Source organism: Elephas maximus, chromosome 3 (assembly GCF_024166365.1).
Source record: "Elephas maximus indicus isolate mEleMax1 chromosome 3, mEleMax1 primary haplotype, whole genome shotgun sequence".
NCBI lineage: Eukaryota > Metazoa > Chordata > Mammalia > Proboscidea > Elephantidae > Elephas > Elephas maximus.
The window spans coordinates 145,176,699-145,248,787 of record NC_064821.1 but is presented as its reverse complement, the minus strand read 5'-3'; positions in this window follow the sequence as shown (position 1 = coordinate 145,248,787).

Here is a 72,089-nt window from a genome sequence, read left to right as displayed (position 1 = left end):
AGGAGGCAAGGTCTGGGGGAAATTATTTAAGTAATACCAAACCAAAAACCAAACCCACTGCTGTCGAGTTGATTCTGACTCATAACAACCCTATACTACAGAGTAGAACTGCCTCATAGAGTTTCCAAGGAGTGCCTGGTGGATCCGAACTGCCGACCTTTTGGTTAGCAGTTGCAGCTCTTAACCACTACACCACCAGGGTTTCTGTTTAAGTAATAAAATAGGAGGTTTTAAAACTACAGTAATAAGCCAGAACTCATGAGAAGCAGAACATGATTGCTACCAAGTGATGTGCATGGACGTTGATTGTCACAGTGTACAAAGGAGGGTAAGATTCTTACAGGGAAGGCTTTCCAGAGGAAATATAAGAGAGTATTATTACAATGCTAGAAAGTGAAGTGGTTGCCAGTAAAATAATGTTTGACTTAGGGCACTGTATTTTCAGTTAGTTCATAAATGCCAAATAATATTTAGATAGGCCAGTCTGGTGGGCACAGGTTGTAGAACTGGCTTAACATGAGAAGTACAATGAATGCATGAAGACATTCGTTTGTAGGGTGTGGCCAGAGGACACTTAGTTTCATACAGGAAGAGTGGAGAAGGCTGCAAAGGCCGTTTGGGGCATGTTGTGAGCATCAAGTAAGATAATATATGGGAAAGAGCTTTGTAAACTTGAAAGCACTATAAAAATATGAGAGAGTGTTATTACAATGATAGAAAGTGAAGTGGTTGCCAGTAAAATAATATTTGACTTTGGGCACTATTATTTCTTTCAAAGAAAAGATTTTTGAAAATCATTGCTTTGAATAGTTCTTCTCCATGTTCCATTGCCTGTAGCTATCTTTCTCTCTTATTGACTTCTTTTTAGCCATCTTTAGTACAAATGGTGAAACTGCAGAAAAACTTCAATGCTTTGCTCTCCACTTCCTTTAAAGGTTCCTCATCTCTTTAAGAGTTTAGACTCCTTTTATAACTGTGGCAGCTGCAACTTCCAGAGGTCTTGACTAGCCTTGAGGTTTGTTTACCACTCAGCAGGGATTTGTTTACCACCTGGTGGGAGAAGAGTCAAGAAGATAAAGCCAATCAGAGAAGTAGAAAGACAGAGCTAGGCAGAAAATACCAAGAAAACAAGATTAGAAACGCTAGACCCAAGTAGCATTGACTTTAGCAATATGGTGACCCTGAGAAGCCTGGTGATGAATGCACGTGCTGAATCACTTTATTGCGTAGCTTGTTAGATTACATCTTCTAAAACCACTTTATGGTAAACATACAACTGCATTTTAAACTTTATGTTTCAAACAATCCCCAATCACTTCATTTTCTTTTAAGTATGACCAAATATGCATATGTCTGGCCCCCAAATTTTAGGTGGGCTGGTCAGATCAAATTTGAGAAGAAGTCTTACTTGGGCTGATGATGGACAAAATACCATTCATCCTGACATACTAAGATAATACAGATTTTCCTTAGTACAGTTCTATGATAACTACAGGTCATCTTGACGATCTTGAGGTATCATGATATCCTAAAGTAACATCTGAATCCACAGAGATCAAATTATTTTAAACTAAGCATAAGTCCATTTAATTCTCTTTCTTTGAAAATTACAGATCTGGTTATGGTATGAGTGTTGTTATTTTTCATTAACTAGAATAATCAATTGACCAGAAATTCTACTTCTTAAAGAATCTGGAAATATAAGTTTTTTAGTGTAGGAGTATTTATAAGTTAGTGCATATTATTTATAACTTATAGGAGAGACAAATAGGTTTTTTGCTAATGGAGTCATTTAATATGCATGTGTATATTTCAACTGTCTACGTGTTCAATGTTCTTATAGTCTATTTTTAGTCACTTAGAGATTCTGTACATGATATTTCTGATCTGGCTAATTCACTGGATATAGAGTAAGAAATGATTTTGATTATTTTAAAAATAGAATTTATACATTGATTGAACTGATTGTTCATAGCTGGAAGTAACTGTTCCTTAGCAGTTGGGTATTTATTGTGCATGAATTATATTAAGAGATAAATAGCATGTGTAATTCAGAATATTTTAAACTGAAACGTGAGACCGTCTAACACCATCAAAATATATTAATGGATCATTCATTCAACGGACATTTATTGAGCACCTACAAGTTTTCTAATAACCATGTAAGCCAAAGGTATTTTTCAATTGTCAACATCCAGAAATTAGGTAGAGAACAATGGGCTAATCGCTTCATTTTTAGCAGCAAGTAGGTAATTATTTTTTTTAGAAAAGTAACGGAGTATTCTTTGTAGTGATGGAGGAAAGCAGTTCCTTTTACTGGGAGTTCCCAATAAATGTCATTCAGGATGGCGAGCCAAGAGCAGTCTAGGGTGAATCATAGAGAAGGCACTTAGTAACTGTTCCTGGACTATTTTTATAAGCCTTATTGCTATGCTTTAAACCTCACAGCCCATGGGCAAACTGTATGGATACTTCAAAGATTCCAGGTAGAACTGGCAGAATGATAATTGTATCCTGTGGAGCTTACAGGAGGAGGTCAAAAGGATTATTAGAGTTTATTAACCATCCTCAGGGATTTCCTATACACTTTTCTTCGGGAGTCTGAATTTTGCCATTTACTCTTCACTGACCCTTTTAACCTTCACCCTTTTCTTCCATCCAATTAATTTTAAATGTTTCTACAAGAAATCATATTACCAAGGCCTACATTGACTAAAATATTGAAATGACTTCTTGACACACTGCCGATTTGACCCTAGGCATCTGAGCTTTTTGGGACCAACCTTCATTACTTGCTAGTAGTTTCTACTCCTTTCAGGTGGACAGGAGATGTCTTACTCTACATAGCTACTTAGCCCTTCTTCCATTTCAAACAGGTTTATGGCAACCTACTTTGTACCATGCTCGGTGCTGGTGGTACCAAAAAAATGATTTAGATTCCATTAATCCCTAAAATGAGCCCATAGTCTAGAGAGAATATGAGCATATAAGTAATTACAATACCAAGGAAGAAGTGCTATCATACAAGTGTGATGAAAAGGGCCATGGGAACATGGTGGGGGGAGTTACGAGCTCCATCTGAGGAAACCCCAAATGGCTTCTTAAGGAAGGTGATGCTTGAACAGCATTGTGAAAGATGAACATATATTATCCATATAAAAAGAAAAACTAAAAAGAAGCCTGAAAGCTTTGCTGTGGGAAACTGCAAATAACTCAGTATAGTCAGAGAGCTCACAGTGAGAAATGGGGCATGGAAAAGTAAAAAAAAATCAAAATACATTTAGGCACAATTTTGAATAGGGATAAATTCAGAGATTCTCTTTAAGAGGGCAAAATGAACTGATGTATAGAAAGTTCCTGTTTTAGTCATCTAGTTTTGCTGTAACAGAAATACCACAAGTGGATGGCTTTAACAAAGAAATTTATTCTCTCACAGTTAAGTAGGCTAAAACTCCAAATTCAGGGCATTGGCCCCAGGGAAAAGCTTTCTCTCTTGGTCAGCTCTGGAGGAAGATCTTTGTCCTCAATCTTCCCCTGGTCGAGGAGTTTCTCAGATGCAGGGAACCCGGGTCCAAAGGACAAGCTCTGCTCCTGGCACTGCTTTCTTGGTGGTATGAGGTCCCCAACTTTCTGCTTGCTTTCCTTTCCTTTTATCTCTTAAGAGATAAAAGGTGGTGCAGGCCACACCACAAGGAAAATCTTTTTACAACGGATCAGGGATGTGGCCTGAGCAAGGGTGTTACATCCCACCCTAATCCTCTTTAAGCACAGGCAAAGATAATGATTTAAAATACATAGGAAAATCACAAAATGGAGGACAACCACACATGGGCTAACCAAGTTGACACATATTTTTGGGGGACACAATTCAACCTATTAGAGTCTCTAATTAAAACTAAAAAAGCAGAGTGTTTTAAAGTAACTTTCCGAGCTCAAGGAGTCCCTGGGTGGTATAAACAGTTAACATGCTGCTGCTAACTGAAAGGCTGGAAGTTCATATCCACCCAGGGCACCTCTGAAGGAAGGCCTGGCCATCTACTTCTGAAAAATCAGTCATTGAATACCCTATGATGCATAGTCTACTCTGACACACATGGAGTCACTGTGAGTCTGAGCCAACTCAACGGCAACTGGTTTCCAACTGGTTTTCTGAGCTCAATAACGGGAATGGGAATCTCCAGTACCAAGGATGAAGAGGACCCCATAGAGGTGAGCAAGACTCAAAATTCTGTGATCTATAGGGGTGCCTGATTTAAAGGGATGGAGTTAAGGCCTAAGTCATTTATTGTCAAGGGAGCACAAACTGGGCCGCAGTATAAACTCAGGAGAAATTTTATGTACTGATCATCAGCTAAGACATAGAAGCATCATGTGGATATTAGTATGTAGTGATGTTATTGTCTATTGTGTTACGTATTGCTTGCTAAATGGTTTATATTTTTAGTTTTGATTTCTTATTAACCCATACTTTATTATGAAAGAGGGCTGACATGCCACTGAGTGAGATTTTCTGTGGGGTGGGATGGGAAATTGTCTCTGGGTGTAGAGGAGCCCCATTCGTCACGGTTGCCATAAGGTAATAGGGACACGGCTATCAAATAAAAAACAAGTCCAGACTTTGACAGGGAGAAGCTTTATTCAGAAATAAAGACAGTAAGGGACTAGTGTAGCAGTGCGGGGAGGGGAGGACTGCAATAGAGATAACTCTCCATCCATCAGATCTGCAAGTATCTCCATGATTTAGGGCAAACACATTTTAAAGAGACTGAGAATAAATAAGGCTAGAAAAAACTCAGGTGTGCGGAAGTAAGATGAAAGGGTGACATCACCAAATAGAAAACCTGAATGTTTTACAGTGAGATCAGCCTGTTTTCTGGAAAGGGTCTTTAAAGAGGGGTAGTACGTTGGCTCATAAGGAGCCACACGGGGGGGTTGCTGTAAGTCAGAATTGACTCCAAGGCAACTGGCTTGCTTTTTGGGGGGCTGACTCAGGCTGAAGGTGGGCCAAAGTTCAGGAACTTGGACAGAGGCTTAGCCAAACTTTGGTTAGCAAGTATTTTTCTTCTGATTGTTCAGTGGTGACAAGCAATTCAGTTAGTCTTTTCTGAGTCAAGGAATGGGAATTTGGAGGGTCTGTGTCTGGCCTAGGAGCCTTGGTGGTGCAGTGGTTAAGAGATCAGCTGCTAACCAAAAGGTCAACAATTCAAATCCACCAGCTGCTCCTTGGAAACCCTATGGGGCAGTTCTACTCTGTCCTATAGGGTTGCTATTAGTCAGAATCGACTAGGTAGCAACAGGTTTGGTTTTTTTGGTGTCTGGCCTAAGAAGCCCTGGTGGCACAGTAGCTAAGTGCTCTGTCGCTAACCAAAAGGTCGACGGTTCCAACCCACCAACTGCTCTGTGGGAGAAAGATGTGGCAGTATGTCTCTGTAGAGATCACAGTCTTAGAAACCTTGCTGGGCAGTTCTACTTTGTCCTTAGGGTCACTATGTCAGATTTGACTCAACAGCCACAGGCTTTGGTGTCTGGCCTTATTATAGGGGAACAAGGGGGCATCCATGAATCTTACCTAAGTCAGATGAAAAGGGTAGTTGCTTGCAGCAAGCCGTTTTCCTGAACACAAAGGGTGGAATTTTTTTTTTTTTTTTTAAACATCACTGTTTTCCAGCATCACAAGGTTCAGGTAACATTAATACTGCTTTCCAGTCACAGTAACTTCTCTGACAGAAGGCTCGCGTTAGGAACTGAACGGGCTTTACCGCTCCCAGTCGAGCTGTGGCCAGGACTGTTCTTTATTTACCGGCAGCCTTCCCTTCTTTTATCTAGGTGGAATCCTCAGCTCTTCAGCGCTGCTGCTTCTTTTACCAGTTTGTTCCTGTGTGTTTTATTTCTTACATCTTCTACAAAGCCTTCACTATTCTGGTTTGCTGGCGCCTTCTCTGTCCTCAGACACATACCCTTTTCCCTTCCAGCGCTGTTTTGTATTTATTTTCATATTTATAATGTGATTTCACTGGGATTTTGCTAGGGAAAAGAGGCAAACTCATATGTGTACTAGCTGTCTTAAAGAAGAAAACTATTTATTTAATCCATCATCTACCTTATAGCCCTGATTCCTTTAATACCTAAGGAAATGATATCATTTATTAAGGTTGCTCTACAGACACTGAAGAAAAGTAAAATTGCCTTAACTACTGGAAAAGAAGGAAATTGTTGTTTTCTACACGTATTTGCTATTTCAGAGTAGCAGCAGCCCCTCAGGAGTGAGCTTTGGAGTTATCATTTTGGCCCTTTGTTTTAGAGATTCCATCTGCTGAGATGCTACATCCTTCCACACCTGCCGTCTTAGTGGGCTACTTCAAGGATAGCTTTACTGACCATGATTTACAGGTAATTTTGTCAGTTTAGCAAAGGAAGCACTTTCCTAGTAGCCTATGAGACACCTTCAATTTGTGTGGATGTGTAACGTGATGCGTAAATAGCAATTTTTCTGTCTAGCTCCAGAGCAAAATAATAGAAAGGATTCTCGGAGATTACCGAGAAAGCTTTGTAAGTGACTGCAGAAACCTGGGAGCATGCTCTGTCTGACTTAAACGTGAGCAAAAGAAGAAAAAATTCGTATATATATATTTGTGTGTGCATATATATATTTGTATATATATGTCTTCAACGTGTGTGTGTATATATATATACAAACACATATGTGTGCATGTATCCCCAAGGTGTGTGTATATGTGTATATCCACACACGCACACACACATACAAATCAGAGACTAGCCGACGTAGCCAGTGGCAGCAGAGGAGGGTTTGCATGTGAGAGAGGCTGCTTTCCCTTGACAGCAGAGTACCAGGGCCAGATGAAGAATCCATAATAGAAATGTCTGCCTAAGGGCATTTAAAAATGGATCCCTACCCAAGAGAGGGGCAAGGAGAGAAGTGGACTCAGCCAACAGAGCCTGCAGTGTTCTGTTCAGATACAGAAGCTGAGGAGGAATCGTAGTCCACATTGGAGTACTCAGAAAAGCAAGAGTTGGCTTCAAACATCCACCATGGCCAGAGGAAACCAACACCAGGTTACATTTGTGCCAGTAAAGTAAGATTTTCCTGTATAGTATTTCCTTTCCTTCCTCCATTCCCCCTTCAATGTTGGGGACGCCACTGGAAATCCACTGGGTGGGGATAAGGAATAGAATTTCTAAGCAGTGAAACAGAGAAGTCACCCATATCCCCTCCCTCCACTTTAGACTTCCAGCCTGAAGCAGGTCTGGGTTCAGGATATGGGGAGTAGTTCGAACCAAATGCAGCTCAGGGCTTCTAATATTATAGGGTCCTGAAAAGAGACATAACTAGTTGTTGTGGAGCCGATTCTGGCTCAGGGAGACCCCACAAGTGTCAAAGTAGAGCCATGCTCATGGCATTTTCAGTGGCTGATTTTCCAGAAGTAAATCACTAGGCTTTTCTTCTGAGGAGCCTCTGAGTAGACTCAAATCTCCAAGCTTCGGAAAAGCAGCTGAGCACCTTAGTTCTTTGCACCACTCAGGGATTTTGAAAGGAGTCATATTGGGGATTAAAAGATCTGGAGAGTTTATAAATATCCAAGTGTGTCCAGGAAATCATTGGGACCTGGCTACCAATTCTTCAAGGTAAAGAGAATAAAAGTAGCACAAAACTTATTTGAAGGGACAATGAAAGAGTAAATAAGTTAGCTTCATGAATGCACCTTTCTCATTATCTGAAAGTCTTACTTGTTCAAAGGAACATTACTACAGATTTAAACCCCTCTGTGCCTGGTGCTTGTGCTCACTCTCCCATGGGGCTAGTTTGCTATATTGTTGTGGAAGGACCCCAAGGTCTGAGAAGAAATTTCTTAGATAACTGTAGGCATGACAATCTATGGTCTGAGAATTTAGTCACCTTGTGGTACACAAAATTATAGAACCTTTAAAGATAGTAGTGTACGTATGTATATGTGCATGGATGTGCACCGAACAGTGAGTCAGAGGGAGCGCTCCCATCAGAATCCATTGGGAATTGATCTTGAAAACTTGGAGCCCCATTAGCCTAGTGTTAACTAACTCTCTCATGGAAGGGGCAGGATATGTTGGATCCGTTACAACCCAAAATGCCAATTTTGGTAATTAATCATTCAAATATGAAGAGCGTGTTTTATATCGAAAACAGTCAAACTCATCATGTAATGATGAGGGTGAAGTTGGAAACATTTCATGTATCTCAATTCTTCATTGTCATAATTCTGAATTTTTATTCTATTAGCCGATGCCTTATCTATTCTCATTAGCTCAGCTATTTCTGCTATTTTGTCATTTTTCTAACATTAAAAATTAGATGTGAGGGATGAAGTGGGAGACCTCTAGATTGATGGTTTTTAAAGTGAGTTACCTAGACCAGCGGCATCAGCATTATCTGGGAACATGTTATAAACATAAATTCTCCTTAGATCTACTGAATAAGAAAATCTCGGACTGGGACCCACCAGCCTGTATTTTAGACTTCCAGATACCAATGCCAGATGATCCCAAGGCTTGCTAAAGTTTGAGCACTGTAGATGATCGACAGAACTTCATCTTACTAAGCTGCATTACAACTTCAATGTTGTTTGCAGTTTTTTTTTAAACTGAGGAGATATTGCTTGGCACGGTGTGAATCCTTTGGGAAAACTCTCCGATATATGCTCCCTTTCTCATTTTGGATCATGTTATTAAAATACACTTGGTTACCCTGAGTACAAAGTTTCTGAAACATGCTACTTGTACAAAGGTGAGTCTCTGACAGCCTGAATTCCAGCAGTCGTGTCTCCTAGTGATGATGCTGGAACCCGGTATTATGGATTGAACTGAGTCCCCCAAAAGGTATGTTGAAGTCCTTACCCCTGTTCCTGTGAATATGACATTGTTTGGAAATAGGTTCTTCCTTTGAAGATTTTATCAGTTAAGTTAAGGAAGTCATACCTGAGTGCGGGGGGGGGGGAGTCCTAATCCCATCTGAGCGGTGTTTTATAAAAGGGGAGAGCAGAGACAGAGACACAATGGGAAAAGGGCCATGTGAAGAAGATACGCATAATTCAAAAAAGGCTAAGAAACGCCTTTAGGCTAACAGAATTGGAGGTGACAAGGAAGGATCTTACTCTAGAGCTAACAGATAGAGAGCATAGCCCTGCCTAAGCCCTGAATCTGGCTGGACTCTTAGACTCCAGAAGGGTGAGACAATGAATTTGTGTTCTTTAGAGCCACCCATTTTGTGGTATTTTGTTACTGCAGCCCTAGGACACTAAGATAGTCTAGCATCAAAAAGACCTGGTTTTGAGTCCTATTTTTTTCCTCTTAATATTTGAATGACCTTGAGTGAATTATTAAAAAAAATTCTAAGCCTCAGTTTTATAAATTTTGACACTGGGGTGATAAGAAAAGTACTAACCTCATAGGACTGTTGAAAGGATTAAATATCATATTGCCTATGTAATGTAACCATTTCACTTAATTCAGTGCTTGATGTATATATACTAAGATTTCAGTGTTGTTGTTAGGTGCCATTGAGTTTATCCAACTCATCGTGGCCCTGTGTACAATAGAATGAAACACGGCCCAGTTCTGTGCCATTCTCATAATCTTTGATATGTTTGAGACCAGTGTTGCAGCCACCGTGTCAATCTATCTTGCTGAGAGTCTTCCTCTTTTTCGATGACCCTCAGCTTTACCAAGCATGATATCCCTCTCCAAGGACTTGTCCGTTTTGATAACATGTTCAAAATATGTGAAATGAAGCCTCACCATCCTTGCTTCTAAGGAGCATTCTGGCTGTACTTCTTCCAACACAGATTTGTTTATTCCTCTGGCAGTCCATGGTATATTCAATATTCTTTGCCAACATTGTAATTCAAAAGTGTTAATTCTTTAGCCTTCCTTATTCACTGTCCAGCTTTCACATACATATGAGGTGATTGAAAACACATGACTTGAATCAGGCGTACCTTAGTCTTTAAAGTGGCGTCTTTGCTTTTCAACACTTTAAAGAGGTCTTTTGCAACAGATTTGCCCAATGCAATACCTCATTTGATTTCTTGACTGCTGTTTCCATGGGCATTGATTATGGACTCAAGTAAAGTGAAGTCCTTGACAACTTCACTCTTCTCTGTTTATCATGATGTTGCTCATTGGTACAGTTGTGAGGATTTTTGTTTTCTTTATGTTGAGGCATAATCCATACTAAAGGCTGTAGTCTTTGATCTTCATCAATAAGTGCTTCAAGTCCTCTTCACTTTCAGCAAGCAAAGTTGTGTCATCAGCATATTGCAGGTTGTTGATGAGTCTTCCTCCCATCCTGATGCTGCATTCTTCTTCATATAGTCCAGTTTCTCAGATTATTTGTTCAGCACACCGGTTGAGTAAGTATGGGGAAGGAATACAACTCTGAAACACACCTTTCATGACGCTAAACTAAGTAGCATCCCCCTGTTCTGTTTAAACAACTACCTCTTGGTCTGAGTACAGGTTCCTCATGAGCATAATTAAATGTTCTCGAATTTCCTTTCTTCGAAATGTTATCCATAATTTCTTAAGATCCACACAATGGAATGCCTTTGCATAATCAATAAAGCACAGGTAAACATCTTTCTGATATTCTCTGCTTTCATTCAAGATCCACCTGATATCAGCAATGATATCCCTTATTCCAGGTCCTCTTCTGAATCTGGCTTGAATTTCTGACAGTTTCCTGTCGATGTATATAATACGGCTATAACCACTTTTGAAATATTTTCAGCAAAATTTTACTTGTGTGTGATATTAATCATATTGTTTGATAATTTCCACACTCTGTTGGACCTCCTTTCTTTGGAATGGGTACAAATATGGCTCTCTTCCAGTTGGCTGGCCAGGTAGCTATCTTCCAAATTTCTTTATGTAGGCAAATGAGCACTCCCTGTACTGCATGCATTTGTTGAAACTGCATAATTGGTATTCAATCTATTCCTGGAGCCTTGTTTTTTCACCAATGCCTTCAATGCAGCTTGGACCTCTTCCTTTAGTACCATCGGTTCTTGATCATATACTACCTTTTGAAATGGCTGGCTGTTGACCAATTCTTTTTGGTACAGTGACTTTGTGTATTCCTTCCATCTTCAGTAGATGGTGACAATTACCATTGTGACTGGGATGTTCTCCACACAGCTGGAACTGTGTCTTATGCAGACTGGTCTACCTAAAGAAGAAAGTTCAGCAGAGATCTGCCACAATCCAAGAAATCCAGAAATCTGGTAGACTAGATTAAAGCATAGCAACAATCTTGAGGATGGCATAGTTTGGGCAAAGTTTGGTTATGTTATATAAGGTCACTATGAGTCAGAGCTGACTTGTTAGTACCTAACAACAACAACATTCCCCTCCAGGATCCCCTGGGTAGTACAAATGGCTAAAGTGCTTGGCTGCTAACTGGAAGGTTGGATGTTCAAGCCTATCTAGAGGTGCCTCAGAAGAAAGGCCTTGCAATCTACTTCTGAAAAATCGACCAGTGAAAATCCTATGAAGCAGAATTCTACTCTGACACACATGGGGTTGTCATCAGTCAAAATCGACTTGACAACAACTGGTTTTTATTCCTCTCCAGTCTCCTGTCTCAGACTTTCTTGGAACTCATGAGGATCTTCAGTCAGTCATTGATGAAACTTTTTTCTGTAATGTTTACTGTTTTGTGATTGAGTAGAAATTGGCCTCGATGAAACTTCTGAAGTATAGAAATTGGGTACCTTCTTGCCCTTCACAACAGTCCTAAATGATAGAATGGTGGTATCCCCTCCTAGACTCTGGAGACAGGCCATCTTTGACTCTCAAGCTTTTCTCTCCACATCAGCAATTTCTCAAACAATAATTATTATCAAGGAAGAACACTTAGTTTCTTAGTCTAAAAGCATCTGAATTCAGGTTATTTGTTACTACAGAGTTTTCTCCTAGAATGATAAGTATCTGTCACATTATATTTTGGTTTCTAAATGGGCCATTTATGTAATTATCTCAGGACAAAGGAAATATTCAGTTTTTTTCTTTTTTTTTGAAAGACTTTAAAAATAGTCTTTTTAGTTTTTATCAGTCCTATCAAGGTAAAAATATAGCAAGCTGGTAGAGCAGAATAATTCAGAACAATAGCTTGTTCTGAACCTGTGATCAAATCCTATTTCTACTTCATGCAACTTGTGTGACACTGGAAAAGTTATTCACCCTTCTAAGCCTCCCTTGCATTCCACAAAATGAGAGATTGTAGTGTATTTAACTGTGACAGAACAAAAATATGTGTTGGAATCCTAACCCCTACACCTGTGGATCATATCTATTACATTGTAATGTTATCACTTTCCATGTTGTTGTTAGGTGCCCTCAAGTTGATTCCAACTTATAGCAACCCTATGCACAACAGAATGAAACAAACACTGCCTTGTCCTGCGCGATCCTCACAATGTTGCTATGTTTGAGCCCATTGTTGCAGTCACTGGGTCAATTCATCTCCTTGAAGGTCTTCCTCTTTTTCAAGGATCCTCTAGTTTATCAAGCATAATGTCCTTCTCCAGAGACTGGTCCCTCCTGATAGCATATCCAAAGTTTGTGAGACAAAGTCTTACCATTTTCCTTTCTAAGGAACATTCTGGCTGTTTATCTTCCAAGACAGATATTCATTTTTTGGCAGTCCATGGTATATTCAATATTCTTAAATATTCTTTCCCAATACCATAATTCAATGGCATCAATTCCTCTTTGGTCTTCCTTATTCATTGTCCAGCTTTCATATGCATATGAGGCGACTGATAGCACCATGGCTTGAGTCAGGAGCACCTCAGTCCTTAAAGTGATACCTTTTTAAAAAAAAAACACTTTAAATATGTCTTTTGCAGCAGATTTGCCCAATGCAATGGGTCATCTGATTTCTTGACTGCTGCTTCCATGGCTGTTGACTGTGGATCCAAGTAAAATGAAACCCTTGACAACTTCAGTCTTTCCTCTGTTTATTATGATGTTGCTTATTGGTCCAGTTATGAGGATTTTTGTTTTCTTATGTGGCGGTGTAATCCATACTGAGGGCTATAGTCCTTGATCTTCATCAGTAAGTGCTTTAAATCCTCTTCGCTTTTAGCAAGCAAAATTGTACCATCTGCATAGTGCAGGTTGTTAATGAGTTTTCTTCCAATCCTGATGCCACATTCTTTTTCCTATAGTCCAGATTCTCAGTTTGTTTGTTCAGCATACAGACTGAATAAGTATTGTGAAAGGATACTCTCCTGACACACACCTGTCCACATTTTAAATCACAAAATATCACATTGTTCTTTTCCAACTAGTGCCTCTTGGTCTATGCACAGATTCCACATGAGCATAATTAAGTGTTCTGTAATTCCTGTTCTTTGCAATTTTACTCATATTTGTTATGATCATCTTCCATAATGCCATCTAATGTAATGTAATTGAAAATCAATTGAGATCATACCAGTGTAGAGTGGACTCTAAAACTATTTACTTCCGAGTTATAAACAGAACAGCTTAGACACATAGGCACCCTCACACAGGGGAAGATAGGTGCCATGTGAGGATTGTCAAAGAACAGAGGAATGCTTGCAACTACCAACAAGGAAGAAACTGACATCGCTGAGACCCTGATTTGAACTTTTAGTCTCCAAACCTGTGAAAAATAAATTCCTTTTCATTAAAGCCACCAACTTGTGGTGATTGTGTTACAGCAGCCCTAGGAAACTAAGACTGAGAGTGAGAGTAGCATCTGCTTCATGGTGCTGTTGGGATGGTATACTAGTTACCTAGGGCTATTATGAGAAATTACATATCACAGAGTGGTTTAAAACAGCATAAATTTATTCTGTCACAGTTCTGGAAGCTAGAGGCCTGAAAACAAGGTATCAGCAGGGTTGGTTCCTTAGGAAGCTTCTGAGGAAAATCTGTGCCACGTATGTCTCCTAGCGCCTAGTGGTTTCTGGCAATCCGTGTCATTTCTTGGCTTGTAGCTTCATCATTCCAGTCTCTGCATGAGTTGACACACTGTAATCTTCCCTGTCTGTGCCTGGTTCTGTGTCTCCAAATCTGCCTCTCCTTATAAGGACACCAGTCATTGGATGCAGGGCCCACTCTGATCCCAGTGTGACCTCACCTTAATTTCCAAATAAAGTTGTCTTCATAGGTTCTAGGTGGACGTGAGTTTTTGGAGGACATAAGTTAACCCACTACGGATGGTTATATGAGAAATTAAAGGTAAAGCATTTTGCTTAGCATATAGCACCTGGAAAGTCTCTAAAATTTTATTTGTTGTGTTGAATTCCTTGAGAAGCAGACATCAAGACAAGATTAGATATACAAGAGATGAAATGGTGGATATGTCTGTGAAGGATAAAAGGGAGGAAGCAGGTATGTGCCGGGAAAGCCTTCAGACCTCAGTGCTGATTTGATAGCTGAGAAAGGAAAGGGAAAGTGAAGGATAGGGCAGGGAGAATCTCACACTGCAGAACACTTCCAAGAAGGTTTTAGCTGGGCTAATGAGAAGTCTTCTAGCCAAAGTTGTCCTTTAGAGGTGTACTATGTCCCACAGGAATGGGCCAAGACTAGTACCTTGTCAGGCTTAGTCATTGTTGGGAGCAGCTGGGGAAGTGTGGCCTTTGCACACACATGATGGTGAATCCAAAGGAGCAGTAGCTGGGACTTCCCACAACAGGAGATCTGAGCAAGGCATTTTCATAACCAACACAGTCATTTTTGTTGTTATTTTGGGATAGGTCAGAACAGGTCAAAGAGTTATGCAAACGAAGCCCTGCACAAGAGCAGTGGCCAAGGAGCCAAGAGGGGCCTGAAATCCAATTCCTATTCCAATTGATAAGTTGTACACATACGGAGCAGCTGCACCTGAAGGGGGCACATTTGCCTAATTCATACCAAGTTGTATCTGGGCAGGGGCTCTGGCCAAGATATTTTATGCTACACTAAAATATGGACCCTTTAAGGATAGTGGTATGCATGTGTGCATGTACAAATACAGGTGCCTTGAACAGTGTGATGAGATCCATTGGGAATTGGTATTACAAACTAGGAGCTCTAAGTGTTAACTTACTCTCTGGAGGAAGGCGAAGGATATGGAGGAGTCCTTACAACCCAAAATGTGAGTTTTGGTAATTAATCATTTGAATAGAAGAGTGTCTTTTCTATTGAAAGCAGTCAAAGTCATCACCTCGTGAGAAGGTAGAGTTCTAAAGACTTCATTTATCTCCGTTCCTTTGTACTCAGCAGTGTCTGTGAAAATGGCCTATAAAGTGAAAAGCATGTGGGAAGAGGCGCATGGAAGGTTTCTGAGGAAAGCTTTGTTTTAACACTAGGCATGATTCTCCATTTATTATCAGAGGAAATGATGTCACATATTCCCGACCTAGCAACAATGATCAAAAACACCTTTTCATTTGACTCTGAAACAGAAAGGAGTATAAGCAGTTACAAACAATCAGCCAGTGCCAGGCCTCCCAAACCTCAAGACACGAATGTAACAATACGTGATGGAGGGACTCTGGGCGGTGACCGACTGCAGCGTCATGGACCACAGACATCTGGAGCAGGTTTACCTGTGACGTTCTCCCACCATGGTTATGAATTAGTTAACAGTCTACATAATCTTCATGTGCTGCAGCTAAGATTTCAGGTATTTTAAATCTAAATGAAAGCACTTTGCTTATCCTGTGTAAATGGAACTTACAAACAGAAGTGCAATTTCATTTAATAGCTATAAACCATTACTCTAATGGTTTGACAAATGCCTGTGAGGATAGACTGCAATATTTCATCCAAGAAAGGACTGAATATTAAATAAATGTAACCTCCCAATGGGTTCCACTTTAACCCCCTACTAATTTTGGAGGGTGGATTTAAAAGCTGAAAGCATTTGAGAGTAAATGTTAGGGGACGGATGCAGCAGGTTTGGCAGTGCAGATTAGCACTTTATCCCAGTAATCACAAACCCTTTTCATCTTCCATTATCACTTCAAGCTCATCATTGTGAAGTGCAGAACTTAACTCCAAAGTTGGGAACACCATCGTTTCACGTCTGACATCCTGCTGGGGGGATTTAGGCAATTAACTAATTTCTCTGTTCTCTGCTCATGCTTATTATTTTTTTGAAAAAAAAAAGACACTAAACATTTACAGACTTCATCTAGGTTGATGTCAATGGAGTCAAAAGTACATGCCCCAATAAAATGGAAAGCTGAGTCGCCTTTCGATAGTTCGAGCATATACCAAAGGCACCATCTCTTGAGTCAAAGAATAAAGTGTCATCAAGGGCCTTTCAAGTTACAGGCCTCTAAAGTTGGAAAATTTGAACTGTGTCTAGAACCAGGAAAAAAAAAGATCTCTATCATTATCCTCTATAATTAAAAGATAGGTTTGATGTTGGCTGATTATTACAGAGTGAGAGAAAACAGGACAATGTCCCAAGGGCAGATCTGTTCAAGGAAAAATTTGATAAGAAAAAGGGCAGTTTTCATGCTGAGCATAATAAAATTTGATAATAAAATACGATTCATAAGCTTTTTTTTTTTTTCCTGAAAATGTATCACTTATATGTAGTACCAATGAGCATTTACTGTGATGTTCGAGAAAAATACTATTGGGGGCGGTCTGCAGAACTGATTGCCTTAGTAATAACTGCAGCAAAAGAGCAGCAGCTACAAACCTTTTAATTATAACTGGTTTGAAAAAAAAAAATCTGAAACTGCTTGTAGTGGCTGCTTTCATTCTGTCGTTTTGTTTTGTGTTTGACAAGAGAATAAATGTGCTGAAAACTTCTGATTACCCAATAACAATTACTAGAAAACCAATCAAAAGGCAATTTGGACTTTTAGAAAAGTGTGACTTACCTATCCAATAGAATTTTTCTTTTCTTTCCTTTTTTTTTTTTTAATCGAATTTGATGGTGTTAAAAAAAAAATTTCACAGAAGCACAGATTTTTACTAATAAAATAAACCAATCACTCAAGCCAGAGACCTATCTTTCACTGTTGGAAAAATCATCCTTGTCACTACACCTATTCATTTCCTAAGACTCTTCTTGGTTCCCAGCTTTTCTTGTATTCGCTTGCTGCACCTGCAGCACACCAGAAACTGCTGTGAGGAGACCCTTTTCTCCGCAAGAAAGCAGGCATGGGGTGCAGCGCTGCGTTCTGATGAAAAAATAACATCCCTAGGAATTTTCTAAATTGCATAATGTTTCTTCAAATGACAGGAAAAAGATACAAATACATATAATGAACTGATTTGAAGCATAAATTAGCCCCCTTCGTAGCATGATGGGGATTTAAAAAAAAGAGTACATGAAGGCTCCCTCCCCCTCTCACCTCTGTTATCCCCACCAATCCACCTGGCTCAACAACACATCTCACGTGTCTGCAGATGGAACAACAGCCACCACCCAGAAACCACTGGCATATATATGGCGCCCAGGTGCTGAAACACTTTTCCTCCCCCAAAGAGCTTTGAGGCACATGTAGACACGTGCACACACATATACATACACACAAAGAGAAGCGTGAAGGGGTATTTTAAATAGTGAGCAAGTGTTCTCTTCAGCTTTGGAATAGACTAGCTGTAGTAGACAAATTCCTTCGTATCTCTGAATTCTTAGGTGCAATTACTAATAGCAATATTTTTCAAGAGAAGCCCATGTGATACTTGAAAGTTAAACTAGTTCTACGTTAAGAAAGAAAGAAAGAAAAAGCAGCCTCTGCTATATTGAGACTTGCTTTTCATTGGAAAGATGCTGAAGGCAGAAGTGTACGATTGCTTACCTTTCAATATTCCATTTGCAAGAACATCTTTTCATTGATCTCTGTCTATATGTCCTGGAAGTGTGTGGTGTTAATTTGTTTTTTGATATATAGATTACAGAGCGTTGCCAACATTTAATGCTTTGCATTAAAGTTTTTTTTTGTACTGGTTTATTTTTACTCCTTTTGCAGCAAACTCACATCTGCTATTGAAGACAGAACTTTATATGAATCCAAGCAGGCAAACAAACAAACATCTAAGTTCTTTTGAAGGCTAAAGTCCAAATACTTGCAATGCAGTTTGTTTCACCGTAGAAATACGATGCTCTGATGTGTACGGTTGCTTTACTAATCGCTGAGTTAGTTTCATGGCAGATGGTGACAAATTCTTACCTCACTTATTGAACTCAAAAGAAAGATGGGATATCGAGATTGATATATTTGGCTAAGTTTTAAAACATGAGGGGGTTTTGAAATTAAAATTCTACTTCCTCTTCCAGTCAAATATAACAACAGCTAAGAGATTAAGAGGCTTTCTAAAATTATTTTTTAACAACGCTATTTTTTAGTGCTTCCTGCATCTGCTAGCCCTTTTACCAGGAAATTTATTACAATAATTTCTGCATTTAACCCTCCCAACAGCCCACACCAATGTATATTTCCCCTATTTCACAGATGTGGCAACTAAGGCTCAGAGAATTTAAGACGATTCACCCATATTCAGGGGCAGATTATAATGTCTGCCCATTGGTTCAGTATTTATTCAAATTAATTCTGAATGTTTTGGGTAAAAGAAGGTGGTACTTTTAAATCTCACTGGGCTGATAAAACAGGCATTACATTGAGGGTTATATTACAATTTCCACGGCACTGGATCTTCATATGCATAAGGTGTTATTTTCTGACATTATGTAGTTTGATTTATTTTTATGGTAAGTCCATTGCAGGGTTTGATACATATTTAAACAAGAAAAAGGAAATTAAATCTTAAAAGATCATTTATATAGGATTAAAGAGGCTATCCTAAACACACACATGTGGATAAGGGAAATGTTAACTAAACTGCATCTCATATCAGAGTCATATTCTCTTCCTGCTTTTTTTTCTCTGAGTTTTTCAATCACCATTTTTTCCACTGAAGGAAAAAGGCATTTGGCTCATTCTTTTTAATAGACCCTGAAATACTAGCGATATTAGACTCTGTGCAAAAAATAACCTGTAAACCAAACCTGGTGCTGTGGAGTCGACGTTAACTCACAGCAATCTTGCAGAAGAGATTAGAACCACCCCACAGGGTTTCCAAGGAGAGACTGGTGGATTCGAACTGCCAATCTTTTCGTTGGCAGCCAAGCTCTTAACCACTGTCCCACCAGGGCTCCATGTGCAAAATAGTTCATTTATTTAAAGATGTTTGAGGGAGGCCTCCATGTTTAAAAGCTTTAGAGTACCTGGTGGATCTGAGGTTATTTCAAAAACATCATTTTTTTTTTTTTTCTTTTTGTCTATTCAGGTACATGTCAAACTTTCGTGGCAAGGCACACATAGAAAATGATTCTATTTGTGTGGCTGCCCTAGCCCCTCTCACTCCTTTTAGGGCCTGCCTGGCTGCCCTGAGGACTGGTGGTTCTCAGCACACGAATGAGCATTTGCACGGTGCGTGACAAACTGGTTGGGAAGCTCTGATTCTATTTGATTACTTGCTAGGGCTGCTTGATTTTCTAGACTTCAGATCAGAGATGTCTAAATGAAAGCTTGATCCTTTTCTGGGTCTAAATTCAAGTTTTGAAAAGCCATAACTCAAATTTTGAAGCCCCTGGGTGGTATAAATGGTAAATAAGCTTGGCTGCTAACCAGAAGGTTGGAGGTTTGAGCCCACCCAGAGGCACTTGAGAAGAAAGGCCTAGTGATCTACTTCTGAAAAATCAGCCACTGAAAACCCAATGGAGCACAGTTTTACTCTGACACACATGGGGTTGCCATGAGTTAGAATCAACTCCACAGCGACTGGTTTTGGTTTCCTTTAAATTTACACAGATTATTCCTCTCACACCCCCTTCTCTCTCCTTTACTCTCCTGATCGTACCTTGCTGGCCTACGGCTAGAAACCTAAGCTTACAGCAAATTGCTCAATGAATTCTCCTAGGCAGAGAAGCTTGTGAACTCTGATCTGGCATGAGAAAGTGAAACCTTGAGTGAGCTTTCTGTAGGACAACTCCTGCCTAACCTCACTGGATCCTTTGCCTGTATTTTATTAAAAAACAAAACTTCTTTTACCATCAAAATATTTGAGCCATGCCATGTTCCTACATGCAGCAATGCAAGAGAAAGAACCAACACGATATTTTTGATACTTGGTATTATTTTTTTCTTCAGCTTGTGGTAAGAGGTCATGACTTGGGGTAATAGAATTGTGGCAGATAAGTTGGAACAGGAAACCCTGGTGGCGTAGTGGTTAAGTGCTACGGCTGCTGAGCAAAAGGTTGGCAGTTCAAATTCACCAGGCACTCCTTGGAAACTCTACGGGGCAGTTCTACTCTGTCCTATAGGGTCACTATGAGTCGGAATCGACTCGACACCGGAGGGTTTGGTTTTTGGTTTAAGTTGGAACAACGTAGTTGGAAATACTGTTTTTTTTCTTCTTTACTTTTGCCATTTAATGACTAATTATTTTCAGTGATTTGAAAGTAATTTTTAAGAGTGTACATTGACTATGGAAAAGCTATCGTAAGTTATCATGAACAGTAAAAGTCTCTATTCATTGTTTTAGTATTAAGGATTGTTTTAACTGTGGTGGTGTGGTTTGTAGATTGGTTTCCACAAAATTAAATAAAATAGCCTCTAGAATATTGGACATGTTAAAAATGCATTTTTTTTGTGTGATTCTCCTCTCTCTCCACTTTGATGACTTCAATTATTCTTGTCCTTTAAATTTTGGTATTTGTTGAATTGCTTTGAACCAGAAATTATTCTTTCTCCCTGTGTAAGAGTTACAAGTGCATGTGAGTGTGTGTGTATGGTCAGAGGAACGATCTGCATTTCTGTAACTAGTAAACAGAACTGCCTGAGAATAAATTTAAAAAATTAGACTCCCTTTATTTTAGATGCTGATTCCTGTACATATCGACTAGGTAATTCTGAGCACTCGACGGTTTGTGCTAGATGTGGAGAAAGGACCCTAAGAACTGAGATATCCAGATGTCAATCCAAATACCACAAGGACTAAAAATATGAAAATAAGAGAAGACCATCAGGGCTGGTTTTTATGATGCTGAAGAGAAAGGGTGTGACTCCACCCTTCAACGAAGGGGAGCTAGGGCTCAGATGGTACTATAAAATGTTGCAATTAGAAAAGGCATGTTTCTTTTCTTACATATGTCATGTTGAGAATACCAAATTTTTATGTAAATAATGCACACCTTCTATGTTTGTTTGCCAACCACTTCTTACATATAGTTTTTAGCAGGTCTTGGTAGACGACCAGTGCTTCAAAAATGTTTTCTATCATGATATTATTGTAGAAATCCAGCACTGAGGAATGATAAGATGGGTAATGGGTGCAATTAAAAAGCACAGGCACACAGAGGCAATAAGGAAAGCTTGCTTACGATGGATAACTATGGGTTCATGTTTGGTGTGGTAGACAGAATTCTAATATGAGCTCCCAGGTTTCTTGGCCCTTGATGTACGACCTCTTTCTCCAAGTTATTCAATCAAACACTAATTTAGGAACTGCTGTAGAGTTATTTTGACCTTAAGATAGGAAGATTATCCAGGTAGACCTGACAGAATCATACGAGACCTTTAAAAGCAGAGGGTTTTCTCTGGTTGGTAGTAGAATGGAAAGTTAGAGATTCACAGTGAGAGAGGGACTGGACATGAGGACCTGGCATATGGGTTCTAGTGCTGGGAGTGCCCCCTGGTTGACAACCATCAAGAAAACTGGTACAGCTGGCCCTTCTTATCTGTGGGTTCTGCATATGTAGATTCAACCAACTGCAGAATTGAAAATATTCAAGGGAAAAAAAAAAGTGATGTGTAGCCATAGTCTACTGTAGCCTTCCACCATCTCACAGATCCTCAGGCTCTCTCCAGCACTCCTTGTTTGAGCATTGTTCGCCTCACACTTGACGTGTACTACGTAGCTAGGCCTGTGTTGGTTGCGCCTGTACTGAATATGTACAGGCTTTTTTTTCTTGTCATTATTCCCTAAATGATACATTATAAGAACTATTTACATAGTAGGTATTATAAGTAATCTAGAGATGATTTAAAGTATAAAGGAGGATGTGCTCAGGTTATATGCAAATACTCCTCCATTTTATATAAGGGACTTGAGCATCATTGGATTCTGGTGTCCGAGGAGGTCCTGGAACCAATCCTTAGCAGATACTGAAGGATGACTGTACCTCAGTCCTCCACCCACAAGAAACTAAATTCTGCCAACAGCCTGAATGGACTTGGAAGTGGATTCTTCCCCACAGCGTCCACGTAAGAACTCGGTTCCTTGACATGTTGATTTCAGCCTTGAGATACTCTGAGCCAAAAACCCAGTCACACCATGGCAGACTTCTGACCTATAGAACTGTGACTAGTAAATAGATTGCAATCATTTGTTATGTAGCAGTAGAAAACTAATACAACTGGTAGTGAAGTGTGTGGAGGTGTGAAAGAGATTGGTTGGAAGAAATAATAAAAAGTGTCTGAAATTCAGAGGAGGATAAAGATGGAAGAACCTGAGCTTGTACTCAGAGAGGGGAATTTCAGCACTTGGTTCTTGAAATTGGAGGGGTTAAGGGTGATAGCATGATGTAAGCTGGGGTGACACTGATAAATGATAAAGGCAGTGTCCCTTGCATTTAAAAACCAGTTGCCATCGAGTCAGCTCCGACTCATGGTGATCCCATGTGTGTCAGAGTAGAACTGTGCCCCATAGGGTTTTCGATGGCTGATTTTTCAGAAGTAGATTACCAGGTCTTTCTTCCAAGGCATCTCTGGGTGGACTCAAACCTCCAAACTTTTGCTTAGTAGCTGAGCACATTAACCTGTTTGCACTACCCAGTGATTTCCCCCTTGCAGTTAAGGGGTGGAAAAACTTCAAAACCTCTACATCAGCAACGTTACAGCATGGATAGCCAAAATCCTATGGCCAATGGCAGGCTACTCTGTATGCTTATGGCACCCTTCATTATTGTTGTTGTTAGTATTAAAATATGACAAGCATTTCTCAAAGTAATTTATTAGTTCCTCTAAATTTAAACTTCTAGATTATTTTCTGCATTTCCTCCTAGCCCCCATGAAACTGTGAAAGATGGGCTTTATTATATTCGTTCTTATTTTAATTGCATTTTATACTTTCTAAATGATTTACTAACACTTTGTGATGAATAAGTAGTACTGATATTTATTTTTAGCAACATACTACAAAATCAGAGTGCAGAGACTTTTTGCCTCAAACCAAAAGGTTCCTACACAAAGGATCCTCTTTAAGAAAGGTGTCAGAATGAAAATCAAGTTTTCATTCAAATAAGAAGCCAGGGAGATGACATTGAACTTGGATACTTCTTCCACTAACTAGTTCCTTGACCAGCAACAGGTTTTTTTCTCACCTGTGAAAATGACAAGAATTGCTCTCCCTGCACCCTAAGGTCTCACCTAACTCTAAAGTAGATTACTAGCATATATAAAAGGAGCCCAGGCGGTGCAATGGTTAAGCACTCTTCTGCTATCCAAAAAGTTGGCAGTTCAAAGCCACCCAGCGGCTCCACAGGAAAAAGACCTGGTGATCTGTTTCCAAGAAAACCCTATGGGGCAGTTCTACTCTGTCACCTAACAACAACAGCATGTATAAAGACATTCAAAGTTTGGAGTTCAGTTATACTTCCTAAAGATAATGCTACATATTTTGTTGCTTCTTATAACATTTTTTAATTTTCTTATATTAACTATACTGGAAGAAAAGCAAAATGTAATAGTCCCAGCACCTCAATTTCAAGACAGAGTGTAGCTTCACAACATGAACTTGAATCAAACTCCTTATAATAAAGTGAGGCTGTTGAGTGAGTTAAACCTGAGTTCGAATCTCTAATCCACCTTTTCCTAGCTTTGCAACTTGGGGCAAGATACTTGACCCCTTTAAAGCTCTGTTCTTCTTCTATAAAATGGGAATGATCCTAAGGCTGTATGAAGATTTATTAAACTAATTAAAATAAAAAACTCCCAGCTCACTGTTTTTATATGTAATAAGCACTCTAATATTACCAGCTACTCTAATAATTATTACCTGACAATGCTGTAAAAATGAATTAAGCGATGGGTGGGGCCAAGATGGTGGACTAGGTGGACGCTACTGCGGATCCCTCTTGCAACAAAAACTCAGAAAAACAAGTGAATCGATCACATACATAACAATCTACGAACTCTGAACAACAAATACAGATTTAGAGACGGAGAACGAACAAATACAGGGAGGCAGCGATTGATTTCAGAGCCTGGAGCCAGCGTACCAGTCAGGTGACCTTCGGAGCCCGATTTGGGGCAGAGCCCAGGGGGGCAGAAGGCACAGACAAGGGTCCCAGCCCTAGCCCCCGAACTCATTCTGGGAGGGGGCCTAGCCAGTTCTCGTGGGCGGCGTGGCGGAGCAGCCAGTGAGAGAAGTCCCCGGGAGGCAGTGACTGGTCTTGGAGCGGGGAGAGCAGCGTCCCAGCCGGGGAGCCATCCTGCCGAGATTTTGGCGGGCACGGACGTGGCGTGAGCGCGGGGAGCAGCTACATCCCCCTGAATTGACCCTGGGGGGGCCCAGCCGGTTCAGGGGGGGCCCAGCCAGTTCGTGTGGGCGGTGCCCAGCTGGTTCGTGCAGGCGGCGCGGCGGCACAGCCGGTGGGAGAAGTCCCCGGAAGGCAGTGACGGGTCTTGGAGCGGGGAGAGCAGCGTCCCAGCTGGGGAGCCGTCCCGCCGGAATTTTGGCGGGCGAGGGCGAGGCGTGAGCGAGGAGAGCAGCTGCAGCCCCCTGAATTGACCCCGGGGGGTCCCAGCCGGTTTGCGCAGGCAGCGTGGAGGCGCAGCCGGTGGGAGAAGTCCCCGGGAGGCAGTGGCTGGTCTTGGAGAGGGGAGAGTGGCGTCCCAGACAGGACGCGCAGTCGCGGCGCAGGTGTGGGGAGCTGCTCCGCTCTCCTGAGCTGACCCGGGGTGGGGGACCACCTGGTTTGCGGGGGCGGAGCGCGACGCGGCTGGTGGGATGGGGAGTCCCTGGGAGGCAGCGACTGATTTTGGAGTTGGGAGTGCACCGTCCAAGTAGAGGAGCCTTAACCTTGGGGGTGGGGCTGACAGCGGAGGATCTGACCATGACTCAAGCGGGCCAGACCCCCCGGGGGCAATCTCCACACAGCCAGTACATATAGGTGACGCGCCCTGTGGAAATCTCAGACATAATAGTCATTCCAAGCAAGAGAAGCAACTCTGGCTATATTCGGAGGTGCTACTCTCCTAGCTCTCTGATCCCTCCCCCACCCTCCCCAGGCGGCTCCATTAACATCCGAATAGCCTGAGCCAGAGGGAGAACTCTGATAGGGATCCGACTGCATTTTTTTTAGCGGATTTTCTGGAAAAACTAGTTCCCCAGTGATGGCTCGGAGACAGCAGTCCATATCAAACCACATAAAGAAGCAGACCATGACAGCTTCTCCAACCCCCCAAACAAAAGAATCAAAATCTTTCCCAAATGAAGATACAATCCTGGAATTATCAGATACAGAATATAAAAAACTAATTTACAGAATGCTTCAAGAGATCACAAATGAAATAAGGCAAACTGCAGAAAAAGCCAAGGAACACACTGATAAAACTGTTGAAGAACTCAAAAAGGTTATTCAAGAACATAGTGGAAAAATTAATAAGTTGCAAGAATCCATAGAGAGACAGCATGTAGAAATCCAAAAGATTAACAATAAAATTACAGAATTAGACAACGCAATAGGAAGTCAGAGGAGCAGACTCGAGCAATTAGAATGCAGACTGGGACTTCTGGAGGACCAGGAAATCAACACCAACATAGCTGGAAAAAAAATCGGATAAAACAATTAAAAAAAATGAAGAAACTCTAAGAATCATGTGGAACTCTATCAAGAAGGATAACTTGCATGTGATTGGAGTCCCAGAACAGGGAGGGGGGACAGAAAACACAGAGAAAATAGTTGAAGAACTCCTGACACAAAACTTCCCTGACATCATGAAAGACGAAAGGATATCTATCCAAGATGCTCATCGAACCCCATTTAAGATTGATCCAAAAAGAAAAACACCAAGACATATTATCATCAAACTTGCCAAAACCAAAGATAAACAGAACATTTTAAAAGCAGCCAGGGAGAAAAGAAAGGTTTCCTTCAAGGGAGAATCAATAAGTTCAGACTACTCAGCAGAAACCATGCAGGCAAGAAGGGAATGGGACGACGTATACAGAGCACTGAAGGAGAAAAACTGCCAGCCAAGGATCATATATCCAGCAAAACTCTCTCTGAAATATGAAGGCGAAATTAAGATATTTACAGATAAACACAAGTTTAGAGAATTTGCAAAAACCAAACCAAAGCTACAAGAAATGCTAATGGAGATTGTTTGGTTAGAAAACCAATAATATCAGGTACCAGCACAATACAAGGTCACAAAACAGAACGTCCTGATATCAACTCAAATAGGGAATTCACAAAAACAAATTAAGATTAATTTTAATAAATAAATAAAATAATACACATAACAGGGAATCAGGGAAGTCAATAGGTAAAAGATCACAACAATCAAAAAGAGGGACTAAATACAGGAGGCATTGAACTGCCAGATGGAGAGCCATACAAGGCGATATAGAACGATACAAGTTAGGTTTTTACTTAGAAAAATATGGGTAAATAATAAGGTAACCACAAAAAGGAATATCAATTCCATACCTCAAGATAAAAGCCAAGAAAAACGTAAAGACTCAACTAACATAAAGTCAAACACTATGAAAATGAGGACCTCACAATTTACTAAGAAAAACGTCTCAGCACAAAAAAGTATGTGGAAAAATGAAATGGCCAACAACACACATGAAAAGGCATCAAAATGACAGCACTAAAAACTGATTTATCTATAATTACGCTGAATGTAAATGGACTAAACGCACCAATAAAGAGACAGAGAGTCACGGACTGGGTAAAGAAACACGATCCATCTATATGCTGCCTACAAGAGACACACCTTAGACTTACAGACACAAACAAACTAAAACTCAAAGGATGGAAAAAAATATATCAAGCAAACAATAAGCAAAAAAGAAGAGGAGTAGCAATATTAATTTCTGACAAAATAGACTTTAGACTTAAATCCACCACAAAGGATAAAGAAGGACACTATAGAATGATAAAAGGGACAATTGATCAGGAAGACATAACCATATTAAATATTTATGCACCCAATGACAGGGCTGAAAGATACATAAATCAAATTATAACAGAATTGAAAAGTGGGATAGACACCTCCACAATTATAGTAGGAGAATTCAACACACCACTTTCGGAGAAGGACAGGACATCCAGTAAGGAGCTCAATAGAGACACAGAAGACCTACTTACAACAATCAACCAACTTGACCTCATTGACTTATACAGAACTCTCCACCCAACTGCTGCAAAATATACTTTTTTTTCTAGTGCACATGGAACATTCTCTAGAATAGACCACATATTAGGTCATAAAACAAACCTTTGCAGAGTCCAAAACATCAAAATATTACAAAGCATCTTCTCAGACCACAAGGCAATGAAACTAGAAATCAATAACAGAAAAACTAGGGAAAAGAAATCAAATACTTGGAAAATGAACAATACCCTCCTGAAGAAAGACTGGGTAATAGAAGACATCAAGGAGGGAATAAGGAAATTCATAGAATGCAACGAGAATGAAAATACTTCCTATCAAAACCTCTGGGACACAGCAAAAGCAGTGCTCAGAGGCCAATTTATATCGATAAATGCACACATACAAAAAGAAGAAAGACCCAAAATCAAAGAACTGTCCCGACAACTTGAACAAATAGAAAGTGAGCAACAAAAGAATCCATCAGGCACCAGAAGAAAACAAATAATAAAAATTAGAGCTGAACTAAATGAATTAGAGAACAGAAAAACAATCAAAAGAATTAACAAAGCCAAAAGCTGGTTCTTTGAAAAAATTAACAAAATTGATAAACCATTGGCCAGACTGACTAAAGAAAAACAGGAAAGGAAACAAATAACCCGAATAAGAAACGAGAAGGACCACATCACAACAGAACCAAATGAAATTAAAAGAGTCATTTCAGATTACTATGAAAAATTGTACTCTAACAAATTTGAAAACCTAGAAGAAATGGATGAATTCTTGGAAAAACACTACCTACCTAAACTAACACATTCAGAAGTAGAACAACTAAATAGACCCATAACAAAAAAAGAGATTGAAACGGTAATCAAAAAACTTCCAACAAAAAAAAGCCCTGGCCGGGACGGCTTCACTGCAGGGTTCTACCAAACTTTCAGAGAAGACTTAACACCACTACTACTGAAGGTATTTCAAAGCATAGAAAATGACGGAATACTACCCAACTCATTCTGTGAAGCTACCATCTCCCTGATACCAAAACCAGGTAAAGACATTACAAAAAAAGAAAATGATAGACTTATATCCCTCATGAACATAGATGCAAAAATCCTCAACAAAATTCTAGCCAATAGAATCCAACAACACATCAAAAAAATAATTTACCCCGATCAAGTGGGATTTATACCAGGTATGCAAGGCTGGTTTAATATCAGAAAAACCATTAATGTAATCCATCACATAAATAAAACAAAAGATAAAAACCACATGATCTTATCAATTGATGCAGAAAAGGCATTTGACAAAGTTCAACACCCATTTATGATAAAAACTCTTACCAAAATAGGAATTGAAGGAAAATTCCTCAACATAATAAAGGGCATCTATGCAAAGGCAACAGCCAATATCACTCTAAATGGAGAGAACCTGAAAGCATTTCCCTTGAGAACGGGAACCAGACAAGGATGCCCTTTATCACCGCTCTTATTCAACATCGTACTTGAAGTCCTAGCCAGGGCAATTAGGCTAAACAAAGAAATAAAGGGTATCCGGATTGGCAAGGAGGAAGTAAAGTTATCACTATTTGCAGATGACATGATCTTATACACAGAAAACCCTAAGGAATCCTCCAGAAAACTACTGAAACTAATAGAAGAGTTTGGCAGAGTCTCAGATTATAAAATAAACATACAAAAATCACTTGGATTCCTCTACATCAACAAAAAGAACACCGAAGAGGAAATAACCAAATCAATACCATTCACAGTAGCCCCCAAGAAGATAAAATACTTAGGAATAAATCTTACCAAGGATGTAAAAGACATATACAAAGAAAACTACAAAACTCTACTACAAGAAATTCAAAAGGGCATACTTAAGTGGAAAAACACACCTTGCTCATGGATAGGAAGACTTAACATAGTAAAAATGTCTATTCTACCAAAAGCCATCTATACATTTAACGCACTTCCGATCCAAATTCCAATGTCATATTTTAAGGGGATACAGAAACAAATCACCAATTTCATATGGAAAGGAAAGAAGCCCCGGATAAGCAAAGCATTACTGAAAAAGAAGAAGAAAGTGGGAGGCCTCACTCTACCTGATTTCAGAACCTATTATACAGCCACAGTAGTCAAAACAGCCTGGTACTGGTACAACAACAGGCACATAGACCAATGGAACAGAATTGAGAACCCAGATCTAAATCCATCCATGTATGAGCAGCTGATATTTGACAAAGGCCCAGTGTCAGGTAATTGGGGAAAAGATAGTCTTTTTAACAAATGGTGCTGGCATAACTGGATATTCATTTGCAAAAAAATGAAACAAGACCCATACCTCACACCATGCACAAAAACTAACTCCAAGTGGATCAAAGACCTAAACATAAAGACTAAAACGATAAAGATCATGGAAGAAAAAATAGGATCAACTCTAGGAGCCCTAAAACAGGGCATAAACAGAATACAAAACATTACCAAAAATGATGAAGAGAAACCAGATAACTGGGAGCTCCTAAAAATCAAGCACCTATGCTCATCTAAAGACTTCACCAAAAGAGTAAAAAGATCACCTACAGACTGGGAAAGAATTTTCAGCTATGACATCTCAGACCAGCGCCTGATCTCTAAAATCTACATGATTCTGTCAAAACTCAACCACAAAAAGACAAACAACCCAATCAATAAGTGGGCAAAGGATATGAACACACATTTCACTAAAGAAGATATTCAGGCAGCCAACAGATACATGAGAAAATGCTCCCGATCATTAGCCATTAGAGAAATGCAAATTACAACTACGATGAGATTCCATCTCACACCAGCAAGGCTGGCATTAATCCAAAAAACACAAAATAATAAATGTTGGAGAGGCTGCGGAGAGATTGGAACTCTCATACACTGCTGGTGGGAATGTAAAATGGTACAACCACTTTGGAAATCTATCTGGCGGTATCTTAAACGGTTAGAAATAGAACTACCATACAACCCAGAAATCCCACTCCTCGGAATATACCCTAGAGATACAAGAGCCTTCACACAAACAGATATATGCACACCCATGTTTATTGCAGCTCTGTTTACAATAGCAAAAAGCTGGAAGCAACCAAGATGTCCGTCAACGGATGAATGGGTAAATAAATTGTGGTATATTCACACAATGGAATACTACGCATCGATAAAGAACCGTGATGAATCTGTGAAACATTTCATAACATGGAGGAACCTGGAAGGCATTATGCTGAGCGAAATGAGTCAGAGGCAAAAGGACAAATATTGTATAAGACCACTATTATAAGATCTTGAGAAATAGTAAAAACTGAGAAGAACACATACTTTTGTGGTTACAAAGGGGGGAGGGAGGCAGGGAGGGAGAGGGATTTTTATTGATTAATCAGTAGATAAGAACTGCTTTGGGCGAAGGGAAAGACAACACTCAATACATGGAAGGTCAGCTCAATTGGACTGGACCAAAAGCAAAGAAGTTTCCGGGATAAAATGAATGCTTCAAAGGTCAGCGGAGCAAGCGCGGGGGTCTGGGGAACATGGCTTGAGGGGACTTCTAAGTCAATTGATAAAATAATTCTATTATGAAAACATTCTCCATCCCACTTTGAAATGTGGAGTCTGGGATCTTAAATGCTAACAAGCAGCCATCTAAGATGCATCAATTGGTCTCAACCCACCTGGAGCAAGGGAAAATGAAGAACACCAAGGTCACATGACAACTAAGAACCCAAGAGACAGAAAGGGCCACATGAACCAGAGGCCTACATCATCCTGAGACCAGAAGAACTAGTTGGTGCCCGGCCACAATCGATGACTGCCCTGTCAGGGAGCACAACAGAGAACTCCTGAGGGAGCAGGAGATCAGTGGGATGCAGACCCCAAATTCTCATAAAAAGACCATACTTAATGGTCTGACTACGACTAGAGGAATCCCAGCGGCAATGATCCCCAGACCTTCTGTTGGCATAGGACAGGAACCATCCCCGAAGACAACTCATCAGACATGAAAGGGACTGGTCAGTGGGGGGGAGAGAGATGCTGATGAAGAGTGAGCTAATTAAATCAGGTGGACACCTGAAAGTGTGTTGGCAACTCTTGTCTGGAGGGGGGATGGGAAGATATAGAGAGAGGGAAGCTGGCAAAATTGTCATGAAACGAGAGACTGAAAGGGCTGACTCAATAGGGGGAGAGCAAGTGGGAGAAGGGAGTAAGATGTATGTAAACTTAGGTGTGACAGACTGATTGGATTTGTAAATGTTCACTTGAAGCTTAATAAAAGTTAATTAAAAAAAATGAATTAAGCAAAGTCATAACCTTTAAGAAAAGCTTAGAAAGGGAGATGAGACATATTAACAACATGGTTATTATGCAGAAAAGTGTTATTGTCATGAGTAGCCCAGATAAAAGTCTGGGAAAACAGTATTTGTATCTAGATGTTTTCTGTTTAGTGTTTGTGCCATTGACCTTCAGCCAATGGTCTAATGGCCCACTTTCTGACAGCTTTGTATTGTTTCTTAACTCTTGTTCACAAGATGCATGCAGGAGGCAAAGTCCCTGGAGAATGTTTGAGGCTCAGGGTGTGAAAGCAACTCTTCCTTTAATTCCTCTGGCTGTGCTGTTCTGTTTTAGGTAGGCGGTGAAGCCAGTGGGATTTGAAGGAGCTCAGGTTATATCCAACCAACTGCTAAGGCCCAAAGACTCCACCATTAAAAGAGACAGTACTTTGGAATACGGCCTCACACTTCTAAAAGTCTCTCTTCCCTCACAATAATACACTGTGTATTTCTTTGATTCTAAGACAGTATCCGTTAGAAGGCATGTTGTTGTTCAGTGGTGTCTAGTTGATTTTCAACTCACAGAGAACCCATGTGACAGAGTAGAACTGGTCCATAGGGTTTTCTATACTATAATCTTTACAGAAGCAGATTGCTGGGTCTTTCTCCCATGGAACCACTGGGTGGGTTTGAACAACCAACTTTTCAGTTAGCAGCCGAGCACTTAACTAATGCACCCCCAGTGCTCTTAGAAGGAATACCATTGTTTTAATAACAGTTCTTGTATGTTTTAGGGAGAGGGGCAATACATTAAAGTACATATCGTTTTGTTAAAAATAATCTAATTTCAAAATTTCACCTACTTAGCATAAATACACATCTAAGAATTGGAGAAATATGAGCTGCTGTATATAAGCCATCAGAGCACTCTCTGACAGGGTGTCATAGATTGAATTGTGTCCCCCTAAAATATGTGTCAACTTGGTTAGGCCATGATCCCCAGTATTGTGTGGTTGTCCTCCATTTTATGATTGATATAATTTTCCTATGAGTTGTAAAACCTAATCTCTGCCTGTGGTTAATAAGAAAAGATTAGATTATGTTAAAGAGGATTAGGGTACAATTGTAACCCCCTTACTAAGGTCACATCCCTGATCCAATGTAAAGGGAGTTTCCCTGGGGTGTGGCCTGCACCACCTTTTATCTTACAAGACAAAGTAGTGCCAGGAGCAGAGCTCATCTTTTGGACTCTGGGTCCCTGCGCCGAGAAGCTCCTAGCTCAGGGGAAGATTGATGACAGAGACTTTCTTCCAGAGCCAACAGAGAGAGAAGGCCTTTCCCTGGAGTTGACGCCCTGAGTTTGGACTTGTAGCCTACTAGACTGTGGGAGAATAAATTTCTCCTTGTCAAAGCCATTCACTTGTGATATTTCTGTTATAGCAGCACTAGATGACTAAGACACAGAGTAACTCTAAAGTTCATTAATTCACTTAACCGGAAAACCTGGTGGTGTGGTGGTTTACAGCTATGGCTGCTAACCAAAAGGTCAGCAGTTTGAATCCACCAGGTGCTCCTTGGAAACTCCATGGGGAAGTTCTACTCTGTCCTATAGGGTCACTATGAGTCGGAATCAACTTGATGGCAAGGGATTTGGTGTTTTTTGGTTTTTCACTCAACAAATATTCATTGAGTTTTGGCATATAGTCTTCAGGTCTATGGATGAGATAATTTAAGACATGGTTCTTGCCAACAGAAAAATCTGAATTTAAACAGAAATGTGCAATTACAATGTGGTGAGATCCCTATTGATAGAGGTATGTATGAGGAGAATTCTACAGCACCAAGTATACGCTCACTAATTGCCTTGGCCATGGGAGTGGAGAAGATGTTGGGAGACTTTGAAGAGGAAATAACTATGGAAGGATGAGTCTGTCACACCTGTCTCCCTTCAGAGTGAATCCAAACAAACAACGGCTAGGACCAGAGTCCTCCTCTGGGAATCACGTGTGGTGGACTCATTTCCAGAATCAATGTGGACCAGTGATCTTTTCAACCCTTCTGACCTGCAAATATTTGTTCTTGTGTCCACACTATTTGTTTCTGCTACTCAGCTCCCAGGTGCTTTTTTTCAGAAACCGTTTGGGAACCACAATTACATGATCCAAACTAAACTTTTCCTCTTAGTTACCTTTCTGGTCCTTATTCTCCGACTCTACTCACAATGTCTACAGGTCAGAATCACTTGCTTCCTGCCTTATGCTGAAGAGACCTAGCATCATTCTTCTCTCTGGTGCTAGGAACAATCTGGAACACTTCAGTGTAGAGAACAGGGAGGAGGTGGCCAGAATCCTGAGCAGATAACAGAGTGATGGAGAAGAGCTTCATGATTCTATACTTCATTTGATCTATAATGATAGAGATGATTATACCTAACTTATAGGGCTCAGCAAGATAAAATGAATGCAAGTATATAAATATGCCCAGGACATATGGCACCAAATAAATGCTCAGTAGGTATCATCTTCCTACGCCCATTTGATAAGTAGCTTCTGGCAGAGAAGTTCTGTTGAAGCCCCCAGAAGCTTCCTCCTACTAGTTTGTTCAGATCTAGGCTCCAGAACATTACCTAGGTAACTGAACCAATGGTACTTGAAAAGCTCTTGATGATATTCGTGAGTGTCTGACTGAACTGCCACCTCACATCTCTTACAACATGTGCCTGGGGGGTGAGAATTCAATCAAGAGGCTCATTCTGACAATCTCAAGCTACGTGGGGAGCTACTGCATTCTTCTGGCTGATCAAATCTTTTGAAACTGCGTGTTATGGATTGAATCGTGTCCCCTCCAAAATATGTTGTGAATCCTAACCTCTATGCCTGTAGTGGAAACCCTGGTGGTGTAGTGGTTAAGTGCTATGGCTGCTAACCAAAATATCAGCAGTTCAAATCCACCAGGTGCTCCTTGGAAACCGTATGGGGCAATTCTACTCTGAATTCTACTCTGTCTTGTAGGGTTGCTATGAGTCAGAATCGACTTGATGGCAATGGATTTTTTTTTTTTTGCCTGTGGTTATAATGCATTGTTTTTGTTATGTTAATGAGGCAGGGTTATTATAAGGTGTGTCTTGAGTTAACCTCTTTTGAGTTATAAAGGAGATTAAAGAAGCAGGGATGGGGGAAGAGAGATGCCAAGTCAAGTGAAGATTGCCCAGGAGCAGAAACTAAGAAGAGACAAAAACCTCCCTCCAGAGCAGACAGAAAGAGAAAGCCTTCCCCTAGTGCCAGCAGTGGCATTGCTAGGGGGGTGCAGGAGGTGCAGACCACACCCCCTGACACTGTCAGAAGGGGTGACACCAAAATGACCCCAGGGTCTGTGGCGGCAGTGGTGGTGGCAGGGAAGGGATTGCCAAGGCATGGGGATCACTAGGGTTGGTGTCCCTAACACCCAGTATGGTAACTTGTCACACCTCCTCAGTCACCTGCCAGTTACTAGGACTGGTGTCACCCAGTGTGGTAACTCATTACCCCCCGCTCGGTCATCCATCAGTCACTAGGGTTGGTGTCATACATGTGGTAACTTGTCACCTCTTTTGGTCATCCATCAGTCCCTAGGGTTGGTGTCACCCAGTGTGATAACTAGTCACCCCCTTCGGTCACCCACCAGTCTTTAGGGTTAGTGTCACCCAGTGTGGTAACTGGTCAAACCCCCTCCCTCCCGGTCACCAGCCAGTAAGAGTGTGGGTGGCCAGGCTGTGGCATCTGCCCTTGGGCAGAGAGGAGGTTCTCTACCTTGGCCAATGGTAGAGGAGAGGAACATGATAATTACCGCAATATTGTTGTTAAGACACCAGAAAATTTGACAAAATCAGTGACTATAAAAACGCCGGCAGCAATGAAGGAGACATAACTCAAGGAGTAAATTCATGTTGTAATTGAAATGGAAGCCAAGGCTGGTACCAAGTAACAAGTATTAGGTGTCAGGTTCAGTGACATACACAAGGTAATAAAGAGTGGACAAAAGGCAAGAAGCCAAGAGATGAAGGAATTGGATATAGTTTGGAAATTAGGCATCAGGCTATGGCTTTGTTATTTCTAGCAGTGGGTAAGTAGCAGGTTTAAAGTTGTGTTAAAAAACAAAAACAAACCCACAGCAGCTGAATCAATTCCAACTCATTAGCCACCCTATAGGACAGAGTAGAGCTGCTTCATAAGGCTTCCAAGGCTATAAATCTTTATGGAAGCAGACTGCCACATCTTTCTCCTGAGGAGTGGCTGGTGTTCAAAAAAAGAAAAAAAAGGAAAGTAAAAGAAAAATAGTAAGGCATATATTTCTTAATTACCTGTAATTTCATTATGCTTTCTCTGGGATTTTGGAAACGTAACACTTTACTTTACTTGAATAGAAATGGCCTAAATTTATTTTGAATCAAAGAGTATAATTGAATCATAGTTTTCCAGGGAGGTATGGACATTTGACTTCAGTTATTAAAACTATTACTGATGCTCAATCCACTCCTGAACTCCCCAGAAAACAGAATATTTTGCATAACAGGAAATTCACTCCTTCTTGAAATAAAATGTTATCTTTCTAAGACTCTGAGCGAATGTGACACTATTCAATTTCACTCTGTATCTAATTCTCTTGATTTGATTGTTTCCATCCATTTATCCTTTCTGAAGTCATGAGAACAAATCTTGTCATCGTGTTTGGAAACTGTGTAATACGTAAGCTGTCAGGTAGTTTCATTAAGTTTATTTCATCAACATATTTGAAGTAGCTCTTTGGGGATAGGTTTGAGGAACTTAATGAAAATTCAAGGTTCATTGACTCATCACCACATATGCAGTATGCCTGTAATAAAGCAAGGAGATAGGCTAGTTATGAAATGAGTCTTATTAACCAAACCAAACCAAACCAAACCCATTGCTGTCTAGTCAATTCCAACTCAGAGAGACACAATAGGACAGAGTAGAGCTGCTCCGTAGGGTTTCCCAGGCTGTAATCTTTATGGAAGCAAACGGCTGTTCTCCAGTGGAGTGGAGCAGTGGCAAGTTCGAATTGCAGAGCTTTCGGTTAGCAGCCTAGTGGTGAACCACTGCACCATCAGGGCTCCTTTGAGTCTTATTACTTTAGCATAATTCTGTATTCATAAAAACTGATTCCTATGACAGATGGAAACTATGTCTCTGATGGAACCATCATGAAATAACTGGAATTCAAAGCAACTGTAACTTGTGAAACATTGACTTCAGAGAATTACTAAATTCAGTTGACTTCTTTGGATTATAGATTCCATACAGACGGATTTCCAATCACCTTGCCCTAAATTTAGAAGTAGCTAATAGGAGCTGGATTGTAAAATCTGGCTCCCTATTGATAGTATATGTCCACTCTGAACACCTTCATCTATAAATCTCTGTGACAGGGCAGGTGCCTTTCCTAAATAATTCCCCATGCAGACGTATGTATTAAAAACAGCTTGTCAAATTGACTAAGAGGGAAATGCGATGTTGCCTGGTCCATCTCCCTACACAGACACATTTTGACACAGTGCATTTGAGTGCTAATAATGACATTAGAAGATGTTGGGAAGAGATCTAATTCAGCATGCAGAAGTGACTTTGCTGTCATCTCCTATTTTCTGCACAATTGACAGCAGATACTTGGGGCTGAATTTTTATTTCAGGTCAAATTTCCAAGGCATGAGACTGTCTGTTAGAAACAGATAAGACCAAAACCAATACGAAAGCACTTGTTGGAAGTGTCAGTGGTGCTGAGAATTTGAAAAGGATGCTTCGGTTTTCTGTTTAGGACATGACATAACAACATATGTTTTAGCAGCAAGAAAAACCAACCAGCAGCTCCCTGTCAGTTTTCCATGGTTCCTACTGGGAAGATTTCAGAACACAAGTTTGATTTCTTTGGGAGAAGAGATGATTTTTTAAAAAACTAGCATAGCCTCTTTTGTCATTTTCTGTTCCCCTTGCCAATATTTCCTAGACTATTTCAAATAAATCCAACTTGCTGGTATTTTTAGCACAAAGGCCAATAAGCCATCCTTTATGACTTTTATTATCAAACAGCAAATATAGCTGTGTAACTCTAATGAAAAAAGTGTTGGGGATCGACAAAGTTGAGGGTTTATAAGATCATTTAGATGTGTTGACCCATTAAATTAAATGGGAAAACTAAGGCGTGTTTTAAAAGCTCCTCTGTAAATGTTCTGGGTTGGACGCTAGGCAACTTACACTCCACTTGCTGGCAAGCAGACTTTAGCTTCCTTCATCTTAAGCATGCCAAGTTAATATTCACCCAGTCAAGTTGTAGTTAGCATCACCATAGCCTTTTGTCACTTTAAGTTTAAATTCGAACTACTTCCACAAAAAAATCAAGTTTGTCTGATCCATGCAATAGAAGCCTCCCCACTGAAGTGTTAAAATTTTGAACATGTTCACGATCCTAAACGTGACAACATTCTTTCTTGCCTTCACCTCATTCTTCGTGCCCAAGGGTACCCTGTATTTCTTGCACACACCCTGAAGTAGAATGCAAGTGCATCTCTCCCTCTCTTTTGTGCCTCTTTTATTTTTGTAAGTATTACTACTTAAACATTTCCCGCAACATTTGAATTAAAAGTTGTCATTTTACTTTTCTCTTCAGGAAGGTGTGATTTAAAACCCAACTGTGTACATAAAGATGCTATTTGATATAGAACCCTGAATCATTCATCCTCATAGATGGTTTGTTCTTTGAAACAGAACCCTTGGGGACCCCTAAATTCCAAACCTGAAACTACCTCACAGCAGACCCGATTTGCAGTTTGTAACAAAAGTGAACCCTGCTGGACTCATTTATCTCAGGAGACTTAGGTCTCATATCTTTCTCATTTTCCAGCAGCCTGGCCTCTGGGACGACTGCTTTACTTCTTTTTGCATTTTTTCTGTGTAGCTAGATTTATTTTCAAAACTCTACATAAACAATAGATTTTACAACATTATTGCCACAAGGTCTATAAACAGATCTCTTTTAAGAGTCTGTAAAATTGTCATTACTTTGGTCGGTTCTTAATTCAGCTTGCATAAGGTAAAGCTGTAAAGCTATGGTATTTTTTTTTTTCTTTTTCTACAACAGAATGTTGCCTTTAAAAAAATCTCTTTGGGAAACTATATACTGATTCCAGGAATCGTATCATTGCTCAGACTTCTTAGGAAACTTCTCTATTAGAATTTCCTTTAGAGTCAGTGTGCAATTTTATTGTTTTTTAAATTATCAAGTCATTAATTTATCATCACTTGCCATTGTCTGCCAATAACACTGTTACCTTCTTCTATTAATTATTTGGTTATAAGAATCAACTGTAAGTGACTATTGTTCATTTCTAAACAATAAAGCCTGCCAGCAAGGGAAGAAGAGCTATACCATTGTGGGTGGCCCAAACAATGAGTCTCTGTCTGGAGACACAGTTCTAAAAAAAAAGAGAAAAATTATTTTAAACTACGGGGTCATCACCAGAATAAGTGAATTACCTCTCATGGTCTCGTGGATCTGAAATTTCTGAAATAATTTAGATAAGCTTTGTATATTCATTTAATAATATGACTATATACACAATACAATATTTTATCCTTGGTCATTTTTTTTTTTTATTTTACTTTTATTGTACTTTAGATAAAGGTTTACAGAGCAAATTAGTTTCTCTTTAAACAATTATGCACGTATTGTTTTGTGACATTGGTTGCCTACCCCTGTCATTTCTGTTTTTGACGTTCCAGTTAGTACTCAGAGGAGTCAGAGCATTAGGGTCAGTTAGTTTTCTCGGTTCCCTTGGAAATGTTTTCCATGAACCGATTATTCCTTAAGTAGGTCCAGATGAATACACACACACACACACACACGCTCATATTCAAAAACATTTACAGGTAGATCCTGGCTTACAACGGGTTTCTGTTCCCACCATGCTGTTGTAAGTAGGTTCTGACGTAGGTAGAATACCTTATTTATTTATTTATTTTTCATTATTGTTGCCTTTTTATTATCACTATCTTTATAAATCTGATCTTTTTTTGTGTTTGGGGTTTGGCAAGAGAATGACGACATCAGCAATTTACATACTGCCACTTTGTATGTAATGTAGTACGTATTAAAAAACCCAAACCCAAACCTGTTGCAATTCTGACTCGTAGCGACCCTATGGTAGGTATTACTAACAATAAAATGCACCAACAAACAAACAAACAAAAAAGATGGTTGTAAGAGCAGTTCATTGTAACTCAAATATGTCTTAAGTCGGGGAATACCTGTATTAGTCAAGAAACTAATGCATTTTAAGCCAGTTTCTGTATATTGGTGTAGCTGACACCTTGTGTTTTTCATTTAGCATAGTACTTTCCTGGTAGCTCCCCTAGCACTATGTTGTGGGAGGCCACCTCTATGTATGGGCAAGGAAAATCAAAACCCATTGCCATGGAGTCGATTTCAACAAATAGTGACCCTATAGGGCAGAGTAGAACTGCCCCACAGGGTTTCCAAGGAGCAGCTGGTGAATTTGAACTGCCAACCTTTTGGTTAGCAGCCAAGCTCTTAACCACTGTGCCACCGGGGCTCCTAAAGCAGACATCTACCAGGGGATGTTTGTCATTGGAGGATTCCTTTTGTTCCAGGAGCTTAGTGTAAGCATTTGTCCCATGATTCTCTATGTTTTAACTCATTCCACAGGCCCTTTCACAAAATTGTAACTTGATATGACAAGCTACTATCTTTAGAGGAGAGCAGGATGGAATAAACTTTATTATGTAGGGCAGTGGCTGGCAAAGCATTCTCCAAATTTTTAGTAGACTTGACTCGATGGCAGTGGGTTTGGTTTCAGCTCAAGTATAGAGTATAACATGACCTCCTTTAATTTCCTTTTTTTTTTTCCCAGGGCTTCCTGAGAGAGGAGGGGCAGGTTACTTATTCATTCCAATATGCCTGCTTTCCCCTAGCTACAGTGTATAGGTAGGAACAAACAGTGTACTGGTGATTTGTAGGCATTGCCAAGCCATCTTCTACCTAAAACTGTTTGAGAATCTCTGGATGTCTTAAACATTACTGAGTCAAGGATTAAGTCAGGAGAGAGTCCATGTATCTCAGATTCAATACTTGTAGGAACAGAAGGGATGGGCCCAGTGGGAAGAGAAGTATAGCTGGATAAAGAAAGGTCATCTATCCCTGGATGAACCCCTTCTGAAGCACACTGCCAGTTGCTGCTAAGAAATTCCTTTGTATTGAGTAGACTAGCTGATACCTTTACACCAACATTAAATCTCTGAGAAAAACGGATTTAGTTCAAGAAACTGTATTGTCCGTGGAGACACCATAAAAGCATAAACCTTAAACAACGGAGGCCGTCTGTGATTTTTTGACCAGCTAGAGTGGTTTTTTTCAAAAGTTAATATTTATCTTGCCATAATATTTACCTTCACACGGTAAGTGCTGCTATTTTCCCATGACTGCAATGAAGAATTGTGGTAAGATAAACTCACCTCTATAAGATAAATGTCAAGTGTTTAATGAAAATCACTGGATGAGTACCCCAAGCTTACTTTGAATTTGCTAAGATTCGGGCCCTCAGTAAAATTTAACTCACAAAATTTTCTAAATAGAAGTCTCTGAGCTAAAACTGGGGATTACAAGAAATGAATTCTGAGAGGGGGCATGCCTTAGTGAAATGACAGCTGGTGTAGGAATGCAGAGAAGCAAATTTTCTTCACTGTTCCTATACTGACTGGTGGAGTGGTTCTCCTGGCCTCCATCTCATCTATAAAATGATTGGATGACATTAGAAGATCTCTAAGATCCTGTCCTGATCCAAGATTTTGTGTTTCTATATTAATATATGATCAAGTTGAAGGCCATTGTCCATCATAAATTTCATAGCCCAATATTTTTGGTAGAAGACATTGGATATAATTTTGAGGATAAAAGATCTGAGTGGTGTCACTGCAGGAAAGAAGCCACGACATTATTTAAGAAAATAGGACAGACATATAAAAGCTAAGTAAAAGTCTACTCTTACCAAAATTTTGGTATTTTTTCAGAAAAAAAAAAAGAAAAGCTTAGTGAATGTTAGACAATTTGTGTTATAACTACAAATATCTAGGTCTTCAAAGCTCTGGTAGACCTCTCTGTTATGTATTTCATGAGGAAGTGTGGAGTTGAAGTTCCGAGGTAGAGTGAATTGCCTCTCACCCTAGCTTTCAGCTGAGATAGTCCATTTTTATCTGTTTAGCATAATAGGAATCCTTTTCAAAACTAATTTGAAGGTACAAACCCGCTTTTTGAAAAAGTTGAAAGCTTTTTGTTTAGGTAATACTGTTTTTCACGGTGTGAAACATACCTGGATTAGCGTCCCAAAAACCATTGACATCAAGTCGATTCAGACTCACAGTGGCCCTATGAGTAGAGTAGAACTGCCCCATAGTGTTTCCAAGGCTATAATCTTTATGGAATCAGACTGCCACGTCCTTCTCCAACAGAGTAGCTGGTGAGTTCGAACCTCCGACCTTTCAGCTAGCAGTTGAGCACTTAACCACTGCACCACCAGGGCTCCCGTCTCCCACCTTCCACTTAGTCAAGATCTTTCTCTCTTTATTCCAAATCTCCCACAAAGCGTATTTCTTGCAGAAGATTAACCAAGGCCACACCAGGTGCAGAAGTTTTCTCTTCAAGTCTTTTTCTTTGCATAGGTTTTCCCAGGATAACTGGTTCAATGTGAAGAATTGACATAAAAACAAAATGCGGTGCATAAGTAACTTTTTACAACTATTACTGTGTATATACACAGTGTTTATATACTTTTGTGCCCAGGACTAATGTGTTAGGTCATGGCTCTAGGAATACAAGCTCTGTACATGCAGCCAGTCACACAAAAAACTATGATATATTGGCTCTGTGCATATTAGTTCACCTATGAACTCAAACCCTGGAGAGCAGTATTATACCCTCACCAGCACGTTGTGAGAACTCAGAAAAAAATCAGCAATAACAAAATTGCTGAGAGGTAGGTGGCAAATGTTATTATTATCATTTTATAGAGGAGCAAAAATGTGGAGCAGAAAGGTCAAGTATCTTGTTTAAAGTGACACAGAGTAGTGGAGTTGATCCATGGAATTATTAACTTCTGTTTTCTAATCTAGTGGACCCGAGGTTATAGAATCCAACTAGGAAGGTCAAAGATATCAGTTTTATGTTATGAGACACTTATGCTACATGGGTCGCTTCTGTTCTTTCGTCCTCTCACCTGGGAGCCACTTGATGACTTTGGCCTCAGTCGCTTCCCCCATCGTGGGAAACCTGAACCTGAAACCAGAGATTATATTAAAAGTCAGTGCTTCTGACTGTGAATTTCAGATCTCCTGTACTCTAGGCTCTTACATATTTTTATCTAATCAGAATCTACACTTTTTCAATTTGTGTGTCCTTTGTTGGGAAAAGGCCTGGTGATCTCTTCAAAAGAGCACGGGAACTTCCGGTAGGGACACCTGGGAAATCTGTTTAAAGCTAAATATTAAAAACAGTATACTGGAATGATGGAAAGGAGGTGTTTGGCACAGTTGTCTCCCCACATTCTGATTGATCCCATAGCTTCTGAAATATTGTTAATGTCTAGATCCATGTTTGAAGAGGAGCTTTGATTAAAAAAAAAAAAAAAAGCCTCCTGAGAAGGGTTTTGTAATCATTAATCGATGGTCATTGTCTTTTACCTCTTCCTAGATTTGGCACTGTTGACCATATCTTCATTCAAACTCTCTTACCTCAGGGACCATACATTTCTTCTATGATGGCCACTCTGTTTCTTCATCCACTTCTCTCTGTTATCCATCAAATGTGGGTACTGTTCCCAGAAGGGATTCCCAAATCAAGGCTTCATGAAAATAAAAAATGGTGTTGATAACAACAGAACCTGCATTTTGAAATCAGAACTTTGTGCCATTTTGTAGTGTTCTGGTTTCAGCTTCTAGTTTCTTGTCACTGGAAATCTGATAAGAAACTTTAGCCTCTTTAACCTATACCAGTGCCGGCTGCCATGGAGTTGACCACATTGTGTGTGTCAGAGTAAAACTGTGCTCCACAGGGTTTTAAATGGTTGATTTTTTGGGAAGTATATGGCCAGGACTTTCTTCCAAGGCACCACCAGGTGAACTCGAACCTCCAACATTTTGCTTAACAGTGAAGTACATTAGCCATTTGCACCACCTAGGGTTACTTTGTTACAGGGCTATTTGTTACCAGGGGAATATATGACATTTGTTCTGGTCTGGTTTGTGATTACTCTTCGCTTTGATAATAATCCTTTTCTGTGTGTCCCATTATATATTTTGCTAGAATTTGTTGCCTGTTTCTTTCAATGTCTTTTCTACTATTTTCAGATTGTTCTCAAACTCTGCATTGCTGTTGTTAGGTGCCATTGAGTCAGTTCCAACTCATAGCTTACAACAGTTCCGACCCATAGCTTCCCAGTCCTGTGCCATTCTCACAATCATGGTTATGCTTGAGGCCCTCGTTGCAGCCACTGTGTCACTGCATCTCGTTGAGGCTCTTTCTCTTTTTCACTGACCCTCTACAAACTCTACATTAGGTGATGGCTGAAAGTAACTAAAGAACTGAATCTATCAATTACTTTTCTTCCATCTTATAAGTTTAGGATACTGAGAAGTCATTATTCCAACTTTTTGAGTTACTTAGTGTGGAAGGCAGAATTCTAAGATGTCCCTGAAAATTTGTTTCCTGGTGTATGTACCCCGTATAAGCTCCTCCCCTTGAGTGTGGGCAGGATCTGTGAATATGATGGAATACCACTCCCATGATAGTTTCGCTATATGGTCATATGGCAAAGGTGAAGGGCTTTTGCAGATGTCATTAAGTATCTTCATCAATTGATTCTGAGTTAACTAAAGGGAGATTATTCTAAGGGGGCTGAGCTAATTAGGTGAGCCCTCAAAAGAGGCTTAAGAGGGTAGAGGCATTCTTTTGGTGGCCTTAAAAAAGTAAGCCATCAGGAGTTCTATACCAAAAAAACTCATTGTGGTTGAGTCAATTCTGACTCATAGCAACCCTATAGGACAAAGTAGAACTGCCCCATAGGGTTGCCAAGGAGTGGTTGGTGGATTGGAACTCTCAACCTTTTGGTTAGCAGCTGAGCTCTCAGCCACTGCACTACCAGGGCTCCATGGGTTCTATAGCTACAGGGAAATAAATTCTGCCAACAACCACATGAGCTTGGAAGAGGACCCCAAACCTTAGATGAGACTTTATCCCAGCTGACACCTTGTGAGATGCTGAACAGAGGGTCCAGCTAAGCTGTGAGGAGATAGGATGAGATAGGATACGGGATCAATGGAGGAGAGAAATGCAAATAACTGAGAGGACAAGATGTTAAAAGGGTCATCTACCTAACCACCAAAAAGAAAGACAGGTCAATACTGTAATGAGTGCCTACAAGCCAGGAACAAATATTTTTGAGAAACGAGGAGCTATGATCCGGGGGTCACTGGATGACAGCAATAATGAGGGATAAGGATGACGTTGTTGCCTGAGATTCAAAGCTGAGTTTCTTTTCTTCCCAAGCAAGGAAAAACAGAGACATCACTTATCCATGTACAGACCCAATAGCACAAGGGTTGGGTGAGAAAAACATTGACACCATTTTAGAAGCCTGCAGAAGAAGCAATGTCCCCCAGGGAAGAGCCAGATTCTAATTAGAGCAAGAATATGAAGGGAATGCTCAGAGAATAGGTTCTGATTATTAATTAGGTGTCCTAGTGGCCTTCCTTGAGGAGCCATGGTGGCACATCAGTTAAAGTGCTCAGCTGCTTACCAGAAGGTCAGCAGTTTGAACCCACAAACTTCTCCTCAGGAGAAAGATGCAGTAGTCTGTTTCCATAAAGATTATAGCCTTGGAAACACTATGGGGCAGTTCTACTCTGTCCCATAGGCCACTATGAATTGGGACTGACTCCATGGCAGTGGATTTTAACGAGCTTCTTTATACAATCCAAGTAGAAAGACCAACAGAATTTATGCATTTGCAAAGCTATCACACAAAAAATTGGATATTTCATCTGCTATTTTGTTTGTACCCATAACACTAGATGCAGGAGAATATCCTTGGGACTTCTTCTTCTTATACATTCTGGCTGAAATGAGCCGTGGAAATGCTGTTTATTTAGCTAAGATTTTGACTGTGCAGATGATCTTTAACTACTTAATTGGCTTCGATAGATCAAAAGTAGGAAAAGTAATATGCATGCTGGGCTGTGATTTTATAGGCTTATATATTTGGGAGGTGTGAGTAGGGTAGAAAACTAAAGCTTGTAGATTGCTTATCATTATCAAGGTCAGAAATAGAAATTGTGAAGGAGTAATGGTCTTGTCAACCTAGGAGGGCTTCCTGAGCTGTTGAAAGTGGCTTATGAACACGCAAAACAACAGGAAAGCCAAGCCTTGTAAATTGTGGATATTTGTTTATTTTGTTAATTTCCTTTGTGTAATAAAATGCCTTTCATTTTGTTAGCCAGTATTTAAAGTTTTAGCTTTCTTCCAATTGATATGCCACAGGCAATAAATTATGCACAGAGCTGCTAAAAACAAGCCAGTTTTAAAAAAAAAAAAGCAATAATTACCAAAGACCAGAATTACAGTCAACATCAAAACAGATAATGTTGGCCCACAACTCTGCCTGCCTCCGTTACTACCACAACAGCAACCAATATTTACAAGCTTCAAACCTGCCCATAATTGTTGGTGCTAATGTACCAAGAACCTTGAGGAAAGAACAATGCTAGACTAAACTGTACTACTCCTCCAACCCTTCCTATTCCCCACAATCCAGGATTCTGATTGTTCTATCCGTGATGTCTTCCATTTCGTTTCATCCTACTCCAGTTTCAACACACCAGTCTTTCATCTGTCCTCTAACCAGAACCTGCATTTTCCCAATCCCATGCAATGGCAAGTCACCCACAGCTTCGCCTTCCTGTTTTCACTCTTCATTTGTTTGGGAGGTCCTAAGTAGAGAATGTGGGCGTGAAATTGGGCTGAATTATAAGGGAGTAATTGCCTTTGGGAAACACTGGTGGTGTAGTGGTTAAGTGCTATGGCTGCTAACCAAGAGGTCGGCAGTTCGAATCTGCCAGGCGCTCCTTGGAAACTCTGTAGGGCAGTTCTACCCTGTCCTATAGGGTTGCTGAGTCGGAATCGACTCTAAGGCAGTGGGTTAGTGGGTTAATTGCCTTTGATATACTGGATAGTCTAAACCTGACACACTGGTGGTTTTACATTCTACTCTTTGTCATTCCTCTGGGTAGAGCCTGGAGTCCATGGGTGATGGAGTTAATGTACTTGACTGCTAGTCAAAAGTTTGGAAGTTTGAATCCACCCAGAGGCACCTCTGAAATAAGGCTTGGCGATCTACTTCCAAAAAAATCAGCCATTGAAAACCCTATGGAGCACAGTTCCACCCTGGCACACATGGGGTAGCCATGATCCGGAATCGACTCAACAGCAACTGAATTGTCTTTTTTTTTTTTTTAATGCTTGAGTAAGGGATGGATTCTAAAACACTACAGCCTTACCTGCACCAGGTGGACCTCTCTTTCTCCCTCTCTTGTTCTCATTTACTAAGTTATTGAATACTGAACGTAGTACTCTGATGACTCTAAACTCATCGATTCTTAACAATTATTTCTTCTTCTTCTTCTGAACTCATTTCTAGGGCCAATGTCACCAAGTTGACACACTAACAGAGCTCCCAGCAGGGTTTATCATTCCAAGGACAATTGCCTTGAGACTAATATGCTTTAAATGCCAATTTTAGGTTTATGGGCACAGTTTCTGATTGTCGATTGCTCCTAGGAATGTGTTTTTGTTTGTTAGTTGATTTGTTTTGGGGGGGAGATCCATTGTTAAAGATTTGCACAGAATATCTAGTGATCCTCTTTTCTCTAATAATACACATTTCATCATAACAACAGTGAGGCTAGTATGAGGCATTTTAATGAGTTCCTTCCATCCTTAAGACAAAACCTGGAATGAGTTTCTTAACTGGCTGTTTTCTCCCCATCTGTAGCTGTTGTGTCCTATGTTCAGACCTAGATGCTCCAGAGCTAATGTTCCTACCTCTCTGGCTGTGTTCAGAGTGACTTATTGTTGGCATTGTTATGAGTCATTGAAGAGAAATTCAAGTTACTTGTTAAATCAGAGAACTATTTGGGGGAAAATAGGAATTTTATACCTCATTGAAGAGCTGACTTACAAAAACATCACTTGTGTTTACTAGGTTGAACTGCTTTAGGAAATGTCACTGGGGCACCCAAATTGGGTAATTCACGGCTCTCACATACCAAATTCCTTTCCGTAGTATTATTTCTAAACTGTTTCGAGCAAGCAACCAAATGTCAACTGCTCTCACCATCTCTGCGGAATGTTTTAATTAACCCCTTCATTGGTAAACGGCCAGGTCTTTCACCCACCTCCCTGAGAAGTGTTTCTCTAGCAGTTGATGGAATTGGTCATTTTGTTCCCCAAGCTGTCAAGCGTACTCTGCACAGGGCGAGGATGAGTCCATCCGGGTGTAGTGGAGACTTCGTGGGCAGACTGTGATACGTCACACTCGTTATTCTTCTTAAGAGGCTTGCTTGCCTGCCTCTGATTTCCTCCTGGCATAACCCCCACCCCTTTCCTTTTTGACTTTCTGTGCTTATGGGCGCTTAATTTCTATGATTTTCCTAAGTCATATTAAAAAAAAAAAAGTCATATTGATGATAGATAATTCAGTAGTCGATTATATTAGGTGGCAGTGAAGATATTTTGTACGTTTGCAAAGCGTTTGTCTTTTCTGCTTATCTGTGTTTGTCTTGAAACCCCGGTGGTGTAGTAGTTAAGAGCTATGGCTGCTAATCAAAAGGTTAGCAGTTCTAATCCCTTATGCTCTCCTCGGAAACCCTATAAGGCAGCTCTACTCTGTCCTATAGGGTCACTATGAGTTGGAATCGACTCAACAGCAGTGAGTTTTTTGTTGTTGTTGTTTTGTTTTTTAATGTTTCCCTGGAAGGAGCCCTGCTGGTGCAGTTGTTAAGCACTAGGCTGTTAACAGAAAGGTTGGCAGTTCGAACCCACCAGCTGCTCCACAGGAGCAGGATGTGACAGTCAGCTTCCATAAAGATTTACAGCCTTGGAAACTCTATGGGCAGTTCTACTGTGTTCTGTAAGGTCACTATGAGTTGGCATGGACATGATGACTTGTTTTCTCATAGACAATATACTTAGAATTATCAGAAATAATGGGGGTTGAGGACAGCTCTCAATGAAGAAGACAAAAACATCATTGTTTTTTCAATTAAGGTTAATACTATTTATTACTCAATTACATAAAACTGCTAGATAATGTGAGGGACATGAAAGTAGCGCAAGATACAGCCCAGTCTTCAGAGAGTGATGAAACTGGTCAACATTTATGGAGCACTTACTGTCCATGGAGCAATGGAGAAATAAACACAAGAAATGTAGAAAAACATTTACAACTAAAATGCTAAAACAGCATGTGACTACATGTTCAATGAATGACACAAATGATCAGAGTTGTAGCAGTTCAGAGTGGGGAGAAAATGCTATAGGACCCAAGAAGGTACACCCAGAGTAATCGTTTTTTAATGTGCATCTGAGGATGTGAGCCTACCCCAGCCTTGTTCAAACTCCCTCTGGTGACTCCGCTTTCCTAGACTTCTGCAGCCTCATCCCTTACCCTCTCCCTCTAGAACTCCACGCTCCAGCCACACTAAAATTGCTCAGTTTGATTTCTCAAGAGCTCCACTCTGTATGTCTTGGAGCTTTTGTTTCTATTAATCCTTCCGCCTGGGACCCATTTATTTCTTTGTTTGTTTACCTTTCTCCTGTCTCGCTAATTCTTCTTTGTTCTCAGAGATTCCCTGAGACATTCCTAAACTGAAGTACCTGGGTTAGACGCACTCTTGCACTTTCCTTTCTGTAATGACTGCACGATCCCTGTGTTTCTTCCACACTGGACTCTCACCTCCCTGAGAGGAGAGGACCCCCTTAGCTGTTACACAGCCCGTGCCCAGGACAGTGCCTGAGGTCTTCTGGGGCAACTCTTTGAAGGTTCTGTAGGATTCATACAGCTAGAAAAGACCAGGACCAGGTGGCTCAAGGCTGAGATTGAAATGACATTTATCCCACATCCTCCCTGTACCCCACATCAACTCTTTTTATTCTCACGTGAACTCTGTGAACTCAATATTATTGTATTAAATATTTAAATACCTAACTTGGAGCTAGAATTTGAATCTAGTTCTGATTGACCCTAAGGGTTTATTAGGGGACTGTTTATTTATACATTTAGAGAAATTTAATGATGATTATGATGATGAGGATGATAATCTTTGAAATTTGAATTGCTGTGTTGCTAAACACTTTACATGGATTACTGTATTTTTTGCAAATAACACTCCCACGTGAAGCACACACCCGTACATGTAAAACATGTAACGCCTACCAAAATAATGTGTTGGGGGGTTGTTGCTCGGTTGACATAAAATATATACTGTATGTGTTATTTGTGTAAAAATACGGTAGCTCACTAATGCACACATGAACACTATAAAGGAAGACATCATAATTATCCTTGTTTCACAGATGAGGAAACTCGGCTCAGAGAATTCGACAGGCCCAAAACCACCCAGCTAGTGAGGGGAGTGCAGGCCTATGAATCCCAGCTATCTGACTCCAAGGCTTGGGATAGAAAGACAGGTCGGACCCTTGGGCTCTCAGATCAGCAGCTTGGATTTCAGTCCTTCCTCTTATGATTTGTACAACTTTGGGTAAGTTACTTTACCTCTTTGTGCCCTCATTTGCCTTTTTGTGGTTAAATATAAAATCCTCAGCATAGGGGCTGGTATAGAGCAAATGCTCAGGAAATGTTAGTTATAATGTCGTTGTTAGTATGACTGTCAAAGGTCTCATTTCATCCGGGTCAGGAATTGATTCCTTCTTGTCTCTTTAATATAACACAATATCCTTTTCTGTTACCTTTATTTTTTGATAAATTTTTCAGTTAAATGTGGTGGAAAAGGTTTCAGGAAGCCAGGACTTAAAACAATAATTACTCAATTTTGTGGTGAATCACATTTCAAGTGAACTTTTAGAGGCTCTGCACTTTGAGTATAAAGATAGTGGGGGGAAGCATGTCTTTTTCCATTAGAGAATGTATTAACAGGCCTATATCAAGACTTGGAGAAAAACCTGGACAGAAGCTTCAGGGAAAAGGAGCCGAGTGCGGGCCTGTGACTTACCCTCCTCACAATTAAATTTTTGCATTCGTGCTGGTAGGGTAATTTAGCTAGCTTCATCATCTTGTCTGTAACACTTTGAGCCTGGGCTCCCTAATTCTTGATTTGACTTAATGAGATGTGTTTTGGATTTCTCTGCTTGGTCTTCTAGCTGTGTGCACCACATCAATACAAACTACGTAAAGTAAAAAAGGTCTCAGCTCAAAACCACCTTTTATTGAACAAAAAGATGTATAAGGGCTTGTCATAGTTTCCAGTGAATTTTAGATTTGTTTTAATATAGGATATTACAATTTCTTGCCATATTAATTGGTGAAAACTCTTGAAATTGATATAATGAAAAGATTACAGATATAAGACATTTCATTTGTTTCTGATACCAAATCTCTGTCTTCTCATGTGTAAAATGAGTGGTTGGGACTAGTGTAATGGTTTGAATTGTGTCCCCTCAAAATATGTGTCAGCTTGGTTAGACCATGTGTAGTTGTCTGCCATTTTGTGATTTTCCTGTGTTATAAATCATAATCTCTGCCTGTGGTTAAAAGGATTATGTAGGTCACCTCCCTGATCCAAAAGGGAGATTCCCTGGGGTGTGGCCTGTACCACCTTTCATCTTGCAAGAGATAAAAGGAAAGAGAAGTAAGCAAAGAGTTGGGGGACCTCATACCATCAAGATAGTGGCGCACCAGAAGCAGAGCGCATCCTTTGGGCCCAGGGTCCCTGAGACTGAGAAGCTCCTCAACCAGGGGAAGATTGAGGACAAGGACCTTCTTCCAGAGCTGACAGAAAGAGAAAGCCTCCCCCTAGAGCTGATGCCTTGAATTTGGACTTTTAGTCTACTTTAAGGCTGTGAGGAAATAAATTTCTCTTTGTTAAAGCCATCCACTTGTGGTATTTCTGTTATGGCAGCACTAGATGACTAAGATAACTAGCTTAAACCAAAAAAAGTCAACCAGTTGCTGTCTGGTTGATTCCGACTCATAGTAGTCTTATAGGACAGAGTAGAGCTGCCACATAGAGTTTCTAAGGAGTGGCTTGGTGGATTCAAACTGCCAACCTCCTGTTTAGCAGCCATAGCTCTTAACCACTTCACCACCAGATTAGAGGTCTGCAAACTACAACTCGTATGCCAAATCTAGACTACCACTTGTTTTATAAATAAAGACTTATTGCAACACAGACACTCTTATTTGTCTGTACATTCTTTATGGCTGCTTTTGGAGCCCTGGTGGTGAAGTGGTCAAGAGCTCAGGCTGCTAATCAAAAGGTTGACAGTTTCAATCTACCAGCTGCTTCTCCGAAACCCTTTGGGACAATTCTAATCTTGTCCTATGGGGTCGCTATGCATCGAAATTGGAATTGACTCGACATCAATGGGTTTGGTTTTTGGGTTTTTCCTATGGTCACAGAGTTGAATAGTTGTGACACAAACTCTGAGATATTTATGTTCTTGCCCTTTCCAGAAAAAGTCTGTGGAGCCCTGAACTAGAGGATCTCTAAGATAATTTTTTAGCTCTAAGCTACAAACACAGCTCCACCATTTACCAGTTGGGTGACGATGGTATTATGAGTTGATTTGTGTCCCTCAAAAAGATATATTCAAGTGATAACCCCCAGTACCCGTGAATGTGACCTTATTTGGAACTAGAGTTTTTGTAGATGTGATTAGGTAACCTGAGGTCATACTGGAGTAGAGTGGGCCCTAAACCAATTTCACTGGTGTCCCTATAAAAAGAGGAGAAGAGATGCAGACACAGAGACACACACAGGAAATGGCCATGTGAAGTCAGAGGCACCAATTAAAGTTATACTACCACAAGTCAAGCAATGCTTGGGGCAATCAAAAGCTAGAAGTAAGAAAGGATTCCTCCCCTAGAATCTTCAGAGAGAGCATGACCCTGCTGACACCTTGAATTTAGACTTCTGACCTCCAGAACTATGTCAAAATAAATTTCTGTTGTTTTAAGCCACCCAGTTTGTGACACTTTTTCTATGGCAGCCCTAGAAAACGAATACATTGGGCAAGCCATTTAACATATCTAGGACTCAGTTTCCTCCTCTGTAAAACAGAAGTGATAATAATAGACCTTAACTCATAGGTTTGTTGTGTAGATTAATTGAGATAATCCACATAAAGAGCACAGTGCATTCCAAGTTCATAACAGAGACACACCAAAGCTTGTTGTTGTCGGGTGCTGTCAAGTTGGTTTCAACTCATAGCGACCCTATGTGCAACAGAATGGAGCACTGCCTGGTCCTGCGCTATCTTCACAGTTGTTATGCTTGAGCACGTTGTTGCAGCCACTGTGTCAACACATCTTGTTGAGGGTCTTCTTTTTCGCTGACCCTGTACTTTACCGAGCATGATGTCCTTCTCCAGGGACTGATTCCTCCTAATAACATGTCCAGACTGTGTGTGAGACGCAATCTCACTATCCTTGCCTCTAAGGAGCATTCTGGTTGTACTTCTTCCAAGACAGACTTGTTCGTTCTTTTGGCAGTCCATGGTGTGCTCAATATTTTTCGCCAATACCACAATTCAAAGGCATTGATTCTTCTTAGGTCTTCCTTATTCATCATCTAGCTTTCACATTGTCACATGCATATGAGGCGATTGAAAGCACCATGGCTTGGGTCAGGTGTACTCTAGTCTACAAGGTGACATCTTTGCTTTTTAACACTTTAAAGAAGCTTTTTGCAGCAGATTTGCCCAATGTAATGTGTCGTTTGATTTCTTGACTCCTGCTTCCGCGGGTATTAGTTGTGGATCCAAGTAAAATGAAATCCTTGCCAACTTCAATCTTTTCTCCATTTCTCATGATGTTACTTATTGGTCCAGTTGTAAGGGTTTTTGTTTTCTTTATGTTGAGGAGTAATCCATAGTGAAGGCTGTAGTCTTTGATCTTCATCGGTAAGTGCTTCAAGTCCACTTCACTTTCAGCAAGCAAAGTTGTGTCATCTGCATAACCAAAGTTTAGCTGTTAATATTATCATCATGGAGTCCTGGTGGTGCAGTGGCTAAGAGCTTGGCTGTTAACCTAAAGGGCTGCAGTTCGAATCCACCAGCTGCTCCTTGAAAACCCTATAGGGCAGTTCTACTCTGCCCTGTAGGGTCACTATGAGTTGGAATCGACTTGACAGCAAAGGTTTCGGTTTGATTTTATTGTCATCATCTCGTCACTGTTATTAATAGTGCTATAATTTTCTATTTTATGAAATAATATCAATATGCCAAAATTTATATGCAGCCTATGGTTTTATTTTTAAATATCTTTTGGGCTTGTATCTCATGACTGACTTAAGACTCTCACCAGGAATCTCTGTAGCCAGCAGAGATACTGCTCCACAGGCTGGCACTCCTCCCATTGACAATTCTGTGGGTTCACTCAATCTGTACTTGATGGCTGGCAAGAGGATCTCTAGTCTATGAAATGAGAGACCTCACTCTATTTTCTGTAGGAATTATGCAGAAGAATATCCAGTCTCTTGAGCCAAGATGTTGTTGTTACTTGCCATTAAGTCACCTTTGACTCATGGTGATCTTATGTATAAGGACCCAGGTAAAATAGAAACAAAGAAAACACAAATTCTATGGCCCCCAGCAGGACAATGACATATTCACAAAGCTTCTGCTTTAAATCCGTGTTTTCCTCTCCACCCCCATTAGATCTAGAAGGAGCCCTGAACAATTCAGTTTTCTCTGTACTTGTCCTTTTCCTCTACAGTTAAGATTCATTTTCCCCAAGAGAGACTCTTCATGGTTCTTTTTTAGCTTTTTGACCAAACACCACCAAAGATCTCTGGGGAAGAATCAACTTTCTGTGTCAACAGTTCAGGAGTCTGGTAGCTCTAATATTTTCCTCTGTGTCTGGAGCTCTGGAGAGAGGCTAAGAATGCTCCAAGAACCCCCTAGAAGAACTCTTCTGCCCCCATAGAGGAAAGCAGGATCTTCCCCTAATGCTCTTCCACTGCGTAGTTCAAACATTGAATGCCAGTCAATGCCCATCTCTAGAGCTGTGATGCATCAGCCTCAAAAACCAGAGCCACTGTTTATACCATAAACAAAAACCAAACCCAAACCCACAGCTGTCGAGTCATTCCGACTCATAGTGACCCTATAGGACAGAGTATAACTGCACCATAGAGTTTCCCAGGAGCGCCTGGTGGATTTGAACTGCCGACCTCTTAGTTAGCAGCTGTACCACTTAACCATGTTTATATCATAACATACACCTAAAATCATTTCCAAGATTGCAAATAGGTATAAATGAAGTGCAGGGTACAATACATAATTTTATACTAGTGCTACTTAGTTACAAGACCATAAAAAGATGACTTCTGTTATAAATGTCAATACTTTACACTGAAGATTCAAAAACTCACAACTTTTGAAATATTTCAAACTATAGAGAATTAAAGTGGAAGTTGCTAGTAGCTTGTCTTTGCAAAAAGGAAATGGGAATTGCAATGAAGAGGCCAGGTATTTGGGACTCCTAAGGCAACCAGTCTTACGTTCTTGACTTAGTGCCTTAACTATTTTAATCAGGAGCTCTGGTGGTGCAGTGATTAAGTGCTCAGCTCTAACCAATAAGTTGGCAGTTTGAACCCACCAGCCACTCTTCAGGATAAAGATGTCGGTCTGCTTCTGTAAAGATTTACAGCTTTAGAAATCCAATGAGGTAGTTCTACTCTGTCCTATACGGTCACTATCAGTTGGAATTAACTCTATGGCAGTGGGCTTGGGTCTATTTTAATCAGACAAACAAATTCTTCAAATGTGAGTCAATAGTATTATTGTTTTAATTGCATCTAAGTAATTTTTCTTTATTCTCCTAGACACTCTTGTTTGATGTCATGTTGAGCCATAGTTTTGTTTTTTAGAAAATACATTTATGTAGACCACTCACCAGGGGGGTATAAATGTCACTATGCACACAAATTCTGGATCTCTAGATGTGCACACCCAGATGATGAGCTCACGTAGCAGGATTTTGTCTCCTGCTGGATGAATGGGCCTTGTGGTGTTTAGTCAGATGAAGGGAGACTAGAGATGATTCACACATGAATGAAACAAGTGAGATCTTCCTAGCTCTTGGTCTAATCTTTAATTTCCAATATATGTTCCCCAAATGCCTTTTGTCCTCTTCCTTTCTACTATGGCCAATCTACCTAATGGTAAGTAATCAACAGCTAGACCTTAGTACGCTGGTGGCTCACAGTGGCTAAGTGCTCAGCTGCTAACTAAAAGGTCTGCATTTGAACCCACCATCCATTCCACAAGAGTAAGATATGGCTGTCTACTTCCATAAAGATTACAGCCTTGGAAACTCTACCCAGTAGTTCTACTCTATCCTAAAGGGTCACTGTGTGTCAGAATCTTCTTGAAGACAGCTTTTTTTTTTTATTTAAGATCTTGCACACTACAGTTAAAAATATAAAAACAAAAAACACAAACACAACCCCCAAATAAATAAAGAAAACACAGAAGGATAAAACCACTTAATATTTATTGGATTTAAGAAACAGTCTACTTCTTATTATAGCTGGTGATAGTTTTTTGACTGAAAATCTAAGTCAACAAATTTTGCTTTGTTCTATTTTGTTTCTGACAGTAGTTGGGGATATAAGGAGTATGACAGATCCGTTTGCCTGTCCTCACAGATTTTGTAAGTGAAGAAAGAAGACTCAAAACTGAAACTTTCTCTGCCAGTACTTTCCAAAATATAGCGTGATACAATCTGATTTCAGTACCCCCTCCTTCTTCCCCCTGTTTTCACCACCATGTAAACAAGTAATTTCATTATTTCTTGTGTATACCTGATTCTACTATAAAAGTTTTATTGCCTTAGTTTATAGTTTTACCTACACAAATGCTGTATATTTCAGCGTAGGTGTGTATCTTCGGTTTAATTATGAGTGAATTCCAAGTCTCTCTCAAAGTGGGCTTAAATTAGAAATCAGGAAAGAGGACAAGAACATGTGTCTTTTAAGGGGGAAGAACTGATGAGAGGGATATAAAACTCTTCTCCTAAAACTTGGCCTGGGGATTTCTGCATTCTCTACACTTTACTTCTCTATTCCCTGTATTCTCTCTTTGACAATTGAGCATCCAGTAGAAATCCTTTTTCATATCTTTAAAATTTTATTTCCAGCATAGTGTCCGTATTCTGGAATGATCAGCCTATTGCCTTAGGCACATCAGCCAGTAGAGCTTCTTCTCACCCAAAATTAGAGAGCTCTGAACTTTATTGAAGAGATTTCAATTGTACAAGCCCACCTCCCTGCAAGCTTAAGGTTCAAAGACAGATAACTCGTCTATCATTCTCACATCTCTATGCACCAAAGAAGTTTTATGATGAGTTGTATTGCCTTCAAAGCTATGAAGTTGACTATGCAATGTTATCTAAGGCCAATCCAAGTTTCTTAGACTGGACCCTGTCCTGGGGTCACCAGACTGCCTCCTGAACAAAGCTATATTTGAGAGACCAGGTCTAAATCTCTGCAATGACCACACTTTGGTGTGGTTTCTGGCCTGTTTTTTTTTTCCTGATATTTTTGTGAGCAATTCTAGAGGCAGAACATAAACAGGTAATTATATCAGTTAGCTCCAAGTTAATTCTGTAGGTATAACATGTAAATAATTTCAATGCGAGAAAAAAATTTAAATTAGACTGGTAACAAAATCGTTGTTGTTGTTAGGTGCAGTTGAGTCAGTTCTGACGCGTAGCAACCCGATGTACAACAGAATGAAACACTGCCTGGCCTTGCACCATCCTCACAATTGTTTCTGGGTTTGAGTCTGTGGTTGCAACCTCTGTGTCAATCTATTTTGTTGAGAGTCTTTCTCATTTTCGCTGACCCTCTACTTTGCCAAGCATGATGTCCTTCTCCAAGGACCAGTTCCTCCTGATAACTTATCCAAAGTATGTGAGATGAAGTCTTGCTATTCTCGTTTCTAAGGAGCATTCTGGCTGTACTTCTTCCAAAACAGATTTGTTCATTCTTCTGACAGTCCATGGTATACTCAATATTCTTTGCCAACACCTTCATTCAAAAACATCAATTCTTCTTTGGTTTCTCTTATTATTATCCAGCTTTCACATGCATATGAGCCAATTGGAAACACCATGGCTTGTATCAGGCCCACCTTAGTCCTCAGGGTGATGTCTTTGTTTTTCAACACTTTAAGGAGGTCTTTTACAGCAGATATGCCCAATGCAATGCTTCTTTTGAATTCTTGACAACTGCTTCCATGGGTGTTAATTGTGGATCCAAGTAAAATGAAATCCTTGACATCTTCAATCTTTTCTCCATTTACCGTGATGTTGCTTATTGGTCCAGTTGTGAGGATTTTGTTTTTCTTTATGTTGAGGTGTAATTCATCCTGAAGGCTGTAGCCTTTGGTCTTCATCAGGAAGTGCTTCAAATCCTCTTCACTTTCAGCAAACAAGGTTGTGTCATCTGCATAACGCAGATTGTTAAAGAGTTTTCCTCCATCTTGATGTAGCATTCATCTTCATATAGTCCAGTTTCTCAGATTATTTACTCAGCATACATATTGAATAAGTACGGTGAAAGGATACAACCCTGATGCAAAACTTTCTTGATTTTAAACCATGCAGTATCCCCTTGTTCTGTTTGAATGGCTGCCTCTTGGTATGTACAGGTTCCTAATGGCAACAATTAAGTGTTCTGGAATTCCCATTCTTTGAAATGTAATCCATAAGTTGTTGTGATCCACACAGTCAAATAAAACACAGGTAAACATCTGTCTAGTATTCTCTGCTTTCAGTCAAGATTCATCTGACATCACCAATAATATCACTGTGGTCCAAAGAAATTACTCCCAACAGGATTGTTCTGGAATGTATAACACTGTTTTCTCGGATAAAACTGTTTTTTTTTTTTTTTTTTTTGAGAACCTTTCAGTTGAGATGTGGGTGCCTGGTAGTTTTTCCACTGTAATACTTATAAAAAAACATAGGTCTCTTTGAGAGGGACCTTGCCACTGTGATGTGCACATCACAATGACAATTTCACCTCTCCATGACCTCTGGAAGCTGTTATTAGAAAGTGGCTACTTTCGCCAGTCATTTTTGTGTGTGTTATATCTAAGAAGAGGTAAAATGGAACAATTTTTTACTTTTGTGGATTGTGACCATTAATACCTGAAGTAAATGTTACTTTATGCCCCAAGAAAATCATGTTCTGAGCATGGTACTTGTAGCTGCCTGTCCTCTGAACTACTCTGAACTTCCTGAACAATGCATAGCCCCAAGGCCTTAGGCCAAGAGATCATCAGAAAAGAAAGAATGGAGTTAATCTTTGAAATACCTATGACTTCTGATATATAAAAATATATTTTGTAATATCTGAAATTTCTAAGTGTTAGTAGTTGCTACCTTGCCAAGTCCTCCCCGAAAATGTACAGACTTGGAGAAAATTGACTTGGATGGGTGATTGAAGTATGAAACAGGACAATTCATTTCAAAAGCTAAAGTCACAGGAAGAACGAGAAATAAACCTAAAAGCTATAATGAATAATGCTAGAACAAATAATATAGAAACGAGTTGTTAAGCTTAGCTAAGATTTAAATATTGCAAACAAACAAACAAAAAAGAAGTCAGGGACTTTATCCTTTAAAGGTATGTAAATCACCAAATTTCACTCAAGTAGGAAGCCACTATCATCAAGGAGAAGAAAAAATGTGTGGTACAAAAAGGGAGCTAGTGTAGTTTAATTTTTCTTTAACAGTGTGAGTCAAAGATCTTGAACAACAACAACAAAAGCCACAGATATTTTAACAACTTGCGCATTTACAAAATACAAATGAGAACAAATTAGGCTTTCCCTCATAAAGGTATCTCAGGACAATTATTTGAAAATCAATTGTTGAAAGAATGAGAAATAAGAATTTCTTATTTGGGTCTTTCAGAAAGCAACTTTTTTTGTTAGTAATTTCAAGTAATTGTGACTATTGCTTCATAATATCTAGTTTATTGCAGTAGCTTCTAAGAGTCCACTGTAGGTACATGAGTTGGGCTTTGCATGAAAGGGAGCCAGTTCCTCCCTCAAGACCAAGCTTTGCCAAATTAATGTATTCTCCTCACCACTTGTACTTACTGTTAGGTTCTTTTTTAACCCTTTCTGCAACATTTGGCTTTCTACCTTGCTACTAATTTAACTGTCAAAGCCACTTTCAGGTGGCCAAACTTCTTTCTTCAGCTATCTTCTAGTCACCTTTCTCCCCTATTTTGTTTTGATCCTCTCTCAGAGGATGTAGCAAATACTGGAGTGGAAGTATAGGCTAAGGGCATAAAATGGAGATTGTTGGGTTCAAATCCCAGCTCAGCAATTTGCTATGTATATGACTTTGGAGAATCTGTGCTGGTTTTCTCGTCTATGAAATGGGATAAATATCCCCCCTCAGAGTGGAGAATATTAAATGCTATAGTAAATATAAATAAAGTATTTGGTACAATGCCTGAAAAATAAGAACTTGATAAAGGGAAGTGAGATTCAATGTTTTCATTGCTCTTGATATTGTTATAGGCTAGTTGAGTTCTAAGTCCTTCCTTTTCACACCCAGCCTAGCTGGTGTGATCTCATTACTGAACCTCTAAATCCATAGTCCCTACGGTATACCAGCCTGGCAACAGAGAAATAATTCATAGCCGCCTTGAAGTTCCTCACCCAGGGCTGGATTAAGGCACGTGAAGGCCTTAAACACCGATAATCTATGGTGCCCCCTCCTCTGTTTATTGATGCATTTGAACGGGATATATGAGTTATCTATGTATACATGTATATGTGTGTGTGTGTGTGTGTGTATTTCTTAGCTATCCGTAATGTATAACTTCTTTTTAAATGTGACTATATTAGGGATTGAACACAAATGTGGCATATGCCATTTTAGCAGAATGAGATGAACTGAATTATAAAATTTGTAGTGGATGACGGGCACTAAGATTTTTCTATACACCACATTTTCTACAAAAAGAATATTCCACATATTCTACAACAAAGGAAATGAGTTCATGAACTTAGTTGTTTCAACAATCCATGTAAAATGCTGTTGATCTACCACCATGAAAAATTCACTTTCACCAGTTTTGCTTTAAACAGCTCATACTTCAATTCTGATGCTTGTTTCATAATAGACTGTATAATTATAAACGCAAATGAAAAGATGTCATAGAAGAAAATTTAATGATCAGGAAATAAATATTACAACAAATTACTGTTTTGTTTTAGATACGTCTTTGATCTCTAACATGCTATAATTAAAACATTTCTTTCTATTCTTTGCTCTTAGAAATTCTTCAATGATTTCATCACAATTAAGCTGCTGGAAAATATCTACTCCCATACATAACAAGGATAATGAATTGAGTCTTTCTTTTTTTTTTTTAAATAATTTTTATTGTGCTTTAAGTGAAAGTTTACAAATCAAGTCGGTCTGTCACATATACGCTTATATACACCTTACTACATACTCCCATTTACTCTCCCCCTAATGAGTCAGCCCGCTCCCTCCTTCCAGTCTCTCTTTTCATAATGATTTTGCCAGTTTCTAACCCTTTCTACCCTCCCATCTCCCCTCCAGACAGGAGATGCCAATACAGTCTCAAGTATCCACCTGATACAAGTAGCTCACTCTTCATCAGCGTCTCTCTCCAAACCATTGTCCAGTCCCTTCCATGTCTGATGAGTAGTCTTCGGGAATGGTTCCTGTCCTGGGCCAACAGAAGGTTTGGGGACCATGACCACCAGGATTCCTCTAGTCTTAGTCAGACTATTAAGTCTGGTCTTTTTATGAGAATTTGGGGTCTGCATCCCACTGTTCTCCTGCTCCCTCAGGGGTTCTCTGTTGTGCTCCCTCTCAGGGCAGTCATCGGTTGTGGCTGGGCACCATCTAGTTCTTCTGGTCTCAGGATGATGTAAGTCTCTGCTTCATGTGGCTGTTTCTGTCTCTTGGGCTCATAGTTATCGTGTGACCTTGGAGTTCTTCATTCTCCTTTGATCCAGGTGGGTTGAGACCAATTGATACATCTTAGATGGGTGCTTGTTAGCATTTAAGACCCCAGACACCACACTTCAAAGTGGAATGCAGAATGTTTTCATAATAGAATTTATTATGCCAATTAACTTAGAAGTCCCCTTAAGCCATAGTCCCCAAACCCCCGCCCTTGCTCCGCTGACCTTCGAAGCATTCAGTTTATCCCAGAAACTGCTTTTGGTCCAGTCCAGTGGAACTGACCTTCCCTGTGTTGAGTGTTGTCCTTCCCTTCACCTAAAGTAGTTCTTATCTACTATCTAATCAGTAAATAACCCTCTCCCACCCTCCCTCCCCCCTCTCATAACGACAAAAGAATGTGTTCTCAGTTTATACTATTTCTCAAGAACTTATAATAGTGGTCTTATACAGTATTTGTCCTTTTGCATTTGACTAATTTCACTCAGCATAATGCCTTCCAGGTTCCTCCACGTTATGAAATGTTTCACAGATTCGTCACTATTCTTCATCAATGCATAGTATTCCATTGTGTGAGTGTACCCTAATTTATTTAACCATTCATCCGTTGATGGACACCTTCGTTGCTTCCAACTTTTTGCTGTTGTAAACAGTGCTGCAATAAACATGGGTGTGCATATATCTGTTTGTGTAAAGGCTCTTATTTCTCTAGGGTATATTCCGAGAAGAGGGATTTCTGGGTTGTATGGTAGTTCTATTTCTAACTGTTCAAGAAAACGCCAGATAGATTTCCAAAGTGGTTGTACCATTTGACATTCCCACCAGTAGTGTATAAGAGTTCCAGTCTCTCCGCAGCCTCTCCAATATTTACTATTTTGTGTTTTTTGGATTAATGCTAGTCTTGTTGGAATGAGATGGAATCTCGTCGTAGTTTTAATTTGCATTTCTCTAATGGTTAATGATCGAGAGCATTTTCTCATGTGTCTGTTAGCTGCCTGAATATCTTCTTTAGTGAACTGCGTGTTCATGTCCTTTGCCCACTTTTTGATTGGTTTTTTTGTCTTTTTGTCATTGAGTTTTAACAGAATCATATAGATTTTAGAGATCAGGCGCTGGTCAGAGATGTCATAGCTGAAAATTTTTTCCCAATCTGTAGGTGGTCTTTTTACTCTTTTGGTGAAGTCTTTAGATGAGCATAGGTGTTTGATTTTTAGGAGCTCCCAGTTATCTGGTTTCTCTTTGTCATTTTTAGTAATGTTTTGTATTCTGTTTATGCCTTGTATTAGGGCTCCTAACATTGTCGGTATTTTTTCTTCCATGATCTTTATCGTTTTAGTGTTTATGTTTAGGTCTTTGATCCACTTGAAGTTAGTTTTTGTGCATGGTGTGAGGTATGGGCCCTGTTTCATTTTTTTGCAAATGGATATCCAGTTATGCCAGCACCATTTGTTAAAAAGACTATCTTTTCCCCAATTAACTGACACTGGGCCTTTGTCAAATATCAGCTGCTTATACCCAAAGGAGCTGCTCATATGTGGATGGATTTATATCTGGGTTCTCAATTCTGTTCCATTGGTCTATGTGTCTGTTGTTGTACCAGTACAAGGGTGTTTTGACTACTGTGGCTGTATAATATGTTCTAAAATCAGGTAGAGTGAGGCCTCCCACTTTCTTCTTATTTTTCAGTAATGCTTTACTTATCCGGGGCTTCTTTCCCTTCCATATGAAGTTGGTGATTTGTTTCTCCACCACTTTAAAAAATGTCATTGGAATTTGGATCGGAAGCACATTGTATGTATAGATGACTTTTGGTAGGATAGACATTTTTACTGTGTTAAGTCTTCCTATCCATGAGCAAGGTATGTTTTTCCACTTATGTAGGTCCATTTTAGTTTCTTGCACTAGTACTTTGTAGTTTTCTTTGTATAGGTCTTTTACATTTTTGGTAAGATTTATTCCTAAGTATTTTATCTTCTTGGGGCTACTGTGAATGGTACTGATTTGGTGATTTCCCCTTCGATGTTTTTTTGTTGATGTGGAGCAATCCAAGTGATTTTTGTTTGTATGTTTATCTTATTACCTGAGACTCTGCCAAACTCTTCTTTTAGTTTCAGTATTTTTCTGGAGGATTCCTTGGGGTTTTCTGTGTATAAGATCATGTCATCTGCAAATAGAGATAATTTTACTTCTTCCTTGCCAATCCAGATGCCTTTATTTCTTTGTCTAGCATAATTGCTCTGGCTAGGACCTCTAGCACAATGTTGAATAAGAGCAGTGATAAAGGGCATCCTTGACTGGTTCCCGTTCTCAAGGGAAATGCTTTCAGGCTGTCTCCATTTAGAGTGATGTTGGCTGTTGGCTTTGTATACATGCCTTTTATTATGTTGAGGAATTTTCCTTCAATTTCTATTGTGCTGAGAGTTTTTATCATGAATGGGTGTTGGACTTTGTCAAATGTCTTTTCTGCATCAATTGATAAGATCATGTGGTTTTTGTCTTTAGTTTTATTTATATGGTGGATTACATTAATGGTTTTTCTAATATTTAACCAACCTTGTATACCTGGTATAAATCCCACTTGGTCATGGTGGGTTATTTTTTTGATGTGTTGTTGAATTCTATTAGCTAGAATTTTGTTGAGGATTTTTGCATCTATGTTCATGAGGGAAGTAGGTCTGTAATTTTCTTTTTTTGTGGTGTCTTTACCTGGTTTTGGTATCAGGGATATGGTGGCTTCATAGTATGAATTAGCTAATATTCCATCATATTCTATGCTTTGAAATAGCTTTAGTAGTAGTGGTGTTAACTCTTCCCTGAAAGTTTCGTAGAACTCTACAGTGAAGCCGTCCGGGCCAGGGCTTTTTTTTTGTTGGGAGTTTTTTGATTACCTTTTCAACCTCTTTTTTTGTTATGGGTCTATTTAGTTGTTCTACTTCTGATTGTGTTAATTTAGGTAGGTAGTGTTTTCCTAGGAATTCACCCATTTCTTCTAGGTTTGCAAATTTGTTAGAATACAATTTTTCATAATAATCTGATATGATTCTTTTAATTTCAGGTGGGTCTGTTGTGATATGGCCCATCTCATTTCTTATTTGGGTTATTTGTTTCCTTTCCTGTGTTTCTTTAGTCAATCTGGCCAATGGTTTATCAATTTTGTTAATTTTTTCAAAGAACCAGCTTTTGGCTTTGTTAATTCTTTTGATTGTTTTTTCTGTTCTCTAATTCATTTAGTTCAGCTCTAATTTTTATTATTTGTTTTCTTCTGGTGCCTGATGGATTCTTTTGTTGATCAGTTTCTATTTGTTCAAGTTGTAGGGACAGTTCTCTGATTTGGGCTCTTTCTTCTTTATGTATGTGTGCATTTATTCATATAAATTGCCCTCTGAGCACTGCTTTTGCTGTGTCCCAGAGGTTTTGATAGGAAGTGTTTTCATTCTCATTGCATTCTATCAATTTCTTTATTCCCTCTTTAGTGTCTTCTATAACCCAGTCTTTTTTGAGCAGGGTATTGTTCAGTTTCCAAGTATTTGATTTCTTTTCCCTGATTTTTCTCTTATTGATTTTTACTTTTATGGCCTTGTGGTCTGAGAGGATGCTTTGTAATATTTCAATGTTTTGGGTTCTGCAGAGGTTTGTTTTATGACCTAATATGTGACCTATTCTAGAGAATGTTCCATGTGCACTAGAAAAAAAAGTATACTTTGCAGCTGTTGGCTGGAGTGTTCTGTATAGGTCTATGAGGTCAAGTTGGTTGATTGTAGCAATTAGGTCTTCCGTGTCTCTATTGAGCTTCTTACTGGAAGTCCATCCTTCTCCAAAAGTGGTGTGTTGAAGTCTCCTACTATAATTGTGGAGGTGTCTATCTCACTCTTCAGTTCTGTTAAAGTTTGTTTTGTGTATCTTGCAGCCCTGTCATTGATGCATAAATATTGAATATGGTTATATCTTCCTGGTCAATTGTCCCTTTAATCATTATGTAGTGTCCTTCTTTATCCTTTGTGGTAGATTTAACTTTGAAATCTATTTTGTCAGAAATTAATATTGGTACTCCTGCTCTTTTTTGCTTGTTGTTTGCTTGATATATTTTTTTCCATCCTTTGAGTTTTAGTTTGTTTTTGTCTCTAAGTCTAAGATGTGTCTCTTGTGGGCAGCATATAGATGGATGGTGTTTCTTTATCCAGTCTGAGACTCTCTTTGTCTCTTTATTGGTGCATTTAGTCCATTTACATTCAGTGAAATTATAGATAAGAATGTGTTTAGTGCTGTCATTTTGATGCCTTTTTGTGTGTGTTGTTTACAATTTCATTTTTCCACTTACTTTTTTGTGCTGAGACGTTTTTCTTTGTAAATTGTGTGTTCCTCATTTTCATAGTAGTCAAATTTATGTTTGCTGAGTCGTTATGTTTTTCTTGGTTTTTATTGTGAGTTATGGACTTTTTAGACCTCTTTGTGGTGACCTTAATATTTACCCCTATTTTTCTAAGTAAAAACCTAACTTGTATTGTCCTATATCGCCTTTTTTTCCTCTCCATATGGCATTTCTATGTCTCCTGTATTTACTTCCTCTTTTTGATTATTGTGGTCTTTTACATAATGACTTCAATGATTCCCTGGTTTGAGCATTTTTTTCTTTTTAAAATTAATCTTAATTTGTTTTTGTGATTTCCTTATTTGAGTTATCAGGATATTCTGTTCTGTGACCTTGTGTTGTGTTGTTATCTGATGTTATTGATTTTCTGACCAATTTCCTTTAGTATTTTTTGTAGCTTTTTTGTTTTGGTTTTTGCAAATTCTGTAAGCTTGTGTTTATCTGTAAATGTTTTAATTTCACCTTCATATTTGAGAGAGAGTTTTGCTGGATATATGATCCTTGGCTGGCAGTTTTTCTCCTTCAGTGCTCTATATATGTCATCCCATTGCCTTCTCGACTGCATGGTTTCTGCTGAGTAGTCTGAACTTATTGATTCTCCTTTGTAGGAGACCTTTCTTTTATCCCTGGCTGCTTTTAAAATTTTCTCTTTATCTTTCGCAAGTTTGATGATAATATGTCTTGGTGATTTTCTTTTTGGATCAATGTTATATGGGGTTCTATGAGCATCTTCGATATCCTTTCATCTTTCATGATGTCAGGGAAGTTTTCTGCCAACAGATCTTCGACTATTCTCTCTGTATTTTCTGTTATCTCTCCTTGTTCTGGAACTCCAATCACACACAAGTTATTCTTCTTGATAGAGTCCCACATGATCCTTAGGGTTTCTTCATTTTTTAAAATTCTTTTATCTGATTTTTGTTCAACTCTATTGGTGTCAATTGCCTTATCCTCCAGCTCCCCCACTCTGCATTCCAGTTGCTCAATTCTTCTCCCCTGAATTTCCATTGAGTTGTCTAATTCTGTAATTTTACTGTTAATCTTTTGGATTTCTGAATGCTATCTCTCTATGGATTCTTGCAGCTTATTAATTTTTCTGGTATGTTCTTGAATAATCTTTTTGATTTCTTCAACTGCTTTATCAGTGTGTTCCTTGGCTTTTTCTGTAGATTGCCTTATTTCATTTCTGAGGTCATCCCTGATGTCTTGAAGCATTCTGTAAATTAGTTTTTTGTATTCTGCATCTGGCAATTCCAGGATTGTATCTTCATTTGGGAAAGATTTTGATTCTTTAATTTGGGGAGTTGTAGAAGCAATCATAGTCTGCTTCTTTATGTGGTTTGATATCGACTGCTGTCTCCGAGCCATCTATAAGATATTGTAATGATTTATATTTGCTCACTGAGTCTTATCTTGTTTTTGTTTTCTTTCAATATACGTAGATGTGCTACTAGATTGTGCTGTCTTGATTGTTGTAGCCTTTGAATCACTTATCTCCTTTTACCAGCTGGTTTGGGCTGTTACCAGAAATATAAGCCTAAGAGTCCATTTACTCTTCTTGAGTAGAATCTGATTTTGGGTCACCAAGTGTGTGGGGTAGACTGTCACCTATCCACCTAGAGGAGTAGTGGTGATAGTTTTGTGCACCAGATTCTAGTAGCGGCAGGGGGTCACATTCTGGGGGGGGCAGGATGCTGACAGGCTTCCCCCAAGTGCCAGTGAGCTAGGAGTTATCAGGATGTTCTGTTCTGTGACCTTGTGTTGTGTTGTTATCTGATGTTATTGATTTTCTGACCAATAGGAGTGTCTCTATTCCTAAAGCACTTTGGCAGGTGTGCTCTGCAGCTGTACCTTAGGCACCCAATGTATGTACCGCTACAGATTGGTAGATGTCACTATCCTCAGACCCCTATGGCAGGAGGTTAGGTGGTTTGGGTGGAGCTTCAGCCCTCAGTTCCCCATTGTGGGTCAGTGAGGGCTCTGTTTAATAGGTAGAGATATCAGACCTGGGAAACTTGTCTTTCCAGTAATCTGCTAAAACAATTACAATCAGATCACTATCAGAAGCGGCTTTGCATTATAATAGCCACCTTGTTCCCTGTAGGGATGAAAGCCCAAGACTGTGGATCTCATATGCTTGGCTGGAGCTGGTTCTGTATTTTTAGTTCAATTTTGGGAAGTCAGGGAAGGACTCTTGGTCCCTGGGTTTTTTGTAGCTGCTTCTCTCAAGCCAGGAGAATGGGTTAGGAAAAGACAAAACAGAGAAACAAACAAACAACAAAAAAAAAAACTGCAGAGCACTTCACTCTCTGGCCCAGGAAATTCCAATGTTAATGAAGCTGCCTGGGAAGGGGAGGGGAGGGATCAGATAGCTAGGAGAGAGTAGCACCCAGGAATATAGACGAAGTTACTTATCTGGCTTGGTGAGGACTGTTTTATCTGAGATTCCCGAGGGGACGGGCATGTAGCCTGTGTGTGTTGGCTGGGTTGAGATTGCCCCTGAGGGTCAGGCCCACGTCCTGTGCATGTGCTGTCTCAGAAGCCGTGGTCAGTTCTTCCACTCCCAGTCCAAAGCCCAGCACCAAGGTTTCCCGGCTGGGACGCCACACTCCCAGTTCCAAAACCAGTCACTGCCTCCTGGTGATTTCTCCTCCTGTCGGCTGCGTCACTGCGCTGCCTGTGTGCACTGGCTGGGCTTCCCCCAAGGTCACTTCTGGGGGCTAGGGCTGCGTCCCATGTTTGTGCCATCTCAGGATGCAGTGCTCAGCTCCCCTATGCCCACTCCAAAGCCTGGTGCCAAGGTTTTCTGACTGGGACCCTGGCTCCAGGGTCCGAAAACAGTTGCTGCTTCCCCGTGGTTTGCTCGTTCTCTCGTTAGCCATGTCAGTGTGCAACATGCTTGCACTGGCTGAGTCTCTATGGAGGTTACCCCAGGGGACTAGAGGTTAGGGCTGTGTCCCGTTCCTGTCCTGCCTCAGCAAGCTGCTATCAGCCCCGCCACTCGGCACCAGGGAACTGCAAGTGCTCAAGGCTTTGGAGCTGGTCGCAGGTTCCAGAAGCAGTCGCTGATTCAGGGAGCAGCTTTTCTCTCACCTGTCACTCAGGTCACCTCTTTACTTCTGTGTTTGATGGTCAGGGTACGTAGATTGTCATGTATGTGATCGCTTCACTTGTTTTTCCCAGTCTTTGTTCAAGAGGGATCCGAGGTAGCGTCTACCTAGTCAGCCATCTTGGCCCTGCCCGAATTGAGTCTTTCTTAAATCATTGTTGTACACTGAAGGTTTTTGAGTCTCTTTAAGGATGAAAATGAGAGTTCTGTTGTGCAGTTTGTTATCATCAAAGTCAGGATTATTCATAAAGAAATTTCAACATTGAGAAATACACAATGTATTTTATCTTCTACTGTGGAATCATACATGCCTGAAAAAGCAAACCAAAATCATGGCTGTCAAGTCAATTCACACTCACAGCGGCTCTATAGGACAGAGTAGAACTGCTCCAGAGGATTTCCAAGGAGCAGCTGGTGGATTTGAACTGCTGATCTTTTCATTTGCAGCCATACCTTTTAGCCACTGCACTGTCAGGGCTCCCATACATGCCTACATGAGTAAAATTTGTCTTTCCTAAATCTGTAACCTTAGTTCTCAGGTAAGAATGAAATTGTTGCACTTCTCCATAAAGGTTTGTATTTAAATCATCAGGAGAATCTTGCACTAATTTCTTAGATGTTTTCATGCATTCTTCATCAGATGTATCCATGTTGTTTAAGAAGGGAAATCTATTTGAAAGGACTTTTGCCCTTCCTTTCATGAAAGATTCAAGTGTGTCAATGATGGTGTAGTATGTGGTTACCCAAAATTGATCTCTGGCACTCAATACTTCTGGAACACCTCTGCCATTTACTTGTTTCTTTTTAATGCCTCTGCAATGGTGAACTGCTTGATAATGAGTACTTGTAGTATTTGTTTTATTGTGCTTTCAAATTTTTAAAAATATTCTCTTAAATTATGTAGATACTCTGTTAATGTAGAGATCTGTGCATGTCTTTAAATTTACTTCTGAGTATTGGAGATCTTGACTTTTCCAGTAAAAAGCTTGCAATATATTATTTCACATAACCAACATAAATGAATAGTGTAGTTCCTTCCTGTTGGTGGCGTTTTGGGCTTGTTTTGGTATCTCTTTTTTTATGTCTGTTTTCAGCAATATTTTACAAAGCACCTAGAATCTAAATGTGGCATTGCAGGATTGCACTCCTTGCTACAGCATGCACTTCCTAATGTGTATTAAAAATTTAATTCTCAATTATTGCCTAATATGTTTTGAGAACTTCCCATTGGTGAATACCTACCTAAAAAACCTAGTGAATAGAATACAGGTGGCAAAAAATGTGTAGAGAAACTGAACTGAACAGTTAAAAAAAAAATCAACTGCTTCCATACAATAATCTATTGTGCTAGGGTCTACAAGATTAAGTGATGTACCAACACATGGTATGAAAATGGCGTATTTATTACATTCTAAAATTTTCTGTTGCATATCTTTATAATGCCCTAGGATATTGGCAGCATTGTCATATACTGGCCTCTGCACTTAGGAAAATCAATTTTTCAAACTTCACATAAATAATGAAGTACTTGATACACAATTTCTTCACTGATCTGACCTTTTAAACTAGTAAATGTGATAAGTCACTTGATAGGTTTTCCATCTATTGGAGATACATACCTTAAAACAATACCTAGCTGATCTGTATGAGAAAGATCAGGAGTGGGATCTACAGACAAACTGAAATATTGATCTATACTTATTTATCTGAAAATAGTTGATCAAAATGTATCACTTATTAAGTTTATTAATTCTTCACATGTTGTCTTAGCCATAAACGATGGGTTGCCCTTTCCTGTGTTACCATATTTAGAGATGTGAACTGCTAAAGATGGATCAAACTAAGCAACAAGTTCAAGTAACTCCCCCCAAATTTCCATTTTGTGGGCACCCAAACACTTCATTTCTTCCTAGAAAAGATAGTCCAAGTTCATCAATTGTTATAATGACAGCAACAACGAGCTGCAAAATGGTTTTCCAGTACTGAGGCTCTTCATTAATTTGTGTTTCCAGTTCATGAGTTAAGCCAAAGCCATGTCTTTGGTTTAAATGTGAAAACATACAATCTCTGTGAACTGAACTGTCTTCATGCTTACTAATCATATTTGAATTGTGCCAATCACTAAATCCATCTGTAACAATCAAGAGTTAAATAATTTAGGACTGAATAGCTTGCAAACGAAACAATGTACAGAGCCAACTGATGGAGAATACAATAGCCCTCTGTCTTATAATTTTCACCATTAGCTTTGCAGCCTAGAAATACATTCTGGTTACAGAACCCTGTTTCTTTACCTTCCAGAAATTTTCAACAAGAATTTTCAAATGGTCCATCGTGATGTGACAATCACTTGGCCCTTTTTCTGTCCGATAATTTACATCATTAGAAGAAAAATTATTTCACAAAGTAGGACCTGTATTTCTGTTATCTATGAGGTCTGCAGATGTGACGATTTCATATTCTAAAATAATTGCACCTTCTACACCATCATTATTTTTTTTACTATAGCAAAGAATGGATGCAGAATTTGGAACAAATTATATTTGGAACAAATTCTGTTATATACTAGCAGTACTAATACAACTATT